Raw genomic sequence first — 72,089 nt, forward strand, 5'->3', positions numbered from 1 at the left:
AAAACATATTAGAAAACAAGAAGTCTGACGCCGTCACCTGGAAACAAAAAGAACAGGCTTGGAAGGATTTAGCGGAATTCTTTGCCGCCAAGACTGGCGTAAGCCGCCACTACAAAGCCCTTCGGGAAAAGTTTACAACCCTAAAGAGAAAGTCGAAGGCAGAGCTGGCGCAAGAAAAAGCGGAGTGCTACCAGTCAGGTGGAGGACGTTCGGGCAGTGTAACAGTTTCGAAGGTGTCAGAAAATTTTAGCTATGATAGGAGACACAGCAACTGGGCTCCACAATCCATGTGATAGTGATATGTGAAACTTACAGTTAAACGTCAATAAGAAGAAAGAAAGTTAACTTAAAAAAAAAAGCGATCAAAAATACATTTGCTGTATGTGGTCGGAAATAATAATACCCTCTCTAAGAGTATAAATAGTTCAAGCGATAAAATAAATTTCTGTGACGCCCTAGAAGGAGACATTAGGGAAAGGAGAAAGGAAAGGAGACAATCACTGAAGTGATTGGCCACTGTCTATTATACCTTGGCAGAGCGAATTTCAAAAGGTCGGGAGGGAGCAGGGGGTTTCATGTCCCTGTTAAAGTTAGCCTTACATTTATGCTCGAAAAAACCTTAGCAGGGACTTTATCCGTTCGAATTATGTTAGCCGGCACTCGAGAAACCGGCCCTTAAATGGTTTTATTTTGGTATTGATGTTTCGCTACCGGAACAGTTAAACAATTTTTAATAACACTTTGAAAAGATTTATATTAAATTTATTTCGAAAAAAACTTTATTGTAAGAACATTTAGATTTAATTAGATTTTTTAATTTAATTAGATTTGTTGATGAGGATTTAATAAAATTTTTCACTTTTTTATTTCTTAGAGTAAATTGGGTTATTAGTTTCTTTAAAAAAAAAACCGCGTAGAAGGGCGTCAAAATTCCAGACTTACAACTTGTTTAGACAAAGAGTGTTTCTGCTAGAGCGACATTTTCTTCCATAAGCAGAACATGTGCTAAAAAGGGACGAGAAGAAATCGATATAGCGAAAATATGGCTATTTTTATTCACGATTTTTAACGAATTTAGTAAATGAGTAACAAAGCCGTACCGGTACCAGCAATACGGTAATCGGTTTGAAATTACATCTTTATTTTGGTATCGGTACCGGTTCCGGTTCTCATATTACATTTTTTCCGGTTCTGGTTTTATTCCCTTGTTTTTATTAAAATTATTTGGGTTTTTATTATATGGTTTTTATTATAATTATTTAGTTTTTTTTTATTTTGTTTTTATTATAATTTTTTAGGTTTTTTTATATTTTATATAGATTTTAAATGGAAAATAGTACTTATTTTGAGTCCCTTTTAACTTTTTGCCAAAAATTTGATATTTTTCATCACGATACTCGCCCTCCTGACATACATCTATTCGAATTAGGTTTAATGCTGTCACTATGTCCCCGCATATGGTTCGCTAAGCTTTAGAAAAAAATGTTTAAAACTCGCATATCGTGCAACAATATTTAGTTCTAACAAACTTCTTCGGTGCACAATATTTAAAGTGTTTCCGGTATTGATCGGCATTAAAAAATGTACCGTTACATTTTTGGCATGTATTGTATACTTTCGAATTGTCCGAAAGATGTTCAATATCTAAATCTAAATCTTCGGAATCGCAATTCATTTTATTATCAGTCGTATTATTATAATCATCATCAATATTATAGTTTTCATGAATCGTATTAATTATAATTAAAAAAAAATATACCGCTGATTAGGGTTCTTAAAAAATCGATAGTGGGCACTGTCGATCTTTTGAAAATATTTTAGTTTAAGTGATTCAGTAATGTTTTTTTCTTGTTTTCTCGCTGTGAAACTGCCACAAACGTAAACAAATTTATCAGGCGAATTTACGCAGGAGTAATGCGGTATCGTTATTTTTTAATCAAAATTCAGGAGAATATGTCTCGACTGTTTGCCTGCGGAAGCATAAGTGACAGCTATGGTAAAATAGTGTGGCTAAATATTTTTCAACAAAAACTTCTATTTGTTCTATTTGTTGTTTTAAAAACATTTATTGAATTTACATTCTGTAGATTTTGATTTTGAATTGATTTGACATCTATTTTATAGAGTATACTTTTGGGCAAATTGGAAAAAGTCCTTAGGGAGTAGACGTCCTTTGTTTATGGATATGGGACTTGAAAGATAAAGAGTGTATCTTTTTAAAAACTTTAACATCGAATTTAACCGTGAATCCGTTTGCCTCTGAAAGCTGCGGAATATTTTCCAATTTCAGCATTTTTCGAACTTTGATGTCCTTTTGCTAAGAATCCTTGCGTCGGGGAATTTTGGAAAACACAGTTTAACTTGGGAATTCGAAAATATAGCATCCATGGAGGTAAATTTAAAAAACATTAAGGGCCGTTTTCTCGTCCGTACTTTAGTTTGCCTGCCGGGACAACGGAGGGTGAAAATTTGTGCGGTTGGATTGTGCGCAAGTGTTGCCAGACATTTGAGCGTTGTCAATCTGGTTCCACTCTTCATTCAAAAACAGGTGATTCTATTTACACTTAAATACAAATCAAAATATAGCATCCATCGAGGTAAATTTAAAAAACATTAAGGGCCGTTTTCTCGTCCGTACTTTAGTTTGCCTGCCGGGACAACGGAGGGTGAAAATTTGTGCGGTTGGATTGTGCGCAAGTGTTGCCAGACATTTGAGCGTTGTCAATCTGGTTCCACTCTTCATTCAAAAACAGGTGATTCTATTTACACTTAAATACAAATCAAAATTGTTAATGTCATCCAATTGATTTTAAAATGAATTCCCGAGCGATTTATCTTCAAACTCTGTGGGATATCGTCGAATTGTCTGAAGTGCGAACCTATCGGCGCAGATATCACGACCAAAGAAATTACTTCGAACATTACAGTGATGAAGAATTGGTTAAAAGGGTTCTCTCAAGAAAAAGCGGTAAAATTTGTTTTACAAAAAAATGTTTTGCGACTTGAATTTAAAGTAAAGCAGTAAGTGCATTCATTTGATTTAACTAATTCCATATAATCACAAACCATTATTATCGGGAAACGATAATACATGGGTTAAGCTTCTAATAGCTCTTAGATTCTACGCAAGCGGCAGTTTTCTTATAACTGTAGGCAATTTTTGTGGTGTTAGCGTGGCCACTGCCAGTCGAGTTGTTAAGGGCGTTTATTTTGCTATAGAGTCTTTTTCAAAACAATTTGTGAAGTACCGGCGTATTAAAGATCTAAAGAAAATGTTGTTGATTTTTATAAAATAGCCAAGATTCCGAAAGTCCAAGATAGGAGCCATAGATTGCACGCATGTAAGAATTCAATCTCCCGGAGGCGATTCCGAAGACACCAGCTCTACAAGAATTGTGTCCTGTTCATCGGTATAATTTTTACCGCGAAACTTTCTTTCTGCCGACATTGTTTTTTATTTGTTTGAAATTTTGTTTATATCATCAGCTGTTAGTATGACTGTTTTATGGTATTTTTCGATAGTTTTTCGATTAATTTTTGACAATTAGTTAACTCTTCTATTGTGGGGCTGCCACCCAGTCTCAAATTAGTGCGCCTTTTATTTGGAGTTTTAAATGACGGACGAGACAACGAAAACTGATTTGCCACCGGGATAAATTTATCCTTCTATTAGCTAAATTTTACTTTGCAGGACGGACGAGAAAACGGCCCTAAAATTGTTGCACAGTGTTATTCGGGTGTGTCCCAGAAAACACTAAAGTTGCTATGCGTTTCCGACCCTATAAAGTATATATATTCTTGATCAGGGTTACTAGGCATTTTTCCTTCGGACAAGATATTTGGCTTAATTAAAATAATATTGAGAAGCAACATCGTAATCATATCATTGATGCCACTTTTAAAGTTTGTCTTTTTGGAGATTTTAAGCAACTTTTAATAATTTACATAAAACATATGCAGAAGGTAAATTATATATTTTAAATGAAAGGGGATTCCCTAAACTGTTGAATTGCTGAATTTTTGAAAATTCAACAAAAAATTTCAGCAATTAAGGGAACGACCCAAAATGGTTCCTGTTGAATTTTTAAATAGCTGTTATTTGTTGAAAAGTTTCACGGAACTTAAATCAAGTTAAATTTGATTTATTATTGCTAGTTACTGTCTAAAAGTGTTACCAAGGTAAAAAGAACCACAAATATGCTTTCTATGTTGATTTAAAAAAAAATAATGCGTACTGGTGATACTAAAATGTTACAGAGTTGCCACGACTTTTAAAAAAAGGTGACAACTCTGGCTTTTCAGCAATTCAACAAAATTTTCAACAGCCCCGAGGCTGTTGAATTGCTGAAATTTCTGAAAGTTGACTTTGTATGGAACAGCTGATTAACAGCTGACCAAAATTCAACAATTCAGCAATTCAACAGTTTAGGGAATCCCCCTATAATAAATAGATTATTATATTTTTTCATTACTTTCAGGGAACGTAACTGTTATAAGTTTTATTTTAAAAATCACACTTTAACAGTTATTTTCTGATTTGTAAAGTAAAACTCAAAGAATAACTGTTATTTTTTGAGTTTTATAATAAAAGTTGACAAATAACAGTTATTCGTCGTGATCAAAAATAAAACTCAAACTTGATTTATGGCGATTTTGTGGGTAAACAAAATTTTAAAAAAATATAGGCATAAAATATGCGCGGTTGCCTTTTTTAACAAATTTTTAGTAAGTTATAAAAAGCACGGGTATCATGTTTTTTAAATTATTTCATTTTTTCAAAAATGTCAAGGGAATAACTGTTATTCATAAAAATCAAAAAATAACAGTTATTTTTTGAGTTTTATTATAAAAATCAAAAAATAAAAATCATTACGGATTTGTAAACTACAATGGCTAATAAAAATTGTGGTGTATTTACAAAATTTTTAGGACCCTTCTAAGTGCGTGATTTTTTTGTATGAAAAATTTACAATAACAGTTATTTTCGTTCCCTGATTACTTTAGATAATGCCCTTTATATTTGTATCGATGACGCGAAAAACTGAGCTGTGATACCAGCACTAGTTTATGTACATATATGGGCCGTTCTTTTACAAACCCAAAAGATTTGGGCAAAAAAAAAATGTCTCATTTTTGATTTGCCTGAAACTTTTTTACACGTAATAAAAATAAGTAAACACATGTATCAGGATTTTACGGGAAAAAAATATTTTTTTTAGCTTAAATTTTTTTATGTGTGCCAAAAATTGTCAAATTTGAAAAAGTACCCTCTCATTGAAAATCTGTATCTCCGGTTATATGAATCCGATTGACCTCATGTCTTTTGCATTAATTCCTCTAAAACCCTTTTCTTTTAAAATAAAATTTCCAAAAATCAAAGTTTTTAATCGATAAATAAAAACAAATTTTTTTTATTTTAATACTTGCGCCATATGGTTAGTTACAACCGGTATTTGTAAAAAGTTGGAGCCATTTTTAGTTTTTTTCTATGAACGCACGCCAAAGCATGTTGTTATTATTAGATGCTCGCTCTTATTAGATGCTTATGGTTACGAGTCATTTAATAGTCTGTTGTTTCTAAACACCAAAAACGAATTCTTTGCTTAAAATATTATTTAATTATTTTTTTTACTTAGGTCAATATTTTAACAAAAGTGGATTTTTTTTAATGAATAGTGCTTGGCAATAAGTACTTTTTGTGTTTGTGGTATAATGCAAAGAAAGGACAATGTTCCTTTTATTGGCATCGTTTTTGGAATCTTTTTTCCAACTTTTTCTCTTCTCGTTTGTTGAAAATTTCCCTGAAATATTTGAAAGTGATTTCGATGCCCATTCGAATAATTCCCAAGGTGTTTGTATTGTGTTAGTTAATCTTTGCAAACTTGTTCCTCCTAAGCCATCGCCCGCACTTTTGCCGTGAGAATTGGAAAAGACTCAATATATTGATTCCAACATTTGTTGCTTAAAAGGTGCATCTTTGATTTCGGACTACCAAAAAGCAATGGAACGCTCCAAAAAAATTGCATCCCTCAATGGACTTCTTTGCTTAGTGGTTCCATTTTACACAGACATGGAAAAAAGACGTCCGGATTCGAAAAAATGCTAAAGTGCAATAAACTGCAACAAAAATAGTTTAAGGGGTTATATACAGTTGTACCGGAAAAAAAAAAAATTTACCGATTTTTTTTTTTACACCAAAAAAATTACTTATTAAAAATGTTTTGCCGGCGTTGTTTAGTACATGCTTCTGGGTACTTATTAAAATTTATTTTCATAAAAAAATATTAAATAATAAAAATGTTATGGCCAAATTCCAAGATCGTCTTTTTTCGATGCTGACTTGCGGTGGACATCATATACCAAGAACGGTTCATCTCAAATCCCCAATTCAAAAAAATTTCGTTAGTATATTGTATTGCCTAGTCGCTGAATGAAGGATTTGTAAAAATTTTTATTTAAAAAAAAAATGGCGACGGTTTTAACAAAAAATTTACTTTTTCAAGGTATAAAATTTTGGATATTATGCTCTAAAAAAAAAAGTTTTCAAAAAAATGTAAAATCCTTCGTTCAAGGACTAGCTATTGTTATAATAAATAAGAGGTCAAAATTTGATGTCGATCGGATTAATACTTTTTTAGAAATCGTGTCCACCGCAAAGGTAATTTCGAAAAAAAAGATTCTGAGATAATCGCGTTTAAAGTTTCAAGTTTGTACCGGCCGATGTGCAGGTAGTGCGCGATAAATAGCTACAGCTTCGGTTCTAATGCTCCGAACGTTCTGAATTTTTGTGAGAGTATTCTCAACAGTATATACTTCAAGAATATGCAATAAAATTTTTTTCATCTATCACAACTGTATATAACCCCTTAAGCTTTTAATATGTTGAAATGCCAAGCACAATCTTAAAAAATAAGGTGTTTTCTCAATTTTTAACATATTTTGAGAAACAGTGGCTTAAAAAGGTTGGTTCTGTGTTATAAGCTGTATCTTATAAATTTAAATTGTTCTTAGTTTTTTGGTATTTTATAATAGATTATTTCTATTCTTAGGAAGGACCTGAGAACATTTCGGTTTTTAAGCGGTCAACTCGAACCACCAGGTCTGTTGAAGCGTATAATTTGAATTTGGGAAATAAAATTCGAGTAAAAGGACATTTTTTCAAATTTGTACAACGATTAATTCCCTTCTGTTCCAAAACGGCGGTGTTGAAAATCAACCAATAACGAAACAGTTACGTGTAAGTATATAATATTTTATTAAGAGATAACTATACATAAAAACAATTATTTATTTCTGAATCGTGCTCAAAAAATCATGGACGCAATAGAGTTGTTTGAGAATGGAGAAATAGATATTCAGGGATTTTTAGCTCGCACGGTTTCGCTAAACGATCCTCTTCAGAAGCAGGATATCTTTAACAGTATGGATGACACGGAAACTAATTCGGCTGATCTTAATTCTTCAATATCATCAATTTCCTCAGACGGTTCCAATTTAGATCAGTTGTCGGATACTGCTATAGTAGACATATGTCGGCTGCAGTGAGCAATTAAGTAACCATGCCATCTTATCCGAATAAGTCCCAGTAAATGTATATATATTTGTCCCTTTCTAAGCCTCTAATGAATGCTCTAATGAATGAGCCGAACAATGTCGTGGAATAACCGCATTAATAGGCTAGTTTGAAAATTAAATGTGTCTTTCTCGAGTAATTTTCTTTCCTTTTCGGTTTGAGAAAAATAGACATTTGGCGATATCACGCATATTTTTGCATATTCAAAAAGCGTGATATCGCCAAATGTTTATTTTTCAGTATCAAATTAAAATTATTTTATGGTCAAAATTATATGTGTAAAACAACACCAATTTACCAAGCGCGTATCAAAATTACCCTTACTTATTTTTTTGTGTGTTTGTAAAAGGGAGAACTAAGTTATTCCCACTCTTTAAAGAATATACATTCTTGATCAGAATCACGCCGAGTCGATCTAGCCATGTCCATCTTTCTGTCCGTATGAGCGCTGAGATCTCGAAAACTATTAAATGTGGTCTTTGAAAGAAGAGATAAATACATGGAAAAGAAAGTTATTTTACTTTACCCTACTTTATCATCATGCCCAAAAGTATGCTCTTCAGAATATATGGCAAATCAAATGACTTCAAGTGATTCATTTTAAGAAAACAGGTAAAGGTCCTTAAAATTTAGTTTTTCTATTTCTACGACTATTTATTCTTTATTCTTCGTTTGTTTCTCCCTTAAAAGAAAATGACTGCATAACAAGCTAAATGCATAATTTTTTTAAGTTTGAGGTTCCTTTTCAGAATGCTTGGCGAAAACTTTTTGGAGAACAAAATTGTATATCAACAATCTGTTGATGATACATAGTGTTATTCGTTCTACATTTTTCTACGTGTGTAGAAATAATACTGCAGAGTGCAAAAATTATATTATTTACTATTTAATCAATACCTGCTTTTTTACTACCTGTAGTATATTTTAGATGCAACCGGTATTCAAATTATACTTTCGCTCTATTTTATTATACCCTTGTATGATTTCAGTCAGAAGTTTGCAACGCAGTGAAGGAGACGTTTCCGACCCCATAAAATATATATATTCTTGATCAGCGTCACTAGACGAGTCGATCTAGCCATGTCTCTCTGTCCGTCCGTCTGTTTCTACGCAAACTAGTCTCTCAGTTTTTGAGCTATCTTTCTATTGCAGGTAGTATATATGTCGTAACCGACCGGATCGGACAACTTTATCTTATAGCTCCCATAGAAAGGATCGGAAAAAAAAGCTAGAAAAGTTTTAAAAATTCTAGCTTTGATGTTTTTCCAAATATTACGTTCTACTCTTGGGAATAATATTTTTTAAATATATCTGAATTTCGAATAAAATGTAGAAAAAATCGGGACACTATATCATATAGCTGCCATAGGAACGGTCGAAAAATTAAATGGAAATTAATAGGAAAAAAATTATATCTTTGTTGATTTTTATTACATTCTTTTCTACTCTGGGATATGACTATTTTTAAATATTTCCGATTTTAATTTTAAAAAGTTTGAACTACCATATCATATAGCTGCGAATAGGAAATATAATAAGAAATTTAACATTTTTGCGATTTGTAAATTAATAGAATGATCTGCAAGGGTATTTAAGCTTCCGAAGCTAGCTTCCTTTCTTGTTTTAATGCATCCTTGGATCTCATGTGTCGAGTTCGGAATTGTCGCAGATAGTTTGTCAGCCTTCGAAGATACAAATAAGTTTTGGCAACACAATTGCTTTCTACAACTGAACCGAACGGAAATTTACCAACTTTGCGAAATTCCCGCACAGTTTTTGCCTGACTGCTTTTCCCGGGGCGCCACGAAAACTGTGGGAGAGGCGAACTAGCTCCTAATGACATGACTGCATCTGCCGCTGAAGGGAAAACTGTCTGGCGGCCGGAGGAAGTGCAGATCTAAGTGAATTGTCGTGTTGACAATTTCGAACACTGAGCGTTGAGTAAAAGTTAATATGCTCGTGCTCGGCACTCAAGTATTTAAACATTTGCCCGCTTGTAATTCGAGCCGCATGCAAGTGGAGATACGCGCATCTGAGAAAATGTCTTCGTATCTGGCCGATGCACAACGTCCTGGGAGATGGCATGTTCGGTATGCGTGCCTGTTTGTATCTTAAAGATACTTTTGCTGTTCGGGCGCAGACGCTGTGCTTCACACACACTTTATTTATTGTATAAACAATTTCGTGACTTTGTTGTTTATTTTTCCTCGCATTTTGTTGCACCGCTCGTTCGACACACATAATGGATGTCTGGGGCAGTCAGGAGTTAGTTACACAGAAAAAAACTAGACCGTCTTCATTAAAAATCTATTCAGATCGATGACATACCCAGTAGATGAAATTGTTTCAGACTGTATAAGTTAGATATTATTTAACAGATCTGTTATTTGAGTTAAGAAACAACTTGTTCTAGACATTTCGGGATATCGGGAGCTTAAGCTAAAGAATTTCAAGATTGGGAATTTTGGGACTCAGCCGTATTTTTGATTGAGCTTGTTTGGAACTCATCCTCGCACCACTGAGGATTAGCACATGAGATCATTCGATCATGTAGTTGTTTTGCCGTGTAAGGTGACTGTAATATCAAGAAAAAGTGGCGTAATTTCTTTGTCAGATAGTATTGACTTAAAAGGGACCAATTCCGTTAAAAAGGTCTCAGTAACTTTCTGCTTTTGAACTTTTAAAAAATATTGATTTTTATATAAATATCGTATCGTTCGTCACTTATTTTTATTTATTTTTAACATTCCACTTAGAAAAGATGTGTATTAAAGCACTTATTTATTTTATAAGTCATTATCATCATTATAAAAAATGTAATCTAAATTTACGACTCCCTTAAGATAATCGGGGGCAGCGATTGGCTGATGATGACCCGACAAGTTCAAATGCATGGCGAGAGTTTTGGCAAAATAGCTTGGCAAATATGCAAGAAACTTCACTTTCCTGGCACTTTCTGCTCGGCCTGTCTACTACTAATTTGTGTTTGGCACTTGGCTGTATCGCTTTTTGAAGTCATCGCGTTGGCCGTGATGGAACCAGCCTAAGAAAACACGGCACGCATCTTCGGTTTGTGTAAATACTCCGGCGCAGCAATAAGCTGGAGACCAAAGACAGAAGACCGAGCCCCCGGAAAGGAAAAAAAGAAGAAGAGCTCCAACGATGCTCGAGTGTTTTCTTTATAAACAGAAAACTTAATGATGTTGATTTAGGGCCGGTTTCTCGAGTGCCGGCTAACATTTCTCGAACAGATAAAGTCCCTGCTAAGGCATTTTGGCTTTCTCGAGCACCAATGTGAGAGCTAACTTTGACAGGGACTCGGAGTCCCTGTTAAGCGTTTTCGACTCGATAGAATGACAGCTGATTTCCCAAAGCCAACTTAGAAGAAGAAACGAAATCACAGCTGACTTTTCCCTTGAAATATACCCAAACAGCTGATGAAATAATCGAAGCACGCCATTTTTTGCGCTTTACAGCACAATTCTGTGCGTTAACAGCACTCTGTAATTGTTTCTCGTTCAGATAAATTAAAGCAGTCGAGAAAGTCGATTTGCTTTTACGAACAGTTTATCTGGTCTTTAGTTTTTCGAACAGATAGCTATCAGGGACTTTGACAGGGACTCGAGAAAGCGGCCCTTAGTAGAACAGACAACCCCAGATCGCCTCTCGCTCGCCTGGTATTTTCATAATATGTATGGCACAATATGATTGGGTGTTTGTGCTCTGCGCTCAACACTTTACAAATTTTGCCCGACCAAAGTAAACGTCAGCGGCTCCAAGCTCCAAGTTCCCCACTCCCCATCACGATGTTCTCCGTCAGTCAACATGATTTGCAAGATATACAAATTCATTCAGCGCCGACGAAGGCCCGAGATGAAGCCAAAGCCAAGACGAAGACCACGTCTTCGTTCTGGCCCGCATGTCTGCTTCATTAACACGTCTTTAGAGCCCGGCTACGATTCTCGGTCCCCTTGTGCCTGTATACCCTGTCTTCTCCGTTCGTGCAAGCAATGCTCACGACACTCTGAGAGGTTGAGACAAGCCATTTGGATTTGCCATTAGCGTGGGTGGAAAATTAAAATTGCACTTTGACGTGTCATTCGGAACCGTTTAAATTATATTATTTTGCCAATATATTTCGTCTATTCCTTATCTGAAAGCCTCTCGGATTTTTATTTAAAATGTTCCTTATATCATTGGGTTTCAAACCTTTGCGATATTTCGATACAGATAGAAGAAAGTTAAATTTATTGGTGTAATGTTTGGTAACATGATTGCCACCAACTCACTTCTTCACTGTCTAAAAAAGATAAAAGTGTTATATTAACATATATATTATTCACATCCCAAAATGTCAGGCCTGCAAATAATAATTTTAACCAATTAAAAATAAATTTCGAATTCCTCGATCAAACAAAAGCTAGGACACCAACACATGAATTCCTTTTTCTTGTTAGGCTTAGTAGGTACTCAACCCAACAAAAAGTCGTCCAAAACAAAAAACTTCATATGAAAAACAACGTCAAAAAATGTTGTTTCATATGAAGTTTTTCTTTTGGACGACTTTTTGTTGGGTTGCGTACTAGCCCTTACTGAACAAATTATTTTTAAATTTATTTGTTCCTTATTTTTAAAGACACACTACTTTAAAAAAATGGTTTTAAATGTTGTTCTTTGAGGTTAGAAATAGTTGAAGAAAACCAGAAAAGAAAAGATCGTTTTTCGTAATTTTTCATAACTGAATAAAAATATATATATTTAGTTTTGTTTCCAAAAGTATATGCAATATATGTATAGATTTATATTTAGGCCACTATTTTAAATGACAATATTTTGACACTATCTGACCCTGATGTCTATCATCTTGTACACTTACGGTATCTGAAGTACGATTCCTCCTCGTTTCAGCAGACCCTTGTGAATTTCACAGATCTCAGGTGTAAATTGTTGCCCCTCTCTTACCTGTGTCCTTACCCGCATTATTGTTCCCCAGTGAACTTGTTTTCGTCCGTTTGAGTATCTGTGTTCCTGGTCGCCTCTGTGTGGGTGCACTTGGTGTGTGTGTTATGTGTATGTCAACACAAGGGAGAAGCGAGAATTTAAAGCCCCGGCCTCAATTAGTTGGACCGCACTAAAATATGATTAGTACCCATTTTCCCACCTCCTCCCATTTATTCCTGCCTCAGATGTCGGGTTTGTTTGCGGAGCCTAGGCTTCGCAACAATAATGCCCAAGTACACAAATCGGCACTCGAAAAATTCCTTAGAGCGGTGGCAAGAAAGAAGCTGCGTTAATTAGAACTACAAAAAGACGTCAGCAAAGGTTGCTGCCTATGGGAAATCGATGAAATGAGTAATATTATCCTACTTAGGATCTGCAGCTGTCTGCGGCCTTATATATAAAGTATATAAATATGTATACTCAGAATAGATAAAGAAATTAGGTAATCCTGTTTTGTCGCCCAGAATCGTCCGCAGTTTCTGAAGTTTAAATTGAATTGTTTTCAGTGGAAGCATGCGGCTGAAGTCTGAAAACTTCTTGGAAGGCAGCGGCTCGTCCGCTATCCTTCGTCCTTTGCCAAGAGCGTCCTTCACCCAGCCACGTCAGTGGCTTGGAAATAATTTCGCATCCCCCGGACAGGCCGAGGAATTCCAGCACTTGCATTTGCCGTCTAAAAGCCAGTCTTTGTGCCAGGAAGTTTGCCTTGGCCACCTTTTGTTGACTGCCTCCGCCTGCGAGTGACATTAGTCGTGCAATAAGCAGACAGGCCCCAGTGACACATGTTTGCCAGCCGAGGTCCGTGACTGCTCCTGCTCCTGCTACTGCTCCTGCTCCTTTGCAGGTCCTGCTCCTCTTCGTTTGAGTTTCCCTCACCTTCTGGCAGCTGGGAAACCGGCAAAGTTTTTCAGCTTGGCATGCCAGACACGTTGACAAAAGACGACAACGTTGCCAGCAACGACATAGACGAATTTATGCTAATCAGCTTGGATGCCATGTCCTGGAGCCCCGAGGCTCTGAGCCCTGGATGTCTGTCCTCATGGATTCAGCCACGAGGGTTGTTCGGCCATTTCGCGGCAAACTGGGGCATGGCAAATTAATTTGATTGTCGGGCATGATGAGATTACACAGATAGCTCAGCTCACCTACGGCCGAAAGGGTTGGGTTTGTTTGGCCTTTAATTCCGGTTCCGCTTATAGTACAGGATCCTAATATGTGGGCAACAATTACTACGATTTTCCACGCTAACTTACAAAACTTCCTTTACTGCATTGTCACCTGGTGTTTATTGTTCCTATAGTAATTCGAATTCTTTTGACATTTCCCAACTGCCATGATGGAAAGTTTTTGTAAATAGTATTTTGAAGTTATCTTTGAGTTCCGCCCTCGTGTGCATACCGGCTGTCCCATTTGATCGCTACCTTTGCCTGTTGACTGGCAAATTATAATGAGGCCTGGCTGGGGGGTTTGGGTTTCGCATGGGGGTGGGGTAGCGGAAAGGAGCGCGGCTGCAGACAAATTTGCAGCCCTACTACAATAGTTGCCTGGCAGCCATCAAATCCACTCAGTGCACACTTCACGCACCAATTAAGTTCAATTTTCGATAGAATAACAAAACGCGCTCAACGTTTTCCGACCTCATCCCCCCGGATTCCATCTGGGGAATTTTCCTGCCCTTGGCGGGCATGGAAATTGACATCATTTGCTGTTAAAAATGTGTCGAGGGTGCTGCTCTCGCAATTACGTGAGTGGAGTGCGGCTGCGTGTGTACCGTATCCGATGCGAACTGGAATCGAAATCGGGATTGGGATCGGACGGGCTTGGGCATGGGGATTATCCGGGAGTGAGGACTGCATCTGTTTACGGCGAAGAGCCAGCGGGCGGCATTATAAGCACATTAAATTCTGAAGGCACAGCCGGGGCATGTCTGAAATGTTGACGACTTTCGGGCAGAGGGTCGCAAGTGGTTTTTATGCGCATGTATTATTATTGAATATCATTAGGATACCCCACCCTTATCTTCGCCGAACGTGAGCTCCTGCCCTTGGGGTCGATTCCCAAACTGTCAGCCAGCTCAAAGTCAAATCAATCCGGGGAGGGCGAATCTTAAAAGTCAGCGTCTGGACGCAAGGCGGTCGCGTTTGGACTGCGTTTAGTGGTTTAATTTTTACTTTTATGGCGCAATTTTATGGCAGCCCTTTCCACAGAGCACAAAGCAAATGTCCCATATGACAAGGCTACACCGAGGAATATCATTGTATCAAGGGGTAAAACAATACTTAAAAATATTATTTGAGATATTTCAACTATTGGTTGTTGTAATATGAATGGAATGAGTTTTTAACAAATCTTTCAGAGAAGTTCCATTTAAAACGTGTAAATAAGAAAGTTAAAAATGTAAAAGGACTCCTAGACGTAAGTTCGAATAGTTGGCCGTCAATGACAAAATATAACGTTTTTCCAGAACTTAGGAGTAATTTTCAACGAAATAACAAAATATTTCTGTCACTTATGATTTTACTTCTAATAAGGTTGACTTCGGTTTTCCATAAAAATTTGTACTTTTAATGATGGTGCTTTTTCCTCAGTGGCTTTTCAAGACGAGCGGGTATGGTAAGAAGTTGCCTTTCAAGTGCGGCCCCTGCACAATGTGTTTTTTATGGGCTTCTGGGGCTCCGTTTTATGTTTCATCTTTTAAGTGCCCCTCGTTTGTTGCGGGTCTTAAGCAGCCTCTCCTCATTCGCCGAGTACTTTTCTGGCTTTTGTCATTAATGTGAGTTCTCCTCCGTCCCGCCCCATAATTGCTACATTTTGTGTGCTGTGTGCTGTTTCTGTTTCGCTCTGCAGCAATTCTGCTCGGGCTCATTAGTCGCAGCTCAACTCAGCCGAACCGAGCTGAAGTCTCAAGGATACGAGTGCGTCTGATCGGGGCTGAATAGATTTGTGTGGATTGCGGATTTCATATTCATAAGGCGCATTCATTCGCCGGACTAATTAAACTTTTGCCGCCGTTTTCTGGGAACCAGCCAACTGTTTAAATATTCCCCAGGCAGAGCCAGGCGCACTACACTCCATGAATGGCTAATTAGCCGCCGGGAGACAAAAACCAGACTCCAGCATCGGGAAATTGCCTAATCATGATTTTTGCATAATTTTTTAAAAGCTTCTCCGCCTGCCAGCCGCAGTTGAAAGGCTTTCGGTTTCAACCCTCGAAGGCCTCGAAATGAAAGTGGTCTCGCATCCGGGGACCTGGACCCACTCCGTCCGAGGAAATCCTTTGTCTGTCTATCAAAGCCGTGTGGCATTATTATTATTAATAAGAATCCCTGTCTGGAGGCCCGGCTAAAGCCGATACCAATCCGTAACCGAATCAGACAGGCTGCAGAATTTACAAAAATTAATTTATGACACGCCGCGGCACATTTTCCATTTTCCATGCGCACACAAAACGTGCTACGATTTTTATCTGCCCTCCCCTCGTACCTATTATTTTTAATCCATTAAACAAATGCCACGTTACGAGGCCGTTGGTTCGTGTCCGTTATCCGTTATCAGCGGGGAAATGGGAAATGGGCAAAAGGGTCTTTGATTTCCTCGCCCAAACAATGGGGCTTCCCTGCTCGTGCAGATACGCTCGTATCTGTCTGGAGCAACAGCAACGCCTCCGCTTCGCCATGCAATCGGAGAGTTTCCCGAGTTTTCCCTGTTTTCCGGCCCTGCGCTCTCTTCACGCTGAGTTATCATGTTCGGCGTGATGGAAAGGTACAAAACAGCCTAATGGCATTTGCGGCAAATCATTAATATCTATCGCGACAGATAGTCGTATCGATCCATTTGCCCACATGTGGGATTGTCCAGATGCAGTCGGCTGTGACTTCGTCTAGGGTTTCAGTAATCTCACACTTGAGATGATAGGAATCCAGGCCTTTTCTTTCGGTCTCCAGTGAAGTGTACATAGGGGGTTGTTCTGTAGGGCTTCGTCTTCTGGGAACGCTGTTTCTGCACTTGAAAGTTGTTTACGGACGTCGATCTAATCGCTCGGTGGAATAGTTTTTGTAACTTCATTAGGCAGCTGAAAAGAGTCAAAGACGGGTATCTCCAAGTCTCGTTTACATTGTAAATATCTGGGTACACCAGATGCAAGAGAGAACAAGTATTGATTCAGTAAAATAAAATTTGTATTAATTCACTGCACTGTTTATGGATGAAGGTGGCTTATAGATTGAATAAGATGACGAGGAATATAAGAAATAAAAGCAAAACAGAGTTTTGGTCATTTTATGGTTGCGGCATTCTTACTTCTTTGTTATCAAGATCTTTATCTTAAGTTCGCTGATACGTGTAATATAATACTCTGATTTTCTTCGAGCCTGCGAGGAGTGGTGAGTCAGTTCAGCCGGCTCTTACCTTCCCCTTGGCCTCACCCCTAACTAGTTTCGGTTCCCACACACAACAGCCTGGTTATCAAAGCATTTTCCTCGGATTTAAAGCTCATAACGATTCACAGCTCAGTGACCAAAGAGTTCTGAAAAAGCAGAAGCACAAAAGCCACTCTGCGGCACTTCCTTCCCCCTCGCACCACTCCGCCAGGTTCCCCTCTGTATGGCCTTCAGTACAGTAGAGAACCTCCCCCGAAGTCGCCCGCTTTCCCCGGAGCGAAAAAAATCCAGGCGAACAAAGCAATTTTGTGGAATTACAAGAGCGTCTCTAATTGTTAAGTAAGCATAATGTGTGCAACATATGGCCGAGAGACTTGGCCGGACTTTGACAGCGACTCCCCGTCCCTTCTCCGTTCTGGAAACGGGAATTGTGATGGGGATGGGGCTGTGCCTGGGAAATTATGGCAGCGACAGCCTGCAGGGCACCAAAAAAACAAAAAAAAACGAATATCCAAACTGAAACGGGGGGCACAAATAAATTGGCAAAACGCTCGCAAAAAAGATCTCGGTGCTTGTGTGTATATTAAAAGATATGTCAGCCATAAAAAGTGCTTACAAAAATATTTTATTGTGCATGTGGCAAGTCAACAAACTGTGCACTACGAGTACGTCTCTGGGTCCCGTGGAAGGGCAAGTGCCGGGATGAAAGCTGTTTCCACAATGGGGCGCATTCAGATGGAGTTTTTTCGCCTTCATCGCCAACTGGAGCTCATTAAAGCTAAATAAAAGCATTGAACTGGCAAACTTCCCCAGAATCCAGACAGGGGCTGAGTTCTATCAGAAGATGCAAAGCAGAACAAACAAGTGAGATTGGGTATGTCATCATCGTTAATGTGAGATGCTCATAACTCATGCTATACAAATTCAGTTCAGTTCAGTTTATGGGTTGTTATTGGAACATCTTTTAAAGACTACTGAAGGATCTTTGTGCACATATATCGTTACGTTTAGTTTTAGAATTCTGTCAGCCTTAATACTTTAACAAATGGAATTTGACAGTATTATTAATATGATAGAATTATGAATTCAAAATAAGAACACAATTATCTTTTATTTTCAAATATTTGTGTCAACATTTATTTAAATGATTCTATTCATTTTTTTCAAAGCAACAGTAATGTTTTAAATAAATTCTTAAAAAGAATAAAAAATTTTCACCTATTTAAGTAAGAATTACACTAGAATAAGTCCATAATACATTACTGTCCCAGAAGGAAGTTTATTTTTACTGCAATCTAGGGGAGTTCCTCGTACAGTTCACAACTCTCGTATATGTAGTTATTTCTTGCCGGGAGCGGTAAAGGTAAAGGGTAATTACAGGAGGGCGGAACAGAGGGAGCCCTATCCCTCGGAGGATATATGTATTTATTTGACTCCGATTGGCGGTGATTCGCTTGTTCTAGGTAACGATGGTACGCAGTGACATATTCGTTGTCGTCGAGAGTCGAGATCTGACCCCTGTTGGAAATAAATAATTAATTTAATAACTTAAATTTAATGTGTAGAATTTGTAAATATTATTAGAAAAAAAATCCATTTATTAAAACAAAAGCTAAAATAAATGCAATTAATGAAAACTTACACCGCATAGTCGTTCATGTCCTTCTCAAATCTCCGGGGAATCAGGCCCATCGTGTTCGACTCCCGCCTCTTACTTCCACTGAACAAGGACGGCTTCAGTCGCATAGTTGCGTAAGCAATAAGGATTCCGAGGAAAGTACCAACAAAAAGGAGTCCTATTCCCAATCCAATGACAAGGCCGCTGTGATCCTCGAACCAGGACACTTTTGTTGGGACCACACATCTCATGGTATCCTGAGAACAGCAGGCGGTGGTGAAATTCACGCCCAATTGGCCACAGAAATAGGTGGGTGTGGTGCAATCCGATTCGCAGATTTCTACCAGTATACCATCCTTACAACTGTCCGAACTTTCCAGATCCACAGATCCTATCATTGACTCCGCTGAGATACGAGAGCAAACGAGTTCTTCGCAGTATACCTCCTCGCAATTCGACCGCGGTGTTGTCGATGATTCATCTAATTCCTCGATTACCGTTTCTTCTGTGAATATTGTTGCAGTAGTTAGGGCTGTTGTTACTGTTAAACCCTGGGTGGTAGGAGTTGTTGTTGAGTTTGTGGTCGAAGGTGCAAAGGATGGACCCCTGGCTTCTTTAGGCTGGATAGTAGGATTCTGCTCATCGTCAATGGTTGTTTCAGCGGTAATCTCAAATAATTCCAGCTGATAGGACTTCCGACTTTCACTCAAGTCCAAGTATTGCAGCAATTGAAGTCTGGGGGGTAGATTGTCCCACTCGAGTTGGCTTAGACCACAGTCTTTTAGAATCAGTTGCTCCAAAGCGGGCAGATTTTCAAAGCTATCTGCTCCGAGATTCTCTCCTAAGTTTGTTCCACTCATGTCTAACAATTTCAACTGGGTAAAAGTTTGGGAACCCAAGAAGTCACTGACTGCAAATTTTATTTCCGTTGAGAATGATGGGTGTATTCTAGCATTTATTATCGTTTTAGATACAGCTGAAAGGAATCCAAATGGCTTGAAATAGCTGTTCTCATTGAGTAAAGTAAAGCTGTGAAGATTTTGAAGGCCTTGTAAGGCTGATTCTGTTAAATTTTCCAGTTGCACATTTATGAGTTGCAAGCTCATTAGGTATCGGGTGCTATTTTGATCAAAAGTTCCATCACTTATGTGGATTATGGTACAGTTTTCGATTGTAACATTTCGCAATCCGAAACTCCTGGAAAAAAAGTTCTTTCGCAGCGTGTTATTTTCAAATCCTTGGCTTGATACATAGAACGATTTGTCCCATCCTAAAAGCGACTCCTGTACACTTTCCAGATCTGTTGAATTGGAGGCCACTTCCTCATTGTTGTCGGAGAAATCCACATTGACCAGGATCAGTAGGAGGGCAAAGGAAAAAACCGCAGGAAGGATGATATATTTCAGCCATCGCATCCTCCTAGGCTGATACAGCCGTTCCGGTTTCTTTGTCTTTTCCTCATTGACCAAATCAAAGGACTTGGACTTGAACATACTATATTTGTATGTTTTTAGATGTGTGGAGTGCTCGCACCTGCCGGTCCCAAATCAAACTGACTGCCAACGCCATTTGCATAATTTCATTAGGCAAATTAGTTCCGCCTATTATCTGATAATGGTTTATTCGCTGTGATAAGATTGCCAGCAATGGGACCATCGATGCGATCCAGATTCTGATAAGCAGCATGTTGAACGTTTTCCAAATATAGTATCACAGAATTGGAAAATATAAACGAAATGCGTATTAAAGACTACCTATTTTTCCTGTATTTTTAAGATAAAATTTAGGCAACCAATAAATTTACCATACATGTATCTTAATTTAGTTTTAATAATGCAAATTCTCATAACTCATTTCTGATAGATTCCTAGTATTTCCCTGCTTTAATAAATCTGTCCTCCCTTCAATCCACATGTGTTTTCAAATTTCAAAGTTAAGCCCATTAAGGCTTCGTCTTGGCGGCAATTTTGCTGATGCTATACTGATGTCTCCGAGGGTTTCGGAATGGGAACCCTTGCCTCTGCAACATTTCGTATTCAGCATTTAACTTGTCGTTAGGGTAAATTTATAAGCAGCAGAAACGCTAACGTCAAGCGGCTGCCGACTGGCGGCTGTCGACTTTTCCCCCTCCGACTTCCACTGCCGTTTTCCACCTTTTTCCCCGGCGCCGTCGCAGGCCAGTCATTTCTGGGTTCCCCTGTTCCGGCATCGGCATCGACATCAACATCGAAATCGACGGAGGACCGGCCTGGCCACGCTTTATTATCTCCCCTCGGTCGGCTTTTGTTTGCCGGCGACGCCGACTGCATTTCATTGAGCGTAATTCCGTTGCTAATGATTTTTGGCACACGTAGCGCTACTTTCGAAATTAATGCGCTATAAAACAGCAACATAAAGACCTCGGCAAGACACTGAGAAATGGGCGCTGGGCGGATAGGAAATTGGCCTGCCAGCCGACGCAGAATTAAATGAAACTCTTGTTTCAATTGCTTTTTCACAGCTGAGGTGCACGGAGAAAAGTAAGAGCCAACTTTATGACAAAATATTTTATAATGCCCTAAGTTATAGATTTTCGTTGTGGCCTCTAAAAAATTAAATTCTTTTATTGGCTTAATCGTCAAGTTGTGTTAATCACACGTGTTAATCAAGTTAATCCAGAAGTGTTGAAACATCCTTATAACAAAATTTCTTCATACTCCTAAAGCAATGTAACTAGCCCTATATGTAACATAAAAAAAAACAAAAACACATGAATTATAATATTAGCTAGCACGATTAGATCCACGGTTAGTTATTAGTTTTATAAACTTCACTAAGATAAATAAATAAATACATTTTTAAAATAATGTAATAAAATATATGGAATAACAAATTTGAAATACTCTCGATAGCTTTTGTTTATTAAAATGTAGATTACAGATTTCTATCGTTATATTTTCTCTGTGCACCACAAACACCCCTTTTGGGCAGGAAGTTCGCCACGTTTTCCCGTCCTGATAACAGAACCCACATGCGTTTGGATTTCGCGGGTTCAGTTTGGTGCTCTGCGCTTACTTCTGCGGTTTCGTTTTTGGCTCTGCATACATTTCCATATTAATTCCCCTGATTATGGCCTCGTCATCGTCTGCGTTCTGTACCCTGGCATTTTGTCCAAATCCGAATGCGGACCACACTTCGGCGATGATGTTTCTGTTTCAGAATAATCTAAATCGGCATTATTTATGCATTCCGTTCTCGCATTCAGCACAACCACTTAGCGGTTCCACTTCAACGAACCCACAGATACACAAATATAGATACACCGCCATCTATATAATATGCATAGATGTTACGTATGCATTTTAATGGACCCCAATTCCCCCGGCCAAAAGAAGCGCACAAATAATAAATATTAATTTTGATAAATGCTGATGCAGGTCAATTGAAGTCAAATATATGCAAAGCCAACTGGCCAAAGACTTTCGTGCGATATTTACTGTTGGGAATATTTAATTTAAAATTTAGCAAATAGTATAAGAAGTGAAAACAAAAGTTCGCATGCTTAAAAGGTTCGGGTTCTCAAGCGCTATCCACCCATTTATATTTCTGGTCCCATGAGATTCCTAAACGAAACTGACGATAACGCCCAATTTCAATTGAATTCTGAGAAAAACACCAACTACGGTCTTATCACAACTTATTTATCGGGAAGAAATAAATGGGCGTACATACATACAATGCCAGCGGCCCACAAAAATATATACAAAAGAAATGACATGTCATTAACTCATTCCGGGGCGGGAGGACTGCTATTGGTACTGGTGGCATCACATTTGGGGGTAACTAGTTGCGGGCGCGGACTCACATCTCCAGGAAGTGGATGTCCATGGCGTGGTGATCCACATCTACGGGGGGATGCAGCTGGAGGAACTTGACGTAGGCCAGGAAGGTGGTCCAGCACATGCTGAAGAAGGAGGTGAATATGACCTGGTTCCGCGCCGGCACGAAGGCGAAGTTCACCGTCTGCACGCAGGGCCAATAAATAACGCCCACCTTGTAGGCGTCCAGGAATTTATCGCTGACCTGGGGACGAGAGGAGACACCGGGGAGTGAGTGCAGTGACATAATGCCCCCGGCAGCGGGTGGAGGTGGAAAATGGAAAATGGCAGCGCGGAAAATTGTAATTAAGTGCCGGCTGGCAGCGGCGGTGGGAGACGTTTAAAATTTTATTTATTGCCCGATTTGCTCTCTCTCTTTTGTGGTACGCTAGACTAGGGCGTGGTCTTTTTGTTAATGTTGTTAATTAAAAGGCAACGCCCGGCTCGAAAAATTATCAGCTTGGCCCGAGCTGCGTTCGAATGTGTGAACGATAACCAATTTAAAAAGTCTGCACCGGGGCAGTGGTCGAGGTCTGGCAATTACTTATTGATTGGCTACCTTTGTGCGCACAATTACCGCTGGCATGAAAATCCTAATGGAAAATTGTCAAAAAGCTGGCTAATAGAAGTTAATCTAATTTGAGAAAAAGCCAGTCTATTGATTAACTTAAACCATAAAGGCAATCCTGTCCGTTTCATATAAATTCAAAATCGATTTCTTGTCAGTTGCATTTGATGTGTCATCTTAATAAATAAAAAGAATTTTAATAAATGAGAATTTTATTATATTTAAAGAAAATGTACGGCTTTAATAAAAGCAAGTTCAATAAAACTAGATGAAAAATCATTTAAATCCTTACAATTTAAATATATTCAATTTATTCTCCTCAAAAATACATAATAACAAGAATTAGTAAAATTAAAATAACGAAAAAATATATAAAACTACTTTAATGAATTAACCTTTAGTTTATATGTGCCTAAAACGAAAATTATGGAAAGTGGCAAGAGCACTGGTAAAAAAAATGTCCGGTTATATAAAAGACTACATTTATTTGCATTCCAAATATCTAGTCGAATGTTTATCAGACCTGCATCCCCCATTAAGTTGTTCGAACACAGTTTTCTGCTCTAACTCGAACCCCCTATAAAATGTATTTAGGTGAGGATCAAAAGAGTAACGTCATCATCAGCCACGCACATAACTCTTTTACGGCCAAAACCCGAGACGATCACATTGCTCAGAACAGTCGGCCGTAAATCTTTGGAGAACGCATGCAAAGCAAATGAGACGACGCACGTTTGACACAAATATATGGTAAAACATTTACATTTATCAAGATAAATGGTTTCTAATGATATGGAAGTCAGCCATCGAGCCGAACTCGGCCCTGGAGCAAAGTGCCTGAAAGTATCTCAAAGTATGGCCGCAGAGCCAACAAATCAATGTTGACAGCCCGAATCGGAGGACCAGACGCAGCAATTGGGAATGGATAGAGGTAAGCGACAGACAGGTGATATTTATGCATGCTTACATTACAGCCTCAGTTGCAGATGCAGATTCATAGACACAGATACAGATACCAAGACGGAGATACTGCTACGGCGACTGGCTGAATGTGTCGTGAGAAAATGGATTTCAGAAATCAAAACCAACACACCGAATTGGGTGCAAGAAGTCGATGGAAATTGGAGACCTGATTTCAAAATAAATACCATTGGAAGTTATTCGCAACTGGGCTATCGGCACATCTGGGAGACAGAAGATGTTAACATGTCTAGTTTTTGGAGCCTGATTTCTTGCTTTAAGACACTTAAAAAACGCAATATTATTATACCCTTGCAGAGGGTATTATGATTTCAGTCAGAAGTTTGCAACGCAGTGAAGGAGACGTTTCCGACCCCATAAAGTATATATATTCTTGATCAGCATCACTAGACGAGTCGATCCAGCCATGTCCGTCTGTCCGTCTGTCCGCCTGTTCGCCTGTTCGCCTGTCCGCCTGTCCGTCTGTCCGTCCGTCTGTCCGTCCGTCTGTCCGTCCGTCTGTCCGCCCGTCTGTCCGTCTGTCCGTCCGTTTCTACGCAAACTAGTCTCTCAGTTTTCAAGCTATCGGGATAAAACTTTCCCAAAAGTCTTCTTTCTATTGCAGGTAGTATATAAGTCGGAACGAGCCGGATCGGACAACTATATCATATAGCTCTCATAGGAACAATCGGGAAAAAAAATGTAAAAAAATTATATCTTGGGTGTTTTTGAACCTATAACATCCTACTTTTGGAAATGTCATTTTTTACCTAATTCTGAATTTTGAATAAAATTTTTTCAAAATCGGACGACTATATCATATAGCTGCTATAGGAACGATCGGAAAATTAATGGGAATATAATAGGAAATAAATTATTGCTTCGTTGGTTTTTATTGTATTCTCTTCTACTCTAGGATATAACTCTTTTCAAGTATTGCATTGAAACGAATGCAAAATTAATGAGAAATAATAGGAAAATTAACATTTTTGCGATTTGTAAATTAATAGGAATTATCTGCAAGGGTATATAAGCTTCGGCTGGCCGAAGCTAGCTTCCTTTCTTGTTATTTTAGAGATGTAGGCAAGACGAGTATTGGCAATTCTCTAGTGTCGCATTTAATTATGTTTGTTTTTAAGGAAATATAAAATTTTTTTTTAGATTAAGATACTATTACACGCAGCATTTTTACCATCTGCTTATCAGGGTGTTTTCTTTACCCTTAGCCTCAAGTTTCTGGTTGTTTTTTAAATGTACTTTACTTGATTTTGAAAGCTAAAGACAAATGAATGGGTAATAGGCGGAAGAAGGATCTCCTAAAATGCCTTTTTGTTAGAAGAAATGATGTTCTGTGAAATGGAAACATGCAGTGCAGTTTAAGTCTCGAATGAGTGACTTAGTAGAGTTACGTTACCTCCCGTCTGGCCTCCGCGTACGAGTTACCCTCCATCAAGGTCATGAAGAAGAGGAACGAGCTGATGGCCATCGGATCGTATGCGGTCTGCTCTGTGATCGCCTTGCAGAACGATGACTTAATATCAGTGCGCGGCCACATAACGCCCGCCAATCTGATCCACACATAGATGGTCGGCCCCATGAAAAAGAAGCCGAAAAAACTGAACCTGCAATGGAATTAGCCAGACCACATCGGGGCCAATTAGCATTCGAATCGGGCCAAGATCCGTGGGACGTCACCTGAGACACTTCATCCAGTCGTACGTTCGGAATGTCTTCTTCTCAATCATGGTCTGTTCGATGAGCGATCCGCAGGGCCAGAGGGTGCCATATGATATCATGCCCCGGATAATTTTGTATTTGTTTGTAAAATTCACGAAATTACGAAAAATTTTCGACGCTCTCGTGTGATAATCTTCCCGATCGTCAGTGCCAGTTCCACTTCCACAAAAGTGCTATAAAAACGCTGAAAGAGAAATTGTTTTTTGATCAATACGATGCGGCTGACATGGCTGAGTTCGCTTGGGTTAGCTTTATTCCCCCGTGACTTATGCCAGCTCAGTGCCATATTTGTCTTGGCGGATTTCACTTTTGCCTAGGACCGTGCTCTTACCTCATATGACCCACAATGTTTGTTTTCGGCTTGCCAAAATTGGCAATTCCTTTGCAGTTTTATTGGAAAAAGTATCTTACTTAGATTAGCATTCAACTAAGATGGTATTGTAAAAAAAATGTAATAGCTCTATTTAAATAAATTAAAATGTTAAATTTTGAGGTCTTACTAAAAACATTTTAAAAGTATTCAGTTAAATGATTTTTGGAAATGGAAATTCCCCGATTTTAGAGCTTAAAATAGTCTCCCGTAAAGTTTTATGTCTATATATTTTTCGCACCCCTTTTAAGTGATTCCTCCAAAATGGTGACCCGCATTACTTCCCTCAACAGTAATTAAGTCATTGAAACAGCGTCCAGTGAACCACTTAAATGGAATTTGCTCTTCCAGTGCCAGAATTAAACCAATTGCAAATAAATGTCAGCCATGGAAACACTTGCCCAGCTGACACTTTTTGGACTCTCCTCTTAACTGATGGATGGTTGGATGGCTAAAAGGTGGGTTGAATGTGAATGTAGGAGGGGTGGTACTCACCATCCAGTAACACATGTCAAGTATTATTATCGGGGAGCAAACTACAAACGAAACACAAACATAAATTTAATTGCCAAGAATGTTTCTAGCCAAACAAATGTCGAAATAATGTCGGGCCACGGCCAAAGATTTATCATATTCACTCGACTGTCATAAAAAGCAATTAGGCCCGGGCGAAAGATACAAGCCCGGCAGTCCCGAAATGTAATAAAAAATAACAAAATATACCAAAGGGGCGCAAGAGAAAGAAGAAAGGAACGATGTGTGATTTGAAGTTGTTTCTGGTTTTCAGTTTCGCTTAATGAGTTTGCGGCACAAAAAGTCGCTTCGAGGGAAGCGATTAAAGATCCACATCGAATGCGGCACGTCGGGGTTGCTGTGGTAGCTGCTGGTGCTGCACCCAAAAAAATTCTTTCCAATTAGGTAACAAAAAAATATCAAAAAATTTTCGCATATTATTATTATCTTAGGAAGAGTTATAAGGGAAGAGTTTAAAAATGTCTCAAATTTTTAATGAAAAAATATTCGTTTAGTTTTAATTTTTTTTCAATTTTTATAATTAAATCAGAGTTCTTGAATCAGGCATTATCGGAAAAAGGGGTTTTGTTTACCCGATGTATTTCCAATAATTTATATAGATTACTAATTAAGGTGAGGATATAGTAACAAATGTTAATTCTTAAATAAAATGCCATTTTTTTTAGTGTGGCTTTGCTTCTGTAATTAGTATGCCCGCACACACGCCAAGCCCACCGAAATAGAAACGGAAGCGGAGAGTCCCGGTGAACAGTTGGCCCTTTGGGACGGGCAGGTTCACTTTGAAGGGCACTCGTCAGCAGAAACATAAAGAAGGAACGATACGATCCACGTTCCGTGCCGAAAACAAGCGACCTGGCGATTTGAGTTGGTGTGAAAAGTCCGCCTCATGGCAGTTGGCCCTTGTTGTTGCCGTCTGTTGCATATTTTCACAAGTAATTAACATGTACACGACGTTGTCCTTGTTCGGAGCCACGGACCCGAGAATCCAGCCCGGTGTGGATGTGGGGTCTGTTCCAGCAGCAACTGTCCAAACAGGCTGGGCTGTTGTTGTTTATCAGCGGGGCCGTAACAAAACGCTGCCTCCACATTAATTTGCATTATTTTCACATTTAAATTTTAAATGAGTGCAACCTGCTGAAGTTGCACTCTGCCAGTAAAGGGACAGGTGGGACGACTAATTGCGCAGGTAGTTGGCTACATGTCTTTGAAAATGTCCAATCTACTGGCTTCCGATGGAAACCACTGGCTATTGTCCTCATTGAACCCAATCAGGGTTTATCATTAATTTGATTGGCATTTAGTTTCACACAGAAATTGGTTAAGTAGATTGTAAGATGGGGATTAGGAAGACTTTGATTTTGCTATTTAAATTGCAAAATGAATTAATAGAAATATGCTTCCTTAGAAATCACAACATTCTTGAATTGAATCTAGTTTTATTCGGTGTTGGTTAATTTATGTTTAATTTGGATGTGTCTATTTTGATATTACATTTAAACTCTAATTTATGTAAGTATGAATATTTTGAATGGAGCAAAAAATGTTTTTTTGGATATCTAAAGACCTGATTGGTTATTAACCACTTTGGGATTACAAAGCCTTCAACTTGCGATTGAACATATTACAATTTTTTATTAATTTGCGATGTTTCTTCCATTAAATATTCGTAAAATAATATTTACTTCAAATTTCAATTTGAGATTAATAAACTTTGATCGCATTTCATTAATAGTTTTGTGAATCTTTGCAGCCCTTGACAATTGAAGGAGCTTAAAATACAAGAACCGTTCTGCCCTTTTCAACATTATGAGCCCAGTTTCATAAATTCACTTAGTTCATGGGCGGAAAACTTACTTGTTGGCGATGATGCTGCCCCCATTTAGCCCATTTAGTTTGCCGTCGATGATAAATTTTGCAATGTGGCCCCGAGCGAATGTGCAATAAAATGCTCCCCATGCCGCACACAGCAACAAACCTTGCAACATAAATTAAAGCGCAAAATGTTTATTTACGCTGTGGCCAGCAGGAGGGAAATCAGGGGAAATGGGGAAAACTTGCCGGCTGTTTCCTGCGCAACATTTGCATTTTGACGCCGTTTTACGCATGATGTGAAGAGCTCCGGCCAACTCGGCTTATCAGCCGAGAGAAATCAAAAGCAGCCCCAGAAGTCGGAGGAGTTGGGAGATCCACCGCCCGCAGCATCTTGCAACATTTTGTTTTAATTTCGCACTCTTGAAAAGTGGCAGCCGCCACTCGAACGGCCTTTTGATGTTGGCCAAGTGAATTGCCACGGTGCCACAGAGACAGGGAATGGAGTTGGGACAGAGGCAGAGAACGGAGCCAGCTGCTGGTCGAAATCACCTAGGGAATGGCAACCATCTGAATATCCCCCTGCAATACCCCTTTAAAAGATGTGGCAAATGGTGAAGAGGTTAGGAGTTTGACTTTAATTTAGGAGTTATTATGTGTTGGGCATTATGATTATGGAGTATTTTTGCTATTAATACTATAACATTCAACATTACCAACAGCAATGAAAAGTAATGAGCGCTCCAAATTATAAGTCTAAAAATACCTTAATTCTAGAGCGTTTTCTTAGTTAGCACATACATTTAGAGATTTTAAAACTAGGTTCATAAATTAGTTTTATGTCTAAGCATTTTCGGAACCACAACAAGTAAAAAGTATGTAGGGATGGTCGACCAGCTATTTGTCCTTTGAGTTATTTTTCAGTCGAATACCACATGCTAGATTTAGTTTTCTTTCTCCCTAATATTCATAAATTTGACTCTCCTCTAAATTGTATACCCATTGTCGGTCCAATCAATCGATTCCTTTATTAAATATGGTTATTGACTTGTCGCGCAGCTTTGCTTTTCACTTTTTCGATTGATTTCAATTTCAATTTTGAAGCCGATGCCCCCTGCAACAAAAAACTTCACACTTGGGTTTTTTTTTCTGGCTGTTCATATCACGGGACCCTACATCAAAGGGCATTGCCTAAGAAACGAGGCTAATTGTATCTGTATCTGTATCCGAGTCCCCAGTATGCGAGTATCTGTATCGATAGCTGTATCTGAAGGTGCGAGTTTTGACTGCATTCGCTCTGTCGAGCAAACGGACACAAGGGCGCTTTATTTGATTTCAAGTTATGTAGTGTTTTAGTGGGCTCCCCCGCCTCTTTTTTCCTCGTTCACCCGGCTTTTGTTTATTGAACTCTAGCTGACTGATAGCTGGCGGGGAGGGATTGCCAGAGTTATGATGGTGCTATATAGGTTTTTTGAAACATGTGTATTTGTTACCGCCTCATGCGGGCTGTTTGTTCTCAGCGCCCTACACCATGATTTGATTTATTTGTACACAACTTTATGATATTTACATGTCTGCATCTGAAGGGGGCGTGTTGGGGTGCTCAGGGGCTGGGGGCGTGGCTGGAGCAGCACATGCAATCTATGACATAACTGTAAATAAATACTGGGTTCATCGAGTGCGTTGGGTACTTTCCCCAATTCGATTCGATTGCGGGGGGTTAGTTATTCGATTTTCGTCAGCAGGGGGTCCATATGTATTTTAACGGCGGAAGTGCTAGAAAAGTTTGCTAACTTGGATTTTTAAAACACCTTTTTAATATCTTTATAAATGTTGGACCTAAAGCATCGTCACAACTTTTTAATACTTTATTATAATAATTTTTATGCTTTTTGAATTTGTTTATTTATTTTGGTCTACTTAAGGAATAGCTGCATAGGAACTACTATGCTAAAGGAAAGTGAATTCCCGAAAATAGCGTCCTCTTTTCTTGTGTTTAGTATTCACATACTATTATTTATAATATTATTCCAAAATTATTTTGGACTATTTTGAATATCCTACTTTTTATCGTCTTGGGCATTTTTAGAGGTAGCTTCTTAGGAACTCATTTTCGAAAGAAAAGTGGATTCCCAAAAATTTAGTACTCGCATACTTTTATTTGTAACATTAATCGAAGACACTGATCGTCGGTCATTCAATCCTGTTCCCTTTATGATTTTAATCGAGCTTCTGCGCCAGGCAACTTCCTCTCCTTCGCGCGTTTTACAAGCGATTCGTAAACTCCCGTAATTACCCTTCATTTGGGTTGGGCGCCATTAGCTCCCAATCCCGAGTCCGAACCCAATCAAGTGCAATCATGTAGGAAGCCCTCCTCCCGGACGGTACTTATCTATCGCTGCTCATCGGCGGTTCTTCGGGGGCTGAACTCCAGCCATTATCAATTCATGTCCCGTCATAATTAATAAGGCTCGGGTGGAAATTGGAGGGGAAAACCAACACGCAAGACGGCAATCAGTTGGCATTGTGTCGGGTCTTCGGATATGGAATAAGGGATATGGGACCAGGTTCTGAATGGCGAAGTCTGGGTGCGACCTTATCGGGCAACAGCTGCCGTTCCAATAAAGCAGCTCTCCCCCTCCATTGGCAGTAACTTTGGCGATGTTCGCTGTTTGCTCAAGCGCTCCTGGGCCAATTACAGCTTCCTGTCGTGCGAATTTTCTTGGTTCCCCTATTCCTTTTGGCTACACAGCGAAAAACTTGGCTTTAGCTTAGACTATTTACAGACTATGTGAATGAAGCTAAGTCTTATACAATTAATTTTGATATTATTACATGTACATTCTAATGCAAAGAATAACAATAAAAATTGTAATATTTTTTCTATTCAGCGATAATAATCTGAGTATCAAATTTTCTCTCCGTGTTTGGGCTCTCATACTTTGAGTCAGTCTTGTTTTTTAACCCACCTACGACCCCTTCCCTTTTGGAAGAATAAAAACATCACACACGCTCAATTTCAAGTGTCGAAATGTCTGACAGCTGAAATAATAGAATGGAAATGGGTGCGTTCTCTTTCTTTCTGTTTTTTAGCTATCCCTCAGGGCCCAACGGTAACTAAAGTTTCAAAATAAACAACGCCGGCGAACAATTTATGAAATCATTTTCGCATTAAAAATGCGAGGCCCGGGCAAATAAAAAATGAAAAACATAAAATACAATAACGGACAGCGGCACACATGCTGGCCAACGAGCGAAAACAATTGCAATTGCAGGCAATTTGCTTGATTTTCTCATTTCCAATTTTTTATTGTTTTTCTTGAGGCAGCAGGAGGGTGAGTTTTGAAACCCGGCAGAGCGTGTCGAGGAACAAGAGAATCCAATTTCGTAGAATTTGATTGTCAACTGAAATAACGAGGAAGCCCATAAAAGTGAGACAGGACCTCAGTGCTGTCAATTTGGCTATATTTAAGAGATTGAAGGCTGGACAATTTCTAATCTTGAAATACATAAGAAATATATTTCCAATTCGGTATATAAAGTTTAGCTACATATTCCGTAACTGTGAGATATACAAAAGGAGAAACACATAGAAAAGGCGACAGATTGCCAGGGAAACCATTGAAATTAGAGGCAGCGAAAACGCTTGAGTTCATCGGGTTCATAAATACTTGTATTGCCCATCCGACACACAAGTGTCAATTGCAGCTGACACGACAACGGGGCTCTCGGTTATTAGTTGGCCATCAAACGTGTATGACACTTTAGTCGGTTTCTGTTTCTGTTTCCCTCCCCCTATATGACCCTGTCTCTCTCTCTCATTGCTTCCCTCTCTGTCTCTTTCTAGTTCGGCCTGACAGTTGTGCTAAATTGACGTTTGGTGTTCGCGGCCACCAGGGAGAAAAGTGGAGCAGGGTGGGCGGAATGTGTCACAGTAAAGTGCGAAAAATAATACGTTTAAAAATTGTTATTCAATGAAATCAAGAAAGTGACATCGGAAACTCGACTATAACATCGATTCCTAATACTTTATATATTGCCTTCAGGTGGTTTTATCAAATAATTTTATTTGCTTATTTCTTTAAATTTGATATAATATACCCCAAATGTTTTTGAAGGCTCTTTTCAAATATTATTATTATATTGTGCAAAGTGTTTTGTCAATTTATTTATGTGTCCTGTTAATCATCCGTTCCGTAGCCAAAATACATTTTTTATAAAACTAAAACTGTATTAAAAACTTAAATATGAAAAATATATATTTAAACTAAAAATATTATCATATTATTAAGAGTAGCTGGTTTCTATTTCAGCACATGCAGAGGCTCTAATATAATTTTACATAAGTATTTTTATTGCCGTTACTCGTAGAGTAAAAGGGTATACTAGATTCGTGCAAAAGTATGTAACAGGTAGAAGGAAGCGTTTCCGACCCTATAAACTATATATATTCTTGATCAGGATCACTAGCCGAGTCGATCTAGCCATGTCCGTCTGTCCGTCTGTCTGTCCGTCTGTCCGTCTGTCTGTCTGTATGAACGCTGAGATCTCGGAAACTATAAAAGCTACAAGGTTGACATTTTGCATGCAGATTCTAGGAGTTCCTACGCAGCGCAAGTTTGTTTCTAAAGGGTGCCACGCCCCCTCTAACGCCCACAATCGCTTATATACGATTCTAAAAATTTCAATATTTTGGAAAAGTAAAAATGCAGTTTTATGGTGTTTATCAATAAATTTTTTAAATCGGACCATTTGTTAAAAAGTTACGACGGATCAAAGTTTTTATCTCCTTCGCACTTCCTTTACCTGAGTAACGGCTATCTAATAGTCGGGGCACCCGATTATAGCGTTCTCTCTTGCTTTAATTCGGAGGCAACAAGTCAAATGACAGTTTATTTTCCATTTCCAAAAAACTATCCCCATCTTGATCCTTGATAAAGGATGTAAATGAGAAAATAAGAGAAATTCCTTTGAGATTTCATCCCCTAGAGTTCTTCTGTCAACCGCACTTAGAGATTTTTTGACACGGTTACCAAAACGTTATCTGTACCCTGAACTATTCAGGTTCAGGGCACACACTTATCCTTCACTTTTACCTATCGCCAAAAAATGTAAATCAACCCGCAGATCCGACGAACCACCATCAATTCACGGCAGTGAGTTTATCGGGACCCTCGGATCGAGTGGCAGCGCCCACGTTAGGTGGAAGCCCCGCGGGGTTACATTGAACCCAGTAAAACAGTAAAGCAGTAAAAAGCTGTGCCCAAATTTAGCGCCCGGTTCAGTGCACTTGGCTTGTGTGAGTTTGCGTGAGTTTCGTCTAGAAAAAAATAAAAATAAATAAATGCCGACACAACTGTCAATTATGGTCGTAGTGCTCGTGGGATCGACTCCGACTGAGGCCATACATCCACGTCCCAACAGCAACAATAGATAGATGCGAGTATGTAGATATTTTATATAAACAGCAGCAGTTCAATTTGTTGATTCGCCGCCCGCTCGGCGGGCTGTTTGGATTTCGATTGATGGCAACGTAGGACGCGGACAGGGACAGGGACACGGACATCCATTGAAAGAGCCATATGCGGTACACAACTAAGTCCGTACACCAAGAGAAAAAGATACTACTTCAAGCTGAATTTTCGCTTAAGCAAATCCTAGATACACATTCCACAGAATGGTTAATAACAATAAACATACTTTTAAATCTTTATTTCTAGTTTGTATTACCTTTTTTTAAGTTTTTTAAACTAAATAACTTTTACATGTGTTTAACACACAATTGTGATTGTTACTAAACCATGTTTATAAAATTTACAGAATTAAATATTGACGCCAAGCGATTTGCCCAAGAAGCCAACACAAAAATAATTTCCTAAAACTACATTGTACAAACATTTTAAAAATATTTGCCTAGGCTTACTAAGTAAAATTCAAGCTAATGGGCTTTTGTATTTGGTTTATATGTTGAGGGTACCTGCACTTGTGCATTTGTAGTTTTTCGCAGTGTATGTACATACGAAAATGTGGAATGCAACGGCAAAGTCATTTGTCACGCGCCGGGAACGACAACAACCACGGGCGATGTCAATGAGCGAACAATGAACCGGGCGGGCAAACAAACCGCCCCTCCGCCCTACCAAAGCCCCTCGGCACCCCCTTCGCAGCCCCTGCACCTTTCCACTGCACCACCGAGCTGCCTTCGAACCTGAACCGCACAAAAATAAAAATTGAGCACACACTAAATCAACAATTACAAGATAAGCGAACGGCCAGCGGCGAGCCCAATTCACTACGAGTATCAAAAAGTTCGAACACATCTGCGATTCAAATGTCAGGCGAGCGAGGCCTCTACACACTTCCGCAATTATTTACAATGTCCCATTAAGTGCAGCGTTCTATGCCTCATTTCAGATCGTCACCAAACTAACGCGGCGCTCGAAATTAGTTGGACAAAGAGGAAGGAAAGGGTGCAGCCAGTTTTGAACACCGAACCCCGAAGCCTGAAACATCCAGATCCCGCACAGCAGGCAAGGTTCCAAGCAGTGGTGTATGTTAGAGGGGGTTCCGAAATTTGGTAGTATAAAAGCAGGTTATAAACTTCGAAAACTTTTGGAACTTGCAGGTATAAGGTGTATTTATAAAATAATTTAAAGTCCCTTTTCCTATTTTATGAATTACAAAAACAGCAATGATTTCTTTTCATTTGAGTCCCTCCACCTACGCCACTGATTCCAATGAACCAACCATCCAACCATGAGGCCAACTCCAGGCAGTTTGTAATTTCATGCACTTAAACTCGCATTATGTTCCTCCCTCCCTGATTTTTTTGCTGCGTTCTGTTAATTCGGTTGTTTGTCTGATTTTCTTTTTTCCCATTTGGGGTTATTGTTTTTTCCAGCTTCGTGTCTTTTTTCGGTACGTCATCGTTTCCTTGTTTCGTTTTGATCTCTCGCTGGAAACCTTAGGCGCTCGCCGGGTTTAAATTTATATTTTGTATCCCCTGTGCAATTTGAGGTGTAGTCATTACCGGGGAACTGGGCGAAGGGGAGTGGCTGACCGACTGCGTGCCGTGTTCGTAATTACATTGATGGCGCGCAGAGTCCGGACTTTGTCTGCTGGGTCTCTTGAATTATAAGTACGGGCAGTCGGCGCCCTTACCCGCTTCCCGAACCCTTTTTCCCGTTTCCGCTCCTGGTCCGCGTTTTCGTATTTAGTCGAGGGTCGCTCACTATTATTAACTGCTTATCAATCAGGCAGCTTAAGAGTCTTCGGGATGCACTCCTAATGAGTCGAGCTTAATCGAGGGAAAACTGTGGGGTCTAATGATAATGATAACTAAATATAATCATTAAAAGCTGATTGCCTACAACAATGATGCCATTATTTTATACTTATCTGATATTTTATATATATATATTTTTTAAGTTTTACAAAATTACGTAAACAACGTATCATATAATAAACATTGCATGTTCGAGTTGAATTAATTAGAGTCCGACCGCTAGATCCGCTTTCCAATATTAAAAATTAATTATCTCTATCTGAGACCGAAAAGTTAAACAAATAAATTTCGTTGATGCTAACTAAAATTTGAATGAAACTCCATATTTGGAAGCCCAGTAATTACAGAGTGTTCTTATAGATGACAAGAACAGTTTTTATTGCATTTTTAACGAATATTAAGGCACCCTTATTTTTATAAGGTTTGATTTGGCGTAAAAAAAGAAAAAATAATTAAACTCGCCCGTCCAACCCAATACTCGCCTTCCACAGATCCACTTTGATGTCTTCCCGAGCGCACATACTTTTCCATGCACCATTTTCCGCTACCCTGAAGTATCGGCTTGAGGTGACCCATTTCGGTTGTACAGCGCCTGCCATTTAGCATTCACCATTTGCCATTCAGCATTGTGCCAGCTTAACCTCATTTCGAAGGCAAATGCTAAAGAATTACATTAAACCCCGAGTGGCAAGCCGAAATGCAAACGCAAAATCAAAGAAAAGAAAATTAACATGAAGTGAATTTCGAAAGGGGGACGGACATGGACACGGACAGTGCGGGGAAAATGCCGGGGGCGATGGGAAATTTTGGCAAAGAGTCGGGCACGTGCTTATAGCGCAGAAATTTGGAAACTTTTGTGTTTCCTCAGAGACCTGAAGAGACAGCTAGACGACATGGACGTGACGGACCCAGACCGACAAGCGGACCAGCAGACGGATGGACGGACGGTCGACGTAATCATGAGGCAATTTCTTCTGGGCCCTGCTGGCAACTGCATTTTGTAGTCAGCACTTTCTTGGCCCGCTTTTTTGAGCCAACTCAACTCCAGCCAGCTCACCTCCCGAATTAACCCCGAGCTGTTTTGGGACAGCTGATTTTGAGTGTTTTCCGGTGACCCACTAGAGAAGCTTCTACCCACTTAAGCCGCAGAAATACCAATATTTTCTTTGGCCTTTTCTTGGGCCAATAAATCATGTGGCACATTGTGTCTGCTCTTTCCTTTTTTCATTTCGTTTATTTGCCCTCAGTTCCGATTCGTTGGTTTGGCATACGCAATTTAAATAAAAAATTAGCGCATATTTTGCGTTTTCCTTTCCAAGTGCCCAAATACCATACTAAATCGTAAATGTGCACTGCTAAAAAATACACCTTATCTATCAATTGCTTTGATCAATAATATAAAAATAAATAATTTGGCATCAGAAGAAATATAATAAGATATAAATGATATTTTTGCAAAATTAAATATTCAGTTTGTGCAAACAAACCCTATTTTCTTGCTGTGCACTTTGCGAACCCCCATGTGATGTGTAGATTCATTCAATTTATTACTTGGCATATTTTTTGCCGCTGCTTTGTTTTTCTGCTGCCTCAAATAAATAATGCCTGGAGCTGTGCAAGCGGGTCGATTAATATAAATCAACGCCTGACGGTGTCGTCCAAGGGAAGTTTCAAGGGAGGGTGGGGCGGCACGGGGAAATGGGTGCCTCGCCTGCTGACTTTTCCTTTGTGGCTTTAATGAAAGTAATTTATTAAGTAATTTCTAAGCTTTTAGTCGTGACGCTTGCCGTTGAGAGTTTAATTAATTGGTTTTCATATTAAACGACCCGACCAGGCCCCAATGAATTATGTATGAGAAGGTAAGTAGCAATCGATATTGAGATTGCGATTGAATATTGCACAACCTCGGACGGAAAAAATCCCAATTGCCCTGCCCTTCATGCACGATACACGGATCGAAAACGGAAACTGTAATCCGGCGTGAAATGGATCTAATGGATTAATAAACATTCCGCCATAATTAATTCCGAGTATTATTTGTGCCTCCATTTAAAATGCAGATGAGGGCTACGTTTATCCGTTCATTCGAACGCAGTAGGGAACTTTTGAATGGGCTCACTTATTCCCAGGAAATGCAGTCAGCGGATTAAGAACGATCTCTGACTCGAAAAGAATTCAGATCATTGTACTAAAGTTGGATAATGCTGCAACAGTGCAGTGCGTTTCATAGTGCACTAGATAAATCCGAAAAATTGCGTAAAACAGCTGTATAATGCCATTTGTCAAACAATAAAATCGAAATTAGCTAAATTATTTTCTAAATCATAATTTAATTTAATTGCCACATTAACTTAAATGTTTTTTGGAAGGGTAATGAATAAATGGAAAATATTTGAATTTAGGTAAATCAATAATATTCCTTTGGGGGCCTTGTTGTCAATTTCAGTTTCAATTTGGACTTTCTTGTTTCCAAACTGACTTAATAATAACGAAATGTATTATTTTCCACATCTTTCTGTAGACGTCCTGAGGTTTTGGAACAAACCTTATCTGGAGAACTAAACTCCCCCGGGCGAAGCTGTTCTTTCAAGTGTCAGGGCAAAGTCGATGCGAGTGTTGTCGCCGTGGAAATTGCGACAATCTTGCCAGGGTCCCCCTCCGCTCTGTGAGATACATTTGTATCTTTCAGTGCGGCGACTGCAACTGCATACACAGCTACCAAGAAATAGCCACCCAAACGGCGGCGGATGTGCGAGCACGAAACGTGCTTTCCGAATGGCCAAATGGCCGAAACCAAAGCAAACTCAGACGGGCAGACAATGAAAACTAAAGCCAAGAAAATAGACGAAGAGAAAAGCACAGGCAGAAAAACTGCAACCGAAAATAAATAAAAATGTTTCAGAGAAAACTGTCAAGATTTGCATTTATCGTCGTTGGCGTCGCGGGCCAAGAAAATGCACATGCGATAAAAGTTGTTGCCATGGCTTGGCTATTGCTGTTGCAATGTCTAGTCTCTGGTCTCTGGTATCTGCTATTCGGTATCTGGTGTCTTGTGGATACGGGTATCTGTATCTGTACTTGGCCATAGATAGCTTAGTTGGCATTTGCTTAATTTGCATATCGCGTTGGAGCGGCGTCTCAGCAGAAAATATTTGAGAATTTGCACTTTAATTGCACTAAATCACCATCAGTTCGGACAACATTAATTGACTCTGCAGATACGGACTGATTGGTCTGGGGTCGCCTGCACTCATTATGCATTTGTTTCCTATTAATTTAATTAGCCGGCATTTTGCGGTTGTGTAATCCGCTTGGTATTTGCAATTTTCAGGTCCCTAAAAAGACCCCATTCCAGCCGCTTTGCAGCTCAATAGCAACAAGATTAAATAGAAATGTTTTATTTCCCTCGCCGTTCCCCGAATTCCCCCCAAATTACCGATGCTGCTATACAAATACGGGTTTAATTTTGTGTTTGGTTTTCCGTCGGCTTTGTGTGGAATATGCCACTTGCTAAATAAATTAAAATTTTAATTTTATTCTCTCGAAATACATTGTGTACTGCACTAATGTGGTCACAACAAATATACAATTTGCTATGCACAAACTTAAATCGACGAGAAAATTTAATGCTAAATGTGTTTTGTCACAGAAGTTGATTAAGTTTTGAAGGCTAGCATTGTGTTAAGTATTATTTTGGAATCAATAATTATATTGTCATAAGCCTATTCTAAAATAATAATTTAATTGTAAAGCATTAAAGTTATTATTGCATTGCAGAAACTTTCCACTGTGAAAACTCGAGCTAATTGAGTAGAAGTCTGTCAGCCATTTTAGTTTTTCGAATGCAGCAAGGCTTGCGTAACGCCTGATAACTTTCCAAATATATGGTAAATTATACAGACAGCAGCCCGCAGAAGGAGAGGAATTCCATTTGCGTTCAATCGTAATCGTGAATTTCTGGCAAATTCAAATGCGCAGAAACTCCCCGTTTCAACCCTCAAAACCCCTCAATTTATTCGGTTTACAATTCAATTTAAATGTAATTTCCCTTTTTGCTAAATTGCGAATGCCAACACATGCAAACAGACTGAATGAGACGGGTGTCGAGTGGGGTGGGGGGAGGGAGGCAGCCTCAGTCAACTGTCGCATTCCTAAACGCAGTGCCACGCCCACCCTCGCACACACAAGCTCACTGGGGGCTGCAAAACACATGTAAATGATAGTGCACGTCATAATATTTCATTTGACACACGGTAGAAAATCGTTTTACACTTTTGGCATAAATTGACGAAATAAATCATGTTTGCGACACGTGATTGGCGACCCAAACAGAAAGGCAGTTTTGGGTGGGATTGGGGGTCCAACGGTCACAGAGGAAAATTCGGGGATCAGGGGCGCCGGAAAAGTGAGCACGAGAAATTACACATCGGAAAACCAGCCTGAAATGTAGGAAAAACTGTTCAAAAATACTCTATTTTAATATGAGCATATGCCACACAGCTATGAAAAGATGAAGAAAAAATTATTCTTTAAAATAAATACATTTATTATTCAAAGACAGCTGTGTAAGTATATAAAAACATCCAAGAGATTACTAAATAAACTCTTCTTAGAGAATTCCACCTTCGAGCGTAAATTATGTGTTTGCTTTCAGCAGATTTACGTTGCCTTTTAATTCAATTTTTACTCTTTTATTTGGCCGTGCAACGCGGCGTATGCGCGATGTTTCATCGCACTCACAGCCCCCACACACTCGTATTTCAGCAATTTGTGCTCAAAATCCGAAATGCACCTTTGTTGTTGCGCAAAGAAAGCAACAGCTTGGTGCAATATTTATTTTATAATTCAATTATGGCGGAATGCTTTTGACATTTTTGCCTTTTCGTCGTTAACCGGCTGTTCACGGCTGTTGGCGGGATTTTGTTTGGCCAATAAGACAAACCGACGAAAAAGGCCACGCCGACGATGAATGACTGAGCTGCGGCCTGCGTCAATTCTTTTTCACGTGCGAGCGTGTTTTTTTCAATTTGCCATCACACACATCAGCAAATTGCATTTCGATTGTGATTCGGGTTTGATGAATAGCCAGAAACGACTGTCGCGAATCGCAACCGAGGGGGGTCAATTATTTTGAGCGACTCGATTGAATTTCTAATGACTCAAAGGGGTATTAAATGCGCATTAAGCGGAGTCACATCGCCGGCTCTTTGCCCATGGGGCACAACCACTTATCGATGTTCAACTAACCACATTAGCCTAATGATTTCGCCGCGTTTCCCAGTCACAGTCCCAGTCCCCGACCCATTTCCATTCCCAGTTCGAGTCCAAGTCCAAGTCCCCATCATCATCATCATTGTCAGCACTTAAATGCAGGCTTCATTTGCTTAATTGCATGGCAAATGTTGCCGTGATTAATGTGACAGGGATTGGGAATGGAACTTGGCCGGGGACCGTGCCTACGCACAAACACTCCAAACACTCTCAAAAGCCGGCAAAAGGTGAAAAAGAGGAAGACAAGCAATCAACATAAACCTGTTCATTATCAATGCTGTTGGCTTTTGCATGAGCTCGGCTGGAAAACTGAAAAGACCGCTCACCGCATGGAAATAATTTAGACGAAGATTTACTCTCGCTTTTACACTGCAAAAAATATGCACAAGAAAAAAATTCTAGTTTATGTTGTTAGGCGCTATATATGTACACACTTAAGACTGTTTAAAGTTAAGATAATACATTCTGGTAAAATGCTTATAAATGTACAAAGAAATAGTGCAAAAGCTGTGGTATATAATTTAAGCTTGACCGATCTGCTGTTTTTCTGTGACTGCAGCCCGCCTTGGGTCTTAACCGCAAGCAGATAGCCAGCTACTTATGCCGCATTCAAGCCCGATATCCCCTGCATACATATGCATATTCGCTTTGCGGCAGTTTGTCCCGAGATTAGCGGAAGCGAGAACATTCAGCGGGCAAACTGGAGCAAGGCTTCTCTTCGGTGACGATGTGACCCACTTGCGGGGCGAGCGACAGCCGTAATACCATAAAGGGGGACTGGGGTTCTCCTCAATCGAATACGAAGTGCCGTAACACCATGCCCCTCGTTGGGGTCCCCAAAGCCGTCAGTTGTCGACGCCTGAGTAGCGGGGCGCTATTTATAGACGCGCTAAATGGGCAAATTACTTCCGACAAATGGCAAATTTGAACTTTAAAAATGCATGGCTATAAATAATCGCCTGGCAATTAGCTTGTTGCAATGGCGATTCATACTCTTGAGGTCTGAGAAATGAGCTGTTGGAAATTCGCAATTCACTTATGCAAGTAGCCAGCGTTTGTCATTACCCGATGATTTCCCCGGAAGTTCCTCGCACTCGGAATCCTTAGCTGTAATTTGTACGAAAATGCCCGCGACGATACGCGAGGCGTTTCGCTCAGCCACGAAATAAAAACTAATTGCAATGATTGCAAATTGCCAGATTTCAATGTCAATGGCGGCCAAAAGAGAGTGAGCAGCGGTGGCCAGTAGCCAGTAGCCAGCGTCATCATCATTAGTGAGTGCCCGACCGATTCTGCATCTTTGTATCTCCGTGTCTCTCGGCGGAATGCATCTCTGCGGTTGCCAATCAATAATTTGCCTGGTGAATGCCTCCGCTGGCTGTAATTGTGTTCTGGCCTCTGCCTCTCTTTTTGTGCAATTTTCATTCATTGCATTTGGCAAGCGACTGCCAATAAGTTGGCTTCCACCGGTCTACAGAGAGAGAAACAAACAGCCACATAAATATTCTGTAATGGTTTTATGTAGAAGGTCGAGGAAAAATGCCAGCGTCCTGAAGAAGTTTTATTTTCTTTCTTCATTTTAGTAAATTAATCAACAAGACGAGACAGTCCAATAGTTAAAACACAAAGAAACATAGGGACAAATATTTATGACTAACACTGCACATTTCGAGTGCTGCGTACCAAATATAAATATTATTTAGGTTTCTGATCATTTCATCTTGTTTTACCTAATTAATAGCCTGCCACTGTAATAGTTATTCTCTGTGTAGAGACGACGGTTTATGGCAGCGGCAGCTTCTATACAGCATTTAATTGCACGTTTTGGCCAGCACAACAGCCATGACAGCAGCAACATCAGCAGCAGCAGCAGCAACAGCAACAGCTACGGCAGCAACATCAGCCGCAATGACAATGCCAGACACAAAATAACCAAAGGCAAGTTTTTGTGGTTTTGCCAGGTCGCTTTTCAGCTGGCTCGGTTTTGCCTCCTCTTCGGTTCTTCAACTTGGCCAAGTCGGGGCCGTAGAAAATGTCTATATTATACAAAATATTCGTCTGTCATTAAAGCGGAAGAGTGGTGGGCAGGGGCAGGGACAGGGGGCTGAGGGGGCGGGGCCGAAGAGAATGGACCGTAATGAGTTTGTGGTTAGACTGAATCTGCCGCAGAGCATGATGTATAAGTACTCATATTTATATTTGTTCTCGTGCAATTTGCAGCCATACAATGTTGGCTGCTTTCCACTCGGTGAGTACTTCGCGTTACCGGACGTTCATAATCACCATTTATATATTTTCCACTGACACAAATAGCAGCTGGGATATAAATGTGAGACAAGGAGTTGTGCATTCGATTTGCGCCGTTTTCAAATATCTGGGGGAAAATATTTGTAATTTCATTTAGGGTCTTTGTTTTATTTCAGGTGGTTCAAGATTAAATCTACTGGGTTCTCTGACAATGTGTTTCCGTCCGTAAAAGACCGTAATCTTCGGCTTTTCTCGGTGTAAATAGTTTTTTCCCACCTCCATGACCTTTTGCCTTAATGTTTCTTGCCCTTGCTGCTGCAACTAATGTGTTTTCTTGACCACCTTCACCCCCGCCTCGTTTTTCCACGCCAAAAGGGGCTTGGACCTCGCTGTGACCTCCGAATGGTGTTTGCAGCCCAACACATTTCAGCATGCTAATTAGTTGGGGGGCGGAGGGCGAATTCCCGCAAAGCTTTTTGCGCCCGTTTCCCCATGCGTGTTCATTATAATAATTTCTCGTGCGTTTGTCTGGTTTCTGTATTTGGCCGGGTTTAATTAATGATTTGCTAAGCTGCCAGATACCACTCCCAAATGCGCTGTGTTTCGCTTTTGTGCATGCCAGGGGTTAATTGGGTGTCAGAACGTGGGTTAATTCAGGCCACAGAGAAAGAAAATTTGTGTGTGTATATTGTCATACAATTGTTTTCTAGGGCACACAGAAGTGTATTCTTACTATGTGCCCCAGAGATTTAATATTTTTGCCTGGTAAATTTAAAAACCAAACCAAAAATCATCTATAACCTAGTGGAAATTGTTTCTTACTGTGCATCTGCACATCCCTTGGCCTGCATGTCCGATTGCGGCCAGAATACACGGCATGTGCAATTTAAACGCGTGTGCTTTCGAGTGTGTTTGTGTTGGCAACACGTGGCAGCGTCAAATCTGAAATGTAAAATCCGAAAGCGGGGCGCCCCAATCAGCTCGCACATTGTTGCAGCTCACTGGGCGCTTTTGTTGTGGCGACTGCTCTTTTCCGCTGCCACGTTTCGTTACACAAAAGGCCAAGTTACACTAGTGCCCAAGAAAAGCATAGACACACATTTGCAAAGCTTATATATTTTTTTTACGATTGCCAGTATGCACATGTTTTTTTCTTGCCACGCCACGCATTTGCCATATTTATTGCATATACGATACGAAATATAATCGAATACTCTGCCCAAAAGGTAGCCCAGGTATTGGTTAGATCAGTAAATCAAATTAAATTGTTTTATTTATTTTTAATAATTTAACAGCAGAGATCAAGGTAACGTAAAAATATGTTTAGTATCAAGATTTATGAGGAAAAATCATTATACATTCTGCTAGTTGCAATATAATTTCTAAACATCCCTAATCATTATTTTTTATCGACTTAAACTATCTGATCGAATTTCGGCATACTTCACTTTTACACTTTTAAGAGCTCCACGTAGGGTATCTGTCTCATTCATATCAGAGCTTAACGAAACGATTCCCCCACTTAATATTTTCGTTGTGCGCTCTCCGCACCAAAGTCGCATGTGCATTTGCATGTGACCGATTGAGGTTTATGAATATAAATTGTTTGTTAATTAAATCCAACAACAATAACGGCCAGCAGGATCAACAATGAGGCAGACAACTGTGGGATTGGGATGGTTGGATGAATGTTCGGATGGTTGCTGGGTTGTTTGGATGGTTGACTGCTCGGTTTGGCTAGACTTTAATACCGGAAATTGATTAAAAGCTCATTTCATTTGCCTGCTGTTGGCTTATGTCGGAGTTGCAATTGTTGTTGCAACTGCAGTGGCAATTGTAGTTGCAGACCCCTCCTCGCTGTCATAATTTGCCGTTTGAAATGATTATGGTGCTACACACACTCGGTAATTGCACTTGCTGATGCTGCAGATGTATTTGTTCCAGAGGAAATATCCATGCACAACATGTTGAATTATGTGGCTGTTTTTCGTGTTGCAGTTGTTGTCGAGCTTGTTAATTCACAGACTGACGCTATACCTTTCATTATTATCGAACACCCTGATGTTTTCAAATTTAAATGGCGAAAGATGATTTGGGTATTATATGACGAATATGTTTTACCTTTATTAATTAGTCCAGAGTCTTAAAGACCTTTTAAAATAATCACTGCCAAGACAAAAGTGAAATAGCGCCCGTTGATTTTCGATCTATCCGAATCCATACGAGAATCCAAACAGTACAATTAGAATAGAAGTGGAACGCTAGTATTGAAATCTAAAGAGAAAGGGCCTTAATTTTTCTATCCTTCCTTTGCCAGCTATGTAATAAAGTAATCAGATTTTTGTTTAATCTGATTTGAAATTCTAAAATAAATAAATAAAAGTTTCATCGTAGAGTAGAAGGGAATACAATAAAAATCAAGGAAAAATCAAGCTTGTTTCCTATTGAATTCACATTAATTTTCCAATTGTTCCTATAGCAGCTATATTATTCGAATTCTCGAAATATTCCCATGAGTTTAAGATAATATGTCAAAAAACACCAAAACTATATTTTTTTTCATTTTTTACGATTAAAAAGACTTTCAAGAAAGTTTAAGCCCGATAGCTGTAAAACTGAGTGACTGGTTTGCGTAGAAACGGACGAACAGGCGGACGGATAGACGGACGGACAGACCGACGAATGGACATGGCTAGCTCGACTGTACTTTATAGCAGCGATCGGCTCACACATACAATAACATTTTGTTTAATAAATTGCACTGGGCAGATCATCAGAGTGTGTGTGCAGACCGCTGTTCTACAGTATACGTAAGCGAGCAGCGGCTGGGCAGAACAAAACCCTATGCTCACTTAATATCAAAATACCCTCTGCAAGGGTATAACTACTCCACATGGCTTCAAAGCACTATTCCACACAATATCACACTCTAAGGAGTCTTAAGTTAAACCTGTTAATTTACAGAAATATATTCAAAATTATAAATAAAAAGATCGCCGGATGCTTAAAGCTCTGGTCATTATGGCCGGTATTTAAAGATTTAAGAAATATACAATTTTATTTATGGGCCTTACTATTTGGCTAATTACAAAATCCCGTGATTAATCGAGCGCGTCTACAATTCTTGTAATTGAGTTGAATGGATCTGAGACAGGTTGCCTAATTGCAGGATTACTCTGAAAGAATGATTAGAAAATGCTTTCATATCTGCCATTTTGCCGGCTCGCTGAACTTGCGTATTCTGCTCGAGTTGCTCGGAAAAGTTATCTCATTTGTTTTTATCGGCCGAGGCCGGTTCGTTATGCCAACAACCCCCGAAAACACATTTATGGCAACTGGGAATTATTTATTTTCCAAAACATTTGCCCAGAATATGGCCATGTAATGTCCAACTTGAACTTTAATGGGTTTTCCACTTCCCCTTGCCCAAAAAGGCTGTTACACTTTTCCTCTCGCTCGCTCGCGCGCCTTTTCTGGCCCCATCCTTCTCCCTCTTTTGTCATAATTTTTCTGCCAATTTCAGCCACTGGGAAAGTTGGCCGACTCTCGCACTTACACGTATTTACGTTGCGATTTTTATTTCCTGTAATTTTTACGATATTACTTATTTTTATGCAGCTCACAGCAGATCGGTGGGGGGACGAGGCCCATATATATGGCAGGGCGGTCGGGGAAGCAGCGTTTAGCTTTCATTTTGAATTTTATGCCATTTTTATTGCTTGTTGTGCGCCATGTTGCTGTCGTCGTCGCCGTTGTGGATGTTGTTGCCGTTGTTGATGTTGCTGATGGCAGCCGCATTATTGGTTTTTGAAACTCGAGCTGGGCCACGACAGAAATTAAAATAAAAGGCGAAAGGGGAGTGGCGCCTGGAGGCGGAGGATGGCCAGAACAAAGGAACAACAGCCACAGCCACTCAAAAACCCAGACACGGCAGCAACTCGTTTCCAAATTCCCCACAGCAACATTAGTCAATTGGAATTCGACGCCGGTTAATATTAATATTTGCCCGTGTGCGCCTTTGTTGCCATTACGTATTGTTTTTACAGTTGCCCGGCTTATTTATTTCTAGCATTTGTTATTATTTAATTTAAATATTTATGCAGCGTGTCTGGCGTGACTATGGCGCATTATAATTACCGCAACAACAGGCCGATAAGCGGGCGAGCAGACCCGTATACTTGATATTTTGCTATGGTCTCGTTTTCGAGGTTTCGTTGTAATGTTCGGCTGGCTGCACCACCGCATTATATGGGTAATGGCTACGTGCTGCTATGGGCCCGACCTCGTTAAGTGGGTTGTGCTCCAATCCCCCGATCTACCGATCCACAGCCGATCGGTATATAGCAACCCGTGTGGGCAGACGTTGTAAGTATTAACATTACGCTGCATTACAGTCCATCGCCGCGGTGTCCCAATGCAATTGGCCAATTATCGGGTATTTCATGCCGCAATTGATCCCAGACTTTCGTAGCCATCCCAGGTGCATTTTCAAAGTTGCGCCTAAAACTGATGTAAATTTTAAATTAAAATGTGTGCAACATAAGTTATGCAACCAACATGGCAGCAACTTATTGTAGTTTTTTCTTGAAAAAAAATAAAACTATTGCATAAAAATATTATTCTCGAAAGCTCCAAACGATTTAGAACACAAAAAATTGTTTAATTGTTTTTTTTAAGCAATACAACTAATTTTTAAAGTTTAATTAGTATTTTACAGAAATTATTATACGTTGCCTGGTTTTTACTACCTTTCCGTTAGCCAATCAAATTATTGCCTTCTTGAGGTCAAATACATACAAATTAAATCTAATAAGTCATCTCACGTAGGGCACTCCCATATTTGTATCCAATTTGATTGAAAAGACGTTGCACTCTAGTTAAAAAAGAGTTCTGTGGAAAAACCATCCGAGTGGATTATCAATTTATATAAAAGTGTAGCCACTTACCTTCCGGCTCCATTCCCTCGCACTGAACATTGTGTGTCTGCAATTAAATACACATTGAAACCTTTGTGAGCCCGATAATCATCTGGATGTCTGCCTAGCCACATGCGTTGTTTGTTAATGTCTGCGCCATTATTTGATTTATATTTTCCATATAAACACTCCGTTGCCCGTGCTTCTGCTGCTGCCACTGCCGCTTATTGATGTTTGTCCAACTCGCAATCATTCAAAGACCAAACCAGTTGGTCACTCGACCATTTCCAGTAAACTCAGTTAAGTGGGGCGGTGGGAGGTGGGGGAAGGAGGGCGGGAAGGCAGAAAGGCAGGAGGAGCGGAGACAGTCACTCGTCAGTGGCCATCGATCAGGCGATGGTAAATGTTTTTCCAATTTATTTCCATGCTTTACTTGGCCGACGAGCAGCGCTAACTTGGCCAGGGACTTGGCTGCTAGTTTCAGTTTCAGCTTAGTTTTTCGTGCAATTAAATTGAGTTATTTGCGTTTTGTCTGGTCAAAGTTCTAGCCGGTCTCTGTCTCTTGGCCGACTCTCTGCACGTTAAGAAAATAAGCAATATAACTAATAGAATGTATTTATAAAAATAGTGTAGCTGGCTATAATTAGTATAATTTTATTTTTCTGATTAGATTTGATATGAGATTGTTATTTGGTTTCACTAGTTTACTAATTAAGTTTTTGAAAATACATAGATAAAAAGAAAGAAAAGAACGGAAATCAATTTTCTTTTTTTAAAAAATATTTTTAAGACCTTTTCTTTGGTTAACTAGTGTTATCTAAAACTTCAGTAGCAGTATTTTTTGATTACAAGATAGAGAAAAAAAATCCTAAAAATATAAATTTTTCTTGCTATATATTTAAGTTAAAGGTGCTTATTAGTCCAAGTGTACCAGCCGTCCATGGAGTCTGTCTGCCTGTCGGTTTCTGCTTCAAATTGAATTGGCCTTTGTGCGGACACTCGTGCACTCATGTATGGCATACATGTTCCCATTCCCCATTCGTCCACACAATAAAATCCAAACAGAGCGACGCTCATTGAATAAATAATCGAATAAAATATGCTACTGCTGCTGTGCGACTTCTTCGCATTTCTGCTCTCTTTTTTGTTGCAAAATATCCAATTTCCAATTTCAAATTCCAATTATATTGCTCTACGCTTTTTATTATTATTATTGCTCTTCTCGTTGTTGTTGCTGTTGTTGGTGTTGCTGCCACTGCTGCTGTCGCCGGCAAGAGCAATGAAAAATCAATATTGACATGAATGTTGACTGGAGCCGGAGAATCTGAATTTCTGCCACTCACACACTCGCCCACTTAGGCGAACAGCTCAATAAGGACATGGCTGGCAGAAGGACGGAAGGGAAGTTGCAGCCACGACAAAGTTACAGCCATGTCTTGGCTCTTGGCAAACAAACTCATACCCGTCATCATGGGAATGTCCATAAGAAGTTGCCACATACGCACACATTCTGCCATTTTCCCTGTGCAGTCGTGTGAGTGAGCCATGGAAATGCAACTGCCCCGAACATCCCAGGGACGAAAAGTTCCGCAGCTCAAATATTTGGTAGCTTGGCTGGTCTGAGGATATATCCAGCCCATATAGGGGTTTAAAGAAGTTGGCAACTAAATATTTACCTTTAATTTATGCAAATTTTAAGTTACCATTTAGGCCTGAAAACGAGCAAATTCAGTTGTTTTTGTAATGAGAAGCTTATAAGCAGTCAGCACTAGAACTGAGAATAATATTTCTTGATTCTTTGTTGAAAAATTGAATTTAAATTAAAATGTATCAAAGGATAAAAATTCAAAGTAATCCGTATCTTAATATTTTATTCCTGAAAATAAGACTTTTTTAACAAAGACTTATTTAGCTTTTGGGCCAAAAACAACCACCTGTATTTTAAAAAATTGCAATGTTATTATGACATTGCGCATACGCCCTGTTCACAGGTCGCCTCTGCTCTTCGTTTTTCAGTCCGAGTTCTTTTCTGTGAAGATTTCCTCACTAATTGCTGCCATGTTACAAAGCCAAATGGTCACATCCGCTGCCCAGTTCCCTTCCGTTTCGCCCTGCTCCGCAATCAATCGAAAATAGTTTTCAGTCTTTTTCCCTTTTATACGTATTTCAGCTTAGTCAAACCGGAAATGTTGCTCGGCAGCAGCATCCACGCCAGGCGGAGGCAAATAAATTGCTTAATTACAAATATTGTAGGCAGCCTGCGAAGCTGCAAGGAAGTTGTCCCCGAGAACTTCCCAGGCGCTGTGAGAGAAAAATATGCGCCAGTGACTGTCATGCAAATTAGCAAGAAAAATTGCATGCCAAATGTTGTTTGTGTAGTCGCAGCCAAGTCAAATGTCTATAATTTAAGCAGAAAACAAGCGACAGATACATGCAGCAATAGCAACAGCAGCAGCAGCAACTGCAACTGCAGGCAAATCTCTTGCAGTCTCTTTCCTTTTTGCTGCTGTTGCAAAATGTATACACGCGGCTGCCGCAACAAAAAATAAATTTAAAAAAGGAGAGAAAAAACATTACTTGCTGTTGCTGGCTAATTTGCCACAGCAGGCAATGGAAATTGTTGATGTGCAAAAATGTTGCTGCTGCTGTTGTTGTTGTCGTGTAAATGCCATAAATTAGTTTGTGTCAACAGACACAGAAAAGCGGAATTAAAAATTGCGTTTTATTTATTATTTTATTTTTACTTTTATTTTAATGCTTTTGGCTTTTCCTCCTCTTTTTGTGATGGCCACTGCAATGCTTCGTTTCTCCCCAATTCGATTGAATTTATTATGCTGGCTGGGTCTTGGCCCACGGGTTTTAGATTAGATTTGACTTTGCAGTATAGTTTGACTGGTTTTTGCAGCTTGCATATTTGGCATTGGCATGCACACAAAATTATTGGCCATATATTTCGGCGCTTATGGCCGCACAAGCTGTGAAGGTCGTGTGGGTGTTTCTGTGTGGGGCGGGAAAAATGGGAAATCCGATATGCACCAGAGCCAAAATCAATGGAACCCTGCCACACACATCCACTCGCTCACAGAGATTGGGAATATTGATAAATGCCATTTGAAAATGTTTTGTAATGCCCGTTGGACAATAAAAGCAAATTGAATTATATAAATGGAAAATGCTTATGGAAATCGCTGCTGGCTCTTGCTGGAATTTCCATTCGCAGATGAAGTGGCCTGTTTTTGGCAGGATGATTCTCTGTGGCATGTGATGTAACATCGGCAGTGTCGCAATCAGCGTAACGTAAAAAAGCCCTGATATAAAGCAATTTATAAATGTTTAAACGAAGTTTCTACTCTGGTTAATTTTCTGGCCATTCGATAACTTTATACATTTCTTTTGTATCAAAATAATATAAAACTAAATATTCAGTAATTAGTCATTATTCAATATTATATACTCTTACTCATTAAATTCACTAATTATAATTATAATACAATAATATGTAAAGATTTATAGTGATGATAAGCGCACATACAAATATTTAAATTGTTTCAAATCAAATTTAAATTGTTTTAATAATTACTAATAAATATTATTTATTGGATATAGGAGTGGCATTATTGGGAATGGATGCGGTTCACTTGTGAGTATTTTACACCGGCCCTTGCTGGCTTTCTTAGCAAGTTGACAATTTGTCAAGATTTCCGTTGCGTCATAAAGTCAGCTTCTCTTCTCCTCAGCTCATCCAAGCGCATCGCATTCACTCGAAGGTCCACTTATATACGTATTATATATGTTCAAATATATATCTTATTCCCCATTTTGTGTGTGCCGGCAATTGAACAAATTGCCAAGCGCACCAACCACCCACGAACGGCGAGCCTGAGCTCATAAATAAAATGCCAGAAATCCTAATTGTAAAAGTTTTCATTTTTATGACAAAATTATACCAATATATTATGGGCGAAGACCCGACGTCGACCCACCACCCACATAGCTCTTTGGTAGCTCGTTAGGCCAATAAAAAAGACGGAAAGAAAAATGAAATCAATGGCAGGGCAATTCCCGAACCAGCAGCGACACAAAGTGCTGTGAGGAATTTCGAGCAACAATGAAAACCTAGAAAAGCAAAAGGAAATCCCACAATTCACAAACAACAATGGCAAATAAATTAAATTAGTCGCAAGCATATTTCAAAATTATATATGTATTTACCAGAACAGGCTCATCCACGATCTGTGTATATAAATCGTTCTATCTCTCTCGGCGGGGGCCAAGGATGCAGGCCAGCAAATAAAACATAGAAAACTGGGGGCGAGAGACATTTTTATATTTTATTTTATGTATGCCGTGGGCGAATGTTACATAAAACTCGTTTATGGCAAAAAGGGTTGGGTCCGAAAATTTTACGACAGCCTGCTCGCCAGAGCTGCAACTATCTGTCTATCCGGCACCCTGAAATTCAGTCAAATTGCCTCCCAAAGGGGGAAGGCATATAAAAATAAGCTTTTCTTTCTCCCGGCTTTTTTTTATTTTTGGGTCGCACCTTTAAAGGAGTCTTCTACAAGGACCAACTCCCGATATACAAATACAGATACAGATACAAGCTCACGGATACTTATACAGCACCCACACATGCAGACACTCAACTGAACCTAACGACATAATAAAACCGGCATTTTTATGCATGTCTGAGTAACTTCATGAGCCAGACCAGACCGTTTCCCCCAACCACCCGCCACCCACCGCCACGCCTTGCAGGATTTTCCTGCTTTTCGCTTCCAGTGCAGACAGTCGGCTTTTCTGTTTCAGGTTCACTGGAAGCCATCTGCGATTCCCGTGGGTTTGGGTTTGGGTTTGGGTTCACGTTCACCCACAGAACGTTCGCTTCAAGGAGCGATTCTGCGCACTCTTCCCTCGCCTTTCTCCCGAGTTTTCTCCGGTTCTCCGGCTCTCCGCTGAATTGCGAGAGCCTGCGCAGTAGAAAGGCGTGTCACAGGAGCAGCCGGAAAACAAAGGAAAACCGATGCAACAACAGCAACAATCGCCGCATTTTGGGAAGGTCGTTTGCCAACAGTTGTAAAATGGCCCAAGCCGCACAGCTGGACAGGCGAAGCGAAAGAGACGGAGCTAGAGCGGGCGAAAGAGAGCGCACGACACCCGCAGAAGAGGGTCACACATTTATGCAACGAGGCGTCGACCGGCATGTAATTAACTTAAGCCGAGCCATCCCGACGACATCGGTGGGTGGCATGGGTAGGGGTGCGGGTGTGGGTGTGGGCTAAGCGGGGGTGGGGGTGAATCATAGTGCGGATACGGATGGCATGGGAGGACGAGGACTCGTTCTCCGAATACCGAGACACTGGCTGCTACAGCCAGACGAAGACTCAGCGAGTCTGGGCTTACATATGTACCCATGCTGTATTCGGCACAATGTGCTATGTGCAACTCGAGGTCGTTTGCCGGCACTTGCTCAAACAAATGAGGCAGCGCTCCTACAAAGGCCCTACAACAGCAGGGGCGAGCAAAGTAGCTGTAGCTGGTGCTGCCGAACTCATAAAAGTAAATTAATCAGGGCTAAATAGCAATATGTCTAAGTAATACAACGCATTTATTTGGCTGCTAAAAGTATATGTGTGCTTCAAAACCTAACACATTTATTTTAAGTTGAAAATGAAGACAATCATATCAAATTTTAGGATCTTTAAGACAACATAAGAATAATACAAAGAAAATATAGTATTCCTTACCTTTAAGTGCGCCATTGAACATAGGTTAGAAAACAAATGTAGGTCCGCAGAAATGTGATGTAGATATCTGATTTTAGATATGTAATTTTTTATATTTTAAAATATTCAAGATGGTTATACTTACCAACATTAAAATCGTTGATGCACCTTTATAAATTTTTTTGAATTTCTACAAATGTGGGTTCAATCAAAGTCGACTTAAATTGTATTCCTTTTTGTTACTTAAAAATATAATATGCTTTATAAATCAGCTTATTTTCCTCCCTCCCTAATAACTGTAGTATATATTATTTTAGACACATCTGTGGCCGTTTCCGTACAGAATACATGTGCTTGTGTTGGCCCAAGCTAACAAAAGTGCCAGGCACATTTGCACTTTGTTGTTACTGCTGTTGGTGCTATTATTGTTATAAAATATGCTGCATATGGCGCACGGATGATTGTGCTTGCACAACTTCAAAAATAAAAGTATTAAAACGAGAAAAATGAAACACTTGCGACAACAATGCTGTGCAGGAACCAAAGGCCCGGGAAGTTTACTTGGCTCTGGGCACTTTTTCCATCGCCACATGTGTGTACACAACTCAGGAAACTTTGCAAAGCCTTTCTTGACACGACCAAAGTGACGGAGTCTCGGGCGTATGAATGTTTCACGGAAATGATGATGAAACTAAGGAAGAATTCCATTAGCCTGGAACATGACGAAATTTAGACATTGAAGCATATTAATGGGTTTCTTGAATATGAAATAAAAGAAATGAGTGGCGAAGAACTCAAACTCTGAACAATGATTTTGTTTTGGTCGTCTGAAAGTTATTCTAATGTGTACATTTTTAGTTATTTATATATTCTTTAAGTCTTGCTGCCAAATTGGCAGGACAAAGATTATTAAGTTATTTAAGGTTTTTTAGTAAATTAAGATTCGGACTGATTATTTGACAGTTAATAAAATCATATTCAACAAGACATATTTTTTTGTGTATATGCAAAAATATTTAAAAGCATCGATGTTAATTAATTTTATTCCGTTTTACTGGAACCATTGTTTGGATAAACAAGAAAAACTAAAACAAAAAATTAAGCTGAACAAAAGTGAGTTCGGTATATCTTCTAACCTGGCGATATTTCTTGTTTTGTGTTAATAAAATAGAAAATTCCCGCAAACTACTCCCCTTTATATCTCCCAGCTACTTCGAATCATCTATCAAAACTCGCATCAATCAAACGCCCCTCCACTCAGCATAGTTCCCAACTCAATCAACTGAATGGCAGCCACACCTCTCGATCGGACGACCTACCTCTGCCGCATTCATACGTATTCCATACATCTCTCCTCCCATTCCGGCATTCGCAGGGCCTTAATTGAAAATTGCTGTCATGAAAAATACTCATAAACTACGTTTCTAAGAAGTAGCTCAGACAATCGAATGTATTGTGTGTGTACAATATAAATTTCACATAACAATTGTACAATATGCATAACAATGACGAGTTCCAGTTTCAATACACCGAACCTCATCAAACTCTGCGCCCCAACAAAGAACACAAGTGTTCCGGTGGACACCAACTTGACAGAAACCCAACTGATCCGAACTCAACCGAACTGAGCTGAGCTGAACTCACAAAAACTGTGTTGGAATTATAGATGGAAAACTATTGTCTGGACCAGGGCACGAAAATAGTAAGGCATGCATAAATCAAAACCTATAAATATTTTCGAGCCAAAAATGAGCTGGATATCAGCTGCCACTATTTATACACAGAAGGGAAACATAAGTTAGTTCATTTACGATATATTGTATATTGTTTAAAAGTAAGTCGGAACTTTAATAACTTAGGTATTTATTTAGTTTAGCTAAACTTTAAAATGTTAAGACTTTTGCATTTGAAGTAACGCATTGTTTTCCGTGTAGTAAAGTATATGAATTTCTGCGTACCGCCTGGCACTTTAACCCATTCTCCGTGCCGAGGCCCCGCAGTCCAGCTCAAACGCACACTCGGCCGTATTCGAGTAAGACAAACAATATAAACTTCAAAAACGCTTCGTTGCATATCAAATTAATTACAGAGCGAGGCCCCAAAAAAGAGGGAGAGCAGAACAGACCCGACCAGTCTGTCTGCCGGTCTGGGTCTGTCAGACAACCCTTGAAGATTGTTTTCTTCTGCAGAGCCCGGGCCCGAAAACTTTTTGCACAAAAGGCGAGTTAAGCTTTTGTGACTGCACAGGGGGAGTGACTATCTGGGGTGGCGGGCAGGACGAGGCGACAGCTGACAGCCAACAACTCATGCACAGTGAAAACTGAAGGCATAATTTATGCCTTCAAAGTGGATTGTTCAAAGAAAACTTGGAACATTTTTCCCCTGAACAACAACATCAACAGCAGCCAGAGCACGTCCTGTCCTCATCCTCATTCCCATTCCCATTCTCGTCTTCGGTACGTTCTTGTCAACATTGAGAACAATAAAGTCGAAAACAAGATGAATAGCCGGGCCCGAGGATGTCATCGAATTGGATATGCTCTTTACATTCTTAATTTCACGAAACCTTCTGGGATTTCCCAATTGTTGATCCTCTGAGGATGTCACGAAATCGTTGTCATTGAAAACGAAATAGTGTGAGAAGACATTATGGGTAGTTCTTCAAAGTTTATTCTTATATTTAGGATTGGATTTAATTATTCGAAAGTGTTATTCTTCAACAAGCGTAGCACGTAAATATCGTTATAATAAAGTTAAATATTGTGTCTTTTTATGTAAAGAACTTTGCTAAATTATTATTTTAAAACAATAAAATCAATAATAACAAAATTTAAAAAATCAATAGAGACATTAGGATATTCTGCGATAATTAGAGTATAACACTGCCAAACATTTCCAATTTCTTTTGAATTAACATCTAAAATAAAATGGTGAAAAATAGTTATTTAGTAAAAGCCCAAGATATTAGCTATGCTACTTTAAAAGGGCATTTGAAATCCGTGGAAACAGTTGAAAACCGTGCGGTTTTGTGTGTTTTTCGGTCATGACAAAACAAAATAAGAACTAAAGAAAAACGCAACTAAAACTGAATATTTGAAACAAAGAGATATGGGTTGGCTGCAGAAACAAACCCAACGCAGGACTGGAAACAATACAGAAACAGAAGCGAAACCCACAGCAGAACTGAAACTCATTCATTCCCCAGTTCGGTGTTCAAACAGAATGGCCGGGACTCCAGAAGATTCGCTGGAAATGGGCCGAGTGGAGTACGATACTCGGCTGGGGAAAGGAATGGGCTAAGCTCACGCACAGCCACGCCCCCAGCCCCGAAAATGTTATTTTAACTACATTCCGGCTTTTTATGGCGCTGCTCCCCTCGAACCTCGAACCTTTGCCTTTTGTCCGGACGTTCCTTATGGCGAAATATTGTACATTTATTAATACATAATCATCTTTGTTGTCGAGCAGCGGCAACATGAGAACCGGCCACATGGAGATTGAGGCCTTCAAAGGTCCCCACGGACGACTTTTGTGTTTCGGGTTCCCTCTGTGTGTTCTCGCCCATTCAAAAGCAAAAAATGAAGCAGTAAGATCGTAATAGATATGAGTAAGAGAGCTCCTATCTTTCCATGGCCGAGCCTGCGGTCTATTGTCGTCTTGTACGTGTTGTTCGTTCGGATCGGGTTCTGGGAAATCCAACCTAGTTAGTAAATTCGAGCTGACTGCCCCGAAAATGTGTTTTTTCTTGTTTTCTTTTTGGCTTTTGTTTTTACTTTTAGTTTCCTCTCGTAGGGTTTTGTTTTTGTTCGAGCCGGTTGCTTAGTTGTGCAGAAAGGCCGATTACTCGAATGAGTATAATTTGTTCAGATTGTAGTGGTTGCTTCTGACTTACTAGAAGAAGTTGAGCCCCGCTTCTCCGAAATATGTATAAACTGCCGAGTACGATAAATATTTTCGTTTGAATGCATTAATCTGGGAATTAGTTGCGGAACAAGCTGACACCACAGACGGGATTTCGGAGGGGGTGGATCATCTGAAGTCGTCGAAGTTGCCTAGAACATGCAGTACATTTCACATCGAATTTGATCTCAGGTTTTTTCACAGAAGGCACAAACATCTGCCGGATAAAATCAGAATGTGTGTATTTATTAATGACTTTGTTTTTACGACTACGAATTCAGTTTTTACCAAAGCACAAAGAAATCAAAATGTATTTTTGTCCGTTTTACACTATACACTACTTTAATTAGAAGTACCGTTTAAATTTTTTTTAAATTGAACAAGTTAATTTTCTGTCTTAAAAAAAATGTGTACATAAGTAATAAAAAATGCAGTCAAGCAATTGGAAGAGTTGGTAATGGTATTACTTAATGATTACCGTTTTTATGAGTTATTTCTTACAAGCCAAGATACGTTTAAAGGTCTTAAGTTCCCCCTTACCAAATTAACCACATAGCGAGCTGATTTAACTATTGTGCTTATTATAATATCATATTCCATTTATGATAATGAGCCATTGTAAATCCTCTTTCAGGCGAGTGTGCTAATCATTTCCGGCCATCTGCTAGGGGCTCACAATTAGCTGGCCACCAATTTATATCCAGATTCAAAGCAGATGAGGCTATACACAATTACGGCCACAGATCCGATCCGATTCCATTAGCTAAAGCTCGGGACGAGACAAGCGGCCAGTTCCTGTCGCCCGAAATTGGCAAGAAAATCAGCTCAGCGGTCCAAAAAAGAAATGCTAATGAGTCGAACAAACGAGTCGAAACGAAAACTGTTTTGCCAGTCCATTGTTGAGTGACTAGTAACTAAAGTGACTGCACTGAAAAAAAATGTATTTCATTTTATTTTGACATTTAAAATACCAAAGATCGTAAAAAAATGTATGGAAATCTTTATTGTTTAGCTATATAGATAATTATAAAATTAACCAATAATGTTCATAAATTGTTTATGATTTTCTATTAATTTGAATATCCGATCGTAAATTAATAAATCCGTCATGTAAAATAAATCGCAATTTTTGTCAGTGCTCCCAACTGTCGACTGAATGCCTGAATGACCGACTGAATGAATGAAGGAGAGTACTGCTCTCCATGGTGCGACGCACAATTCAATTGAAACTGTTGCCCGGATCGGGACTGGGCTTCAAAGTGGGTTTTGGAAGTGGATGTGGAACTGGAAGAACTGCCGGCTTACCTTACCTTTCAAATTGATGAACAGCAACAAAGGCTGCCCGGGGACAAAAGAAAACCGGGCATAGAAAAGCGACTTTCAAAGTTTCCAACGCGACAATGTGAGTGTATTTTATATACATTTTTCTTTCTTTTGCGAAATTAATGAACTATTCAAATGTCAAAGGATCTGAGGGCAAGAAACGCCGAACAGTTGGTGACAACAAAACGGGCCAACAATAAAAATGAGTCCAGCCAAGAGAAAACCATAAAAAGATTTTTCCCGTTTTATGAGGCTGTCCCCGCTACCATCTCCTCGTCCCTCGGCTTTTTGACAGTGTGAGTATGCGCTTTTACGAAATTCAAAAAGCAATTTACCAAAGGCATCGTGAAAGGCAATACGTTGCTCCGTCTCCGAAACAACACGAATCTCGGTTCTCCGGTCTCGGGTCTCGAGACTCGAGCTCTAAGTGCCTCTAAAGGACGAGGAGCAGGTCGAAGCGTCAAAACTCAGACGGGGACTCAGGGGCCCAGACAAAAGCAAAAAGCGAGGTCTTCAGCACACACATATCGTACGTAAATGAGTCGTCCGTGCTGGGTTTTTATTGTCATTGCGTTTTATAGACAGTTTTACGAGCCAACGAAAGTGGTTCTGCCGCGAGGCGAAGGAGAGGCCCCGAGATAATGCCCCCCGATCCGACTCGATGCCGACATATTTGGGGTTTTACGATCCCGCCGCCATCGTACATTGGGAAAATTGTAAATCACACTTGCCTACGGACCCACGGACAGATGTCCGGACAGGCGGACGGGTTGTGTATTGCCCCACATTGGAGCAGACCCCCGCGATAAAACATCGCACATAAGATGTATATTAGCGTGTCTGTTAAATTGTTTTTAGTTGCCGACGCGTCTGCAAATGAGCCATTGTTGAAAGGGTGGGGAAGGGGAAAGGGAAGGGGTGGAGAGGGGCGACCTGCGAATGCGGGGTGACTGGGGTACGAAAGTATTGAAGCTCTTTAAATGTTGCTACTTGTACGGGCGAATGTCTGTGAACTCATTCTCGCCTGATGTTGCATTACGAAACGGTTTCATGCATCTGCAATCCACACACACCGTGTATTGTGGGCTGTGGGTGTGGGTGCCAAATGGTGTGGGGAGGTGTGGACGGTGGGTGTTACGCCTCTAGAGGTGCTGTGAACTCATTGCGAGTGGCCATTCATGGCAACAGTTGTGCTTGAGCTCGTAACTCCCGTCACGTTCGATAATTTACAGTGTGCCAGGTTCCTAGTCTTTCTAAATATTGTTTAAAAAGAATATAGAGCTACTATGGAAACTTTAAATTTATTGAAAAGAAATAAACAAATAGGTGAAACACAAAAATACATTTCTGGGCCAAAAATGCACTTTAAATTTCACAGTACCAACAGTATAAGCTTTAAAATTGAGCGCTATAAAATACAAGTTTATTAACCGTTCCGTACTATTTTTACTTACAGACTATAAGTTTCCTAAGTACATCTCAATAAACATGATACCAGAATTAATATGTTCCTTACGAAACTTACATGTCAAAGAACCCCGCATAAGTCACTTTTCCGTATCGCGTATCTTTGCACACACCCAATTACACTTTATGTGTCAATTTAGCTGCAACTCGTACAAGAACTTCTTTCGCCGGAGTTATTCTCACGTACCTCGTGGTTGACGATTCGCGAGATTCAAGTGTGAGTTTAAAATGGTTTGCAAGTATCTGTTAATTGTGCCGCATGCATTTTTAATGTCGTTTACCTGGCGACCGGCGCACTGGCCCTCGGCTGATTTCTAATTAAAATGCACATCGAGCAGGGAGGCAGTCAGCAGCCAGCAGCCAGCATCTTCCTCTGCGTTATCAGAACTTTCAACCTCATCAAAGCGACTGGCACTTTGGAAATTAATTGCTGACTCTGACTCACGCCACTGGCACCCTCTGGATCTCTTTTCATCTGGCTCTTAAAGACACTCGACACGTTGGCGCAATAAAAATAAAACTCATTACGATAAATTGCATGGGGAAAAAGGAAAACAGAAAGCATAAACGAAAAGGTCGCTGCCATAATTCAAAGGAAATGCTCAAAAGTCGTTTCATCCACAATCCGATTCGCCGTTCGGTCACTCGAAGCCATTCAGAATTCAGAAAGGCGAATAAGATTTTCATTCGAATTTTGAATTTCTAATTCGTGTGCAGTTGTCTCCGACGCCGTAATGAAGCAAAAGGAATCAGAAATGAGAAACGAGAATCAGGCTGTGTGCAATCGCTTCTACGGCTTCAAGTGAATCAGGTTTGCAAATCTCTTTCGCTTGAACGACAGCATAGATGTTCTCCCCCGACGACCTTCCCCGCCGATTACTCGAAAACTTTTCATTTCGCTTTGCATAATTTACAATTTATTATTTTGCGTAATTTATTGTACGTGCCGCAATTTATGCATAAATGTTGAACACAACGCTTCATTAATCAGAGTCCGAGCTTTCCCACAGTCTTGGGACTCTAAAAGCTACACCGAAAATAAATTCGAGAAATCAATAAGGTCAAATAACAATGAAATGGTTTATAATTCGTGGGCTGTTGTGATTGGAAGCTTTGTCTTGTGATTCTTTATTCCCAAATATATGTTTGAAGTTTTTAATCTTAAGTTAAGTTAATTACTCTCCAGTAACTAAAAATAATTACTCACTCTATTAAACGATATTATCTTTTTCGTCCGTGTATAAGCTGCCATTTCCTCCACCAGGCCGCTCTCTGAAATACTAATTAAGCTTAATGTAATGCACATATGCGATAAGTCGGCGGGGTTAGCCTATCCGAGATTATAACGACTGCGGACCCCGACTGGCCTCCCTGGCAGCACAATATATTTATATTGTATTTAGGTGGCTTGTCAGCCGGTGATTGATGTGGCAGCGGCTGCTGGCTTTGGCTTTTCTGCCATATACGGCCCACAAAGCCGGCTCTCAATCCAATCCGAGACGCTGGCGGTGATAAATTGTTGCCCAAACAATGCGTATGACTTTTCAAAATAAATTCATAAACTTGTAGTTTGAGAACGGAGCTTGTTTCTAGTGAGCTCATTGTCTGGGCTGGGTAAAGTATCGGATGGAGAAGATTACTTGCAGACAAAAAGACTGTGTGAATCAACGTGGGCATTGCGTCAGTGAAGAGATTAAATTCATGCGTGTGCTTACCATTTTTGATACTTTTTATGGCCTTACTCATGATAAAACTATTTCTTTTGGAATGGAGTTAGATAGGCTGATATCGTACGTAATATAATTACAGATAAGGTTTCTTTGATTTATTAAATGTTTCCCGTTGCTATTTAAAACGAAAAATCTCTAATCAGATATAATACTTTTTAATGGAATGCAAATATTTTAGTTTAGGCGATACCCTTCTGTTGGGGCAACATTTGTTTAGATCGAATAATAAGCCGCTATTTTGAATTCTGAGCTCCCGGTTCGCTTCGTCACTACGCGGACAGCTGTCCATAGTGATAATCCTGTTTAAAAGATTTTAAAAACTGGCTGCCAAATGCTCCCATCTCAGCAAACATTTGGTATTATAAATATTCATTAGCCTAATTTATGAAGATTTCTTTTGCAGATCCCCCAGACTTCTTACCGATTTCGAATGTGACCCGGAGGGATTATGGATTTTAAATGAACGCACAATGGGTCATCTTTCAATTCCACTCGAAAGTATCTCATAATGGGCGAATGCTATCTGGCTGCCGCCTGTATCTCATGCTTATTCCATTCCATTTACCCGCGTACCCAGACATTTCCTTCGCGACCCTCATCATAACTTTCGAGCCTTGGTTTAGTGTGCTCGTTTGTTTGTTTTCACAAAATTAAATGCAAACAGCGAGCTCGCAGACAACTTTGTGTGGCAGGCGCCCCATATGCGCGATGCGATGCGATCGAATGTCAAGAAGTTGTATTCCCATTCCCAACGTTCGCTGGGTTCCGTTCCCGAACTAAAGGCCAAATAAACAAATGGACGGCATTGAAAAGTGTAAGAGCTCGCAGAGATTTCAGAGCGCCCGTTGTGCCGCAGTGCAGTCGAATTGGGCAAAGAACAAAGGCCAGGAGACCAGAAAGAACCGAGCGGGTAATTCAATTAAAGGCGAGCATTTTAAGAGCTTTCGGGCAGAACCGAGAACCCAAACGATTTCCGTTGGTCGCCTGCCAGAAACCCAAAAGAATCGCTTCTTTCGTCGGCGTACCGCCCTCAAAGGCGAACTGACTTTCATCTATTAAAATATACAAATTGCTTTAGCTGGCTGTGGGTGGCGTGGGTGGTGGGCCATCGGGGGCTGAAGGGCGTTGCCTCTTGTCGCCCTTGTCACTTCACACGGTCTGATGCCCAGGTCGAGGGGTTTGTGGGGTTCTGGGGTTCCGGGGGTGGCTGTCCCATGCGCGTTCGTCTTTGACATTTTTAAATTGATTTTTTCGCCGCTGGCTCCATCGACAAAAGCCACATCAGCTCAGGTGTATCCGTTCACACGCCACCTAATTAGTTTTGCTGGCAGGTTGGATAGTGGGGTTGGGCAGGGTCTGAGGGGGGCCTTGCCGCTCGGGGATGGTTAAATTGGCTTAATCATCGGACATTTTTCATTTACAAAATAATTGCATCTAATTCGAGGCGCGTGTAATTAAAAGTTTTTCAACAGCAAATGACTTTTTCATTGATCGATTCGACCCACTGCACAGGAAACAATTTTATTTATAAGTCGAAGCTTTCAGATTGAAATTATTTAGCCCTATGAAAAGAAATGCTATTTAATTACACTCATAGAAATTTTTACCCTAAATCGCCCTAAAAAACTGACTTTTCGCCCGTGGATTTAGAAAATCGCCCATAAATCGTATCCGCTGGCGATTCGCCCGTGTATTTAGAAAAATTTTCTAAAAAATCCCGATGGAAATTTGGTTTAATTTAGGGTGATTTTTCTTGAAATAAGAAATATTTTCCTTTTTTTAGGGTGATTTGCCCTAATTTTAAGGTGTATTTTTCTAAAATTAAGGGCGAATTTTCTGTTTTTAAAGGCAAATGCCCTAAAAAATTAGACAAATTAAAAAAATTCGAGTTTGAGCATGCTTAACTGAATTTGGGAAGCATGTATTTTTTAATCGTGTATATTCTGGGAACTGGGACTGCTTTAATTACACAAAACCGGCGGAGGACACCGTTTCATATTGTTGTATTGGTGTGTAGCTTATATGGGAGCTGCGCTAAGAGGGGGGCCCGATCTATACAGAACAGCCGTTAGAACTGAAAAATCATGTTTGTAAACGAATTAGGGAAATAAATATGAGGAGAAAAAACAACTTACTTTTTTTGGTCATTGCGAGAATCGAACCCACGACCTCTCGGTTTAGAGTCTAACGTCCTAACGCTGCACCACAGACCCATCGCGCAAGACGACGAACAAACTCTGCACATATCTTATTTTCTTGAGGTCTACGTTATAATATGACTAAAGGCAACTAAACCGTATAAAGTATGCTTTTAACTCAGAACTCCCATACGTTTTTAAGGTTTAAAGACTACTTTAATTTAAAATTCGGACGAAAAAATGTCCTCAGTATTATAATGTTTACAAAAAAAAAAAACATAAAAATCAAGTTGAATCACACAGGGTTCGAACCCACAACCTTAGTCCTCATATAGCAAAGTTGAAAGCGCAAGTGATTAGACCGCTGGGCTACCGAATTTCACACTTTTGGAGTGATTTTTAAGGCAAATCGCCCTTGTATTTAGAAAAATTTTAGAAAAAAAATTAGGGCAATTCGCCGTTGGATTTAGAAAAGGTCAAAACGAAGCAAATCGAAAAAAACCGCCCTAAATATTAGAAAAATAGAAAAATTAACCCTAAAAATATTTTTTTATGGTCACCTGCCTTAAATTTATGGCAAATTTGTCGTGAAAATAGAAAATTTTTCTCAGTTCAAAGGCGAAAAATTTTTTAGGGCGATTTTCTAAAATGTAGAAAAATATTTTTATGAGTGTAGAGTTAAACGATAAATATTTACAAAATTCTAACTCAATAAATATTAATTTGCGTTGGTTTCTCTTTAATTATTTTATATATTTGAAAGAACATGCACTACTTACAGTAACATCCAAAAAAAGTGAGTTCATAAAATATTTTACCGTGTGCAATTCGATTTGAGTTGAGTTGGAGTCGCTGGGGACTGGGTGTGACCATCGGCAGGCCCTGTCTACAAATTGCAAATTGATTTTTATCGATTTCCCATAATCAGAATTATTATGGAGAACGCAAAATATCACTCGGCTCGTTATTGCTCACGTCTCGAGTTGCGGCAAGTCTCTTGTCTCGAATTGAAAGTTGATTTTACAATTTGATAAGCGTGCGCAAATTACACGAGAGACCTGCCCCGGGCCTCGAACTCCCATCCCCGTTCCTCAGTCGTCCCTCGGACATTGATGTGTTGGCATACGCCTATAAATTCGTTGATTATCAGTCTTTTTTTAATGAATTTGGAGGGGCCGCGCCCCATGCGAGTTGTTGAATACCGAATGCCTCTTGCCGCATGTACACATGTACCTCCATATCCATATGCAACAATGTCGGCGCAGTGTGCTAGTGATATATCTTTCCTGATGGGCCCAAACACGCACGCGACGAGTTAAGCCCCACTCGTAGGAGATAGACAAGTCGCGCTGGGCGGAGCTTTATGTGCAGTTCGCATGTGAGGACCCAATGGGGCAGGGGTGCAGGAGGAGACGAGAGGAGAGGAGGGTGTAGGTGTTGTCCCAGCCCCGAGGAAGATATAGCCATAAAGCCAGGCCAGAGTCGTAAGTTATTAAAAGGTCTTGGCATTTAGCTAAAAGCAATTACTTGGGGTTTTCGGGTTTTAAGATTTTATATTTATATACCACTAGTTAGTGCTAGTGGAACAAGTCGTAACTTTTGAACAAATATTAATTTGGAGAAATCAAGTATAATTATACAATATTGTATAGAAATTTCGGTGTTTTACCTTTAACACTGAAAGTATACAACATTTTTGTGTGTGCATAATAAAAGAATTCATCTCAAGGTTACCTTCGAATTCGTCAGAACATCTAAGTAGAAGTTTCCAAATTCGAATACATACGTCATGTGGCAGCTGGTAATTCGAGCTAGAGACTTTCGCCTGGCAAATGCTCATTTCGTTCAAGCTCCTCCCAAGGATTCCGTCTTCCCCGGTGCGAAATGAGCCGAACTCCCTTGATCCCTTTCACTTGGCATAGTAATCATTAGCAAACTCAAGTTGTTGAGCCTGCGAGCTTAATTTCCTACATCTTTTGAGACGGGTCACGTTTCCCCACAGGTCGTTAGCCCTTTTTGAGGCTTTTGCCCCTCCGACTCCAGAAGCCTACCAGTGCCAGAGGCCTTGTCCTTTGTTCAGTCGATTGCATTGATAGCATCGAGGGTTCGTGGTTCGGGGATCGGGGTTCGGGGTTCGAGCTCCCCTCCACAGTAGTCCGGCTTACTTCCTCTTCGGTGCACAGGCCTCGCTGCGGAGGACTACTGCGGTTGGCCTTTTTTCGCTTCCACTTCCATGAGTGACAACCCCTTGCCATGAGTACAAGTCCCTTCTAATTGCTTGCGTAACCTGACCTGAGGCGGAGCGAGGGTATCGTATCGGCTGCAAAACGTTCATATTTCAAAATCGTGCTCAATAAATATTTTCGTTGGTCCCGAGCAAATATTCGCATAAGTACAATGAAATAAAACACAAACGTGCCGGGGCCTCAGACATTTGGCAAAGAGATTTCCGCTGAAACGAGCGATTCCTGTGCGAATCGAATGGGACTTTGGTCGTGTTTCGTGCCCAGAAATGAATGCATGCCACTTACGAGCGGAGTTTGTCGCCATTCATTTCATTTCATTTGAGCTGAGTTGAGTGGCAGTCGCAGTGGCAGTGGCGTAGTGGGGCACATGGAGGAGGGGACTCGAGTTCGCTCTGGTTGAGTTGAGTTCTGCGCGACAGGAAACGCAACTTCAACTTCAACTTGGCCCGAAAGAGGCGCCACGATGCATGATTGAGCATGATTGAGGGGCCTCGCTTTTAGTCTGCGAATTGCACAACTGTCGGGGCATATATAAGTACATGCCTGTATATATCTGCTATATCTGCATATGCAGGCGAACCCCTGTTACCCGAACTACCATCAGATTCCCAAAAAACAGAGCTACAAAAGAAACTGAGTTCCAAAAAATAGTCTAAAACATGTTAGATGCACTATATTTGAAAGAACTAGAATAACCTAAAGATGTATTATCAACATCATTAGTTTAATCCTCCCCAATGTAAATTAATATTCGTTTGTCTAGACTTTATACCTCATGAAAGAAGACCCATTTAAATGATTCTTATTGAATTCCGTTGGCCTGGATTTAAATGACTAAAAATTCGATTCAGGTTGGTTCTCGTTAAAGAGGTTCGCCTGTGCAGTGTGTGCGCTTCTGTTTGCAATTCTCAGTGGTGCCCATGAATGGCTTCGTTTATTTTCAACACGTTACTCAAACAATGTTTTTGGTTTATTTAAATTTCTTTCTTATGGCGAGCAACAAGGAAAGCCATGCAAATGCCGCCCGCTTGTATAAGTTTGGCCGCCCCAGCCGCCCAGCCCCTGCGATTGCCCTCCTCCGTTGAGGAAGCCCGCGTTGGGTAAACATTTGAATTTTACATTAAAGGCGGCGCAAAACATTCGCATTTTTTCCATTTTCCCCCTCCTCTCTCTCATTATTTAAACAAAACGGCGGCACTGTGCAGAGCAAACAATTCGCCAGTTGCCCCACACAAACCAGTGTTTGCTTTTTAAAGCGCCAATGCCGCCGAGGGGTCGAGGGGTCAGGATAATTCGGAGGTGGGTGGCCCAAAAGCGGATGCACATCCAGCAGATAAAGATACAAAAACGCAATGAAGTTGGCGGTTTTCGGTTTTCGGTTTTCGGATGCGGATTCGGATTCGGTTTGGGGTTGGGGTCCGCATCGGGTTCAAACTGTATGCCAAATGCAAACAGAAATTCGAATTTTAAAACTTTTTGCGTGTGTGCGGTTAGGCAAACAGGAACTTTAGCTTTAACTTCGCCGTTATGCCAGACGGGCAGAATGGAATTTTATTTGCCCACGGTATCGAGGCAAACAAAGTGGAAGCGAAAGGTTTCAGCCCTTTTCTTGTCTTTTGTCAACGCACTCGGAGGAACATTTGACAAACAGCCAGCGAATGGGATTGGAATTGGAAGTGGGATTGAGTTTCTAAACCAAGTTCGATCGGGTCGACTTCGGGGCGGTGCCACAGCGCGGCAGCTGATTCTGATTTGTATCTAATTGTATGCAAACAGAATCACATATGCGGGCGTTTTGTTCGAATTTCGCCATTCAATTTTATGCACGAAGTTGATGGATTACTTATGACTGCCTCTTGGGACTTCTGGCGGGGTTGATTGCGAACCGAGGCGGAAGAATAACAGATTGTACGGGATAAGCGTAATGACCACAGGGAATTTTTTTTAACGATACCGAGCTGAAATTTGGCTTTGTTAGAAAACATATGGCCACAGTTGACTGAACTTCTTAAGCCAGAATGTTTTGAAATCAACTAATTTTATAAAAGGCTTTCCCTCCAGATGAACAAGCTAGGGATTTCTAGAAATCTAATTCAATAGGATCCGTATAATGTGATTGTCACATGTGGTTGGAAAAATCTAAATACACAGACTACTTTTGAAGTGCTCCTTAAAATAGCTTGGGAATAAGTCTTAATAAGCATCGATTACTGCAGTAAAGTACATAAACCGATCCATTGCTTTCAATTTAAATTGCTCAATGATGTTACTTTTAACTGAGCAAATTAAATAGGAATATTCATACATATTATTCAATCGTGACCTGATTTATCTATACAAAACACTTGGTCGGTACTAAATAAACAACGGCCACTTTCATAACGAACTTAATAGCAATGTAATAGAGAGTCCTGACCTCAGTAGCCCGCCGTAATTGACCATTTTAAAACCGATAGCACCCCCGACCTCTGAGCTCCCCCCACCGCACGATGAACAATGAAAATAACTATAAGGTAGAATGTTCTGTGGCTTAGTCACAGGTAATCAGGCCATTTATTATCCAAGCCCCTTCATGTATGTAATTACAGCCGCGATGCCTCTCAATTATAAGCCACAATGCCTCCGTTGCGCCACCACCCACTCGGCTATTTTTGCATTATTTATCGGATCGACCCGTCTGACTTTTATATTTGCCATAATTTGCACCATCATTCGGAGTAACTTTCGTCGATACCCGCGCTCGTCCGTGTATACAACTTAAATGAGTTTCTATTTTAACGGCGCACGAAAATTACAGGGGCCGCCAGGAGCTTGTAATTAAGCGCCGTTCTGTCCAGGACACGTCAATCAGCCAGTCATACAATCGAGGGTGAGCCGAACGGAAAAACAGCAGCCGTCCCGATTCCCAGGCTCTGGGGGTTGCCATTGGGGTTGGCTATCCCCCGGATTAGCGCTTACGTGGCCATTTGGCCAGGGGCACAAATTCCCAAACGAGGTCATTAAGCAATTTAATATTTTAAGAAACTGATAATAATCGAACCGCACCACTGCGAAGTGGACCCTGCTCAGGTAGGCCGATGTCAGCTTTTGGCCTTACTTTTCTGTATCACCCGAGCACTTCGCCATTTGCTTTGAAAACTTTGCGGTCAGCCTTACACTCGGGAAAAATTGTGAATATGATGTACCCGAAAATGTACCTAACAGAAATTATTTCCAATTGAAATCGATTATGTCTCTTAGGTACATACATCAATGCCCAAAACCAACCGTCTTTGGTTGAAAAAGATTTTTGCAACATCCCCTAAATGAGCTTTTCTCTCAAGAAACTGCTACTTGTAAATTGCACACAGTCTTGGAAAGACAATTTTGCAATATGTATTTATCGTCTAAGGCAAATACGGTTGAAATTTATCGGAAACATCTTTAACAGGTTTTAAAGATTTGAAAATCAAGGTAATCCAAAGTTTTAAAGATGAAAATAAATTATATAAAGCAATATGTGTATAACATTAAAAATATATTAAATAGCCTTACAAAGAGTTTTTATGTTTGACTGATAAATATATTTCAATGTATTATAATACAATCAATCACTTAAAATTACTGTAATATTTTTTAAATAATAATTTAATTTGTGCTTCTAGTTTTGGCACAATCTCATTGTTATTAATTGTTATCTACTGCAGCAAAATATATTTTATGGGTGTAAAAGCTTCTTTAAATTATTTTTAACCTTTGTACGTCCAAATACGTCTAAATGGGCAACACACCATGGACAACATATCATAATTATGAGATAAGCCAATTAAGTTATTAAATACATTACTTTAATTAAAACACCGACACTAAAGTTCCCACTCCTGAATACAAGTAGGGGAATCTTCGGATTTTTTCAGAGTGTACTTACCATCTTTGGGATTGGGTTACGCGCTCGGTAGCACGAAACGCTCAGAGTTAAAGTGAATTTTTTATGACATTTGCACGAAATATTAAGGTGTAATGGGTATTAAGCTGCAAACACGGAGTGGAAAGCTGACAACGCTCGCAACCGCAACTAGACGGCAGAAATACAGGCGGACAAACGTACAAGTGCGGCTTAGTGACACGTCTCTGTCTTGGCCAGAGGCGTGGAGGGGGAATTTGGGGGGAAAGTGGCAGCAGGGGAAGAGGCGTAATCTTACACGCACCAAATAGCAAAGTCATATCCATTTGCCAGCTTGCCGCAGCCCCAACCATTTCTCCACTTCCAGCCCCTCGACGATACAGATGAGTTTTGCCTTGGGTTTCTGTTTCTGGCCATGTGATGCGCTCGTTGGAGGTAAATGTCTTTTCAGAAGAAACCAATGAATATTTAATTCCAAACTTATGTATTAAAGAATTTCAAAATTTAACATAGATTTCTACTAAGAGCGTTGAACAAAAAATATGAAGTCTCATCGTAGGTTGGGTTTTAATTCAATTGAGAGACAATGATTTGAACAACTGACCCGATTATGGGATACTTGATATAGGCTTTCATAAACACGATCAGAAATTCTACGTCCTTTGATAAAAGCTTTCAAACAAGTTATTTTGCTTTATTTTTATTTCTTGTATTTTTTTTACGAGAAAACTCATTTGACAGGTGGTTATTATCAAACGTTCTTTTGTTCAATCTTTTAATCTACTGCTAAACAAAATTCTGCAATGTTACAAAGTTTGCAACGCAATTGAACACCCTAAATATTACACAAAAGTCTTTGACATCTGAAAATGTTATAATGGATGCTTAAAAGACACCTAGAATTCGCAGTTCACAGAAGGATGACATGGAGATCTATCAGTTTTCAGCATTCCGTTGCATTGTCTCCAGTGCGGATCTGCGGCAGAGGGATTTTTCAGAGATGTTCTCGGGTTATCTCGGGATATCTCACCTTTCGCAGCCCGTACTTTGGGCACAATAAGATCAAACCCTAATCAGCTCATTAGGCACGGAGCTCGGGTCGCACTTTCCGCTGCGCAATCTACGCATTTCGATCTCGGCGAAGAAGCCCCTTCAAAGAGCCGCTGGTACCTGGATTTCCACGGGCTTATTTCGTTTTATTTGTTTCTCTGCTCGGACGTTTCCCATTTCCATTTCTTATTTCCATGACAATGCCACTCTGTGACCTCAAAATGTTTGTCACCAGCCAGACCCAGAAAACCCGGACGGACAGCTCGAACGGACAAAGCCAGACGGACAAAGTCGGACGGACGGCGAACGACAAATAGTAATGGCAGCACAGCATGTGTGTGTTTGTGGCATATGCAAGTGGCAGTACCTGTGGCCCAGTGTGTTCATGGTGGTAATTAAAGACAACAACAACATTAACAGCCGGCACAGTCAACCTGTAATTTCATTTTTATGCGCCAAGACTAAAGCCGGGGCGGGACTCACACAGGCGAACGAACACATGCC

The 72,089-nt window shown here is 40.0% G+C and overlaps 2 protein-coding genes and 1 long non-coding RNA gene across 3 annotated transcripts; all 3 read right to left on the reverse strand.

Annotated features, from left to right (window-relative positions):
• Positions 1-18,245: 18,245 nt before the first annotated feature.
• Positions 18,246-20,095, reverse strand: LOC108066079 (uncharacterized). The gene is made up of 3 exons (XM_017154425.3): positions 19,888-20,095; positions 18,593-19,851; positions 18,246-18,468 (listed from the first exon to the last, which is right to left on the reverse strand). Exons 1-3 carry the CDS (start codon positions 20,059-20,061, stop codon positions 18,246-18,248), a joined length of 1,656 nt encoding a protein of 551 aa, XP_017009914.2. The 5' UTR covers positions 20,062-20,095.
• A 2,132-nt stretch (positions 20,096-22,227) lies between these two features.
• Positions 22,228-42,131, reverse strand: plh (pasang lhamu). The gene is made up of 4 exons (XM_017154407.2): positions 42,025-42,131; positions 25,649-25,874; positions 25,368-25,575; positions 22,228-22,630 (listed from the first exon to the last, which is right to left on the reverse strand). The coding sequence occupies exons 2-4, from the start codon at positions 25,747-25,749 to the stop codon at positions 22,409-22,411; spliced, it is 531 nt and encodes a 176-aa protein (XP_017009896.2). The 5' UTR covers positions 25,750-25,874; positions 42,025-42,131; the 3' UTR covers positions 22,228-22,408.
• Positions 42,132-46,362: 4,231 nt separating this feature from the next.
• LOC108066080 (uncharacterized) lies at positions 46,363-48,363 on the reverse strand. Its single transcript, XR_001770329.3, has 3 exons — positions 48,153-48,363; positions 47,955-48,096; positions 46,363-47,712 (listed from the first exon to the last, which is right to left on the reverse strand). It is a non-coding gene; the product is annotated as an uncharacterized lncRNA (long non-coding RNA).
• Positions 48,364-72,089: the final 23,726 nt, after the last annotated feature.

This window comes from Drosophila takahashii, chromosome 3R (genome assembly GCF_030179915.1).
Source record: "Drosophila takahashii strain IR98-3 E-12201 chromosome 3R, DtakHiC1v2, whole genome shotgun sequence".
Lineage (NCBI taxonomy): Eukaryota > Metazoa > Arthropoda > Insecta > Diptera > Drosophilidae > Drosophila > Drosophila takahashii.

Coding starts and splice junctions, on each gene's coding strand:
- LOC108066079 (XM_017154425.3), bottom strand. CDS start 20,061: ATGTTCAAGTCCAAGTCCTTTGATTTGGTCAATGAGGAAAAGACAAAG. Junction 19,852..19,887: donor TCTCCGACAACAATGAGGAA/GTGGCCTCCAAT, acceptor GAAAGTGTACAG/GAGTCGCTTTTAGGATGGGA. Junction 18,469..18,592: donor GACATGAACGACTATGCGGT/GTAAGTTTTCAT, acceptor TATTTCCAACAG/GGGTCAGATCTCGACTCTCG.
- plh (XM_017154407.2), bottom strand. CDS start 25,749: ATGATATCATATGGCACCCTCTGGCCCTGCGGATCGCTCATCGAACAG. Junction 25,576..25,648: donor GACTGGATGAAGTGTCTCAG/GTGACGTCCCAC, acceptor ATTCCATTGCAG/GTTCAGTTTTTTCGGCTTCT. Junction 22,631..25,367: donor ACGCGGAGGCCAGACGGGAG/GTAACGTAACTC, acceptor TCTCGTCCCCAG/GTCAGCGATAAATTCCTGGA.